At 39.7% G+C, this 66,400-nt stretch overlaps 8 protein-coding genes across 10 annotated transcripts in view; 6 read left to right on the top strand and 2 right to left on the bottom strand.

The window, feature by feature from the left end:
* Positions 1-2,693: 2,693 nt before the first annotated feature.
* Positions 2,694-14,957, top strand: LOC115826898 (heparan sulfate glucosamine 3-O-sulfotransferase 3B1-like). The gene is made up of 2 exons (XM_030790846.1): positions 2,694-3,181; positions 14,339-14,957. The coding sequence occupies exons 1-2, from the start codon at positions 2,694-2,696 to the stop codon at positions 14,955-14,957; spliced, it is 1,107 nt and encodes a 368-aa protein (XP_030646706.1).
* Positions 14,958-20,398: 5,441 nt separating this feature from the next.
* Positions 20,399-21,801, bottom strand: fahd1 (fumarylacetoacetate hydrolase domain containing 1). Its single transcript, XM_030790855.1, has one exon. It carries the CDS (start codon positions 21,568-21,570, stop codon positions 20,914-20,916), a length of 657 nt encoding a protein of 218 aa, XP_030646715.1. The 5' UTR covers positions 21,571-21,801; the 3' UTR covers positions 20,399-20,913.
* Positions 21,802-21,948: 147 nt separating this feature from the next.
* Positions 21,949-26,542, top strand: LOC115826901 (hydroxyacylglutathione hydrolase, mitochondrial). Of its 2 annotated transcripts, XM_030790848.1 has the most exons (9): positions 21,949-22,044; positions 22,754-22,926; positions 23,016-23,080; positions 23,778-23,895; positions 24,083-24,191; positions 24,759-24,862; positions 25,104-25,205; positions 25,286-25,365; positions 25,579-26,542. In XM_030790848.1, exons 1-9 carry the CDS (start codon positions 21,975-21,977, stop codon positions 25,676-25,678), a joined length of 921 nt encoding a protein of 306 aa, XP_030646708.1. In that variant the 5' UTR covers positions 21,949-21,974; the 3' UTR covers positions 25,679-26,542. The 2 variants fall into 2 exon arrangements, with proteins under 2 accessions (XP_030646708.1, XP_030646709.1); XM_030790849.1 differs by lacking the exon at positions 21,949-22,044 and having other exon boundaries at positions 22,739-22,926.
* Positions 26,543-26,788: 246 nt separating this feature from the next.
* LOC115826903 (hydroxyacylglutathione hydrolase-like protein) lies at positions 26,789-29,727 on the top strand. The gene is made up of 9 exons (XM_030790852.1): positions 26,789-26,843; positions 27,184-27,315; positions 27,428-27,492; positions 27,589-27,706; positions 27,875-27,983; positions 28,082-28,185; positions 28,431-28,532; positions 28,641-28,720; positions 29,514-29,727. The coding sequence occupies exons 2-9, from the start codon at positions 27,211-27,213 to the stop codon at positions 29,662-29,664; spliced, it is 834 nt and encodes a 277-aa protein (XP_030646712.1). The 5' UTR covers positions 26,789-26,843; positions 27,184-27,210; the 3' UTR covers positions 29,665-29,727.
* Positions 29,728-30,727: 1,000 nt separating this feature from the next.
* narfl (nuclear prelamin A recognition factor-like) lies at positions 30,728-35,467 on the bottom strand. 2 transcript variants are annotated; one of them, XM_030790841.1, is made up of 11 exons: positions 35,401-35,467; positions 34,967-35,062; positions 34,314-34,457; positions 33,797-33,926; positions 33,411-33,545; positions 32,996-33,114; positions 32,737-32,866; positions 32,551-32,623; positions 32,292-32,429; positions 31,983-32,140; positions 30,728-31,731 (listed from the first exon to the last, which is right to left on the bottom strand). In XM_030790841.1, the coding sequence occupies exons 1-11, from the start codon at positions 35,464-35,466 to the stop codon at positions 31,490-31,492; spliced, it is 1,431 nt and encodes a 476-aa protein (XP_030646701.1). In that variant the 5' UTR covers position 35,467; the 3' UTR covers positions 30,728-31,489. The 2 variants fall into 2 exon arrangements, with proteins under 2 accessions (XP_030646701.1, XP_030646699.1); XM_030790839.1 differs by having other exon boundaries at positions 33,797-33,929.
* Positions 35,468-36,147: 680 nt separating this feature from the next.
* On the top strand, positions 36,148-42,403 carry LOC115826887 (hexosaminidase D). The gene is made up of 14 exons (XM_030790829.1): positions 36,148-36,228; positions 37,198-37,287; positions 37,538-37,820; positions 38,014-38,123; positions 38,247-38,334; positions 39,054-39,218; positions 39,439-39,622; positions 39,867-39,938; positions 40,118-40,322; positions 40,517-40,599; positions 40,771-40,846; positions 40,956-41,054; positions 41,249-41,338; positions 41,918-42,403. The coding sequence occupies exons 2-14, from the start codon at positions 37,208-37,210 to the stop codon at positions 42,108-42,110; spliced, it is 1,728 nt and encodes a 575-aa protein (XP_030646689.1). The 5' UTR covers positions 36,148-36,228; positions 37,198-37,207; the 3' UTR covers positions 42,111-42,403.
* A 414-nt stretch (positions 42,404-42,817) lies between these two features.
* Positions 42,818-48,940, top strand: e4f1 (E4F transcription factor 1). The gene is made up of 14 exons (XM_030790826.1): positions 42,818-42,911; positions 43,469-43,578; positions 43,866-43,956; positions 44,078-44,253; positions 44,438-44,558; positions 44,669-44,821; positions 45,137-45,261; positions 45,620-45,844; positions 46,112-46,226; positions 46,551-46,768; positions 47,028-47,226; positions 47,510-47,673; positions 47,844-47,906; positions 48,385-48,940. The coding sequence occupies exons 1-14, from the start codon at positions 42,818-42,820 to the stop codon at positions 48,727-48,729; spliced, it is 2,199 nt and encodes a 732-aa protein (XP_030646686.1). The 3' UTR covers positions 48,730-48,940.
* A 12,795-nt stretch (positions 48,941-61,735) lies between these two features.
* grid2ipa (glutamate receptor, ionotropic, delta 2 (Grid2) interacting protein, a) overlaps positions 61,736-66,400 on the top strand; it is an 18,199-nt gene continuing 13,534 nt past the window's right edge. The window contains exons 1-2 of the mRNA XM_030790823.1: positions 61,736-61,770; positions 66,160-66,400. The exon at positions 66,160-66,400 is cut by the window's right edge and continues 32 nt beyond it. Coding sequence (XP_030646683.1) covers positions 61,736-61,770; positions 66,160-66,400 — 276 coding nt within the window. The remainder of the gene's footprint in view (positions 61,771-66,159) is intronic.

Here is a 66,400-nt window from a genome sequence, read left to right on the forward strand (position 1 = left end):
CATGGAGCCTTTGACTCGTTTTGAAAGCTCTTGCCATTGTACATTGTTACGTGAAGTAGCGTTTGATCGCATTTTGAGAACATTTGTAGTCTCAGCATAGGTGCTGATAAGATCATTTCAGTAAAACATCTCTGATTCATTCGAATTCAGTTCAGTCCTTGATGATTCAGATTGTTTGCAGAAACATCTTTAAATGCTTACATTAAAGATCTCAAGTGTGCACATGTTATATAGTTTCAATGTGGAGCCATCCTTGTTGGCAAGGTCTTGGGAATTCAGTCACAGTAAACACTTGGGGCTACCAGGATTTCAGAGTGACTTGAGGAGGCATAGAGGGTTCTTTGTGGTCTCTCATGGGTGGTGGTTTCATAAATCCTCTGTGATAGATTTAGCTGTCGGGTATCTTGTGGCTATAGCAAATCACCAAGAGCTTCGTTTTAGGCCTGGAAATGGCGAAATGAGAGCGGAACATTCTCTTTTGGTGGGGAAGACTTGTAATTTGCCGTAATGGCTGACACATGGACATGCCATCTGTGGGCCTCAAAAAGAGGAAATCAGTCGGAGGGATTTTCAAAGGGGGGGGGGGGGGGACATATTCACCATGCATGTGTTTTAGGCATCATCCAATGACTGTTTGTTTCTGCAGATTTTATGGTTTATTTTTCTGAGTCCAAATCTGTCAGGATTGGCCCAAAATGCTCAAATTAGGAGAAAACAAAAGCAAATACAATGCTTGATGAAAGGCAGCCTTTAGCGTAACCTCATCCCCATTTGTCACATTCAGACAAAGATACTTGTACAAGGCTTTGAGTACCCATGTGTCCCTCAGGGTTTATTCAGCTTTAAAACTGCTTGGTGTACCCAAACACCTTTGAAAACCGTGTAAACATATTGATTACAAAATTAGATTACACTAGGAATGAGTCTGTGAAATAAATATCCTGTAAAAAAAAATACACTTAAAACTAAGCATTTAGATTCTTTAATTATTTTTGGAAGTGTCAGGGATAAAAAAACCCCAAACAAACAAAAACTTATTGTTGATGTTCTGTAAACAAAATGAACACATTTACACTTTGCAGAACAATTAAACACACTGCCGGGTTTATTTAGAATAAGGTGTTACGGTTTTACACTCTTCCATAAATCTATCAATCATAATAACTGCTTCACATCATTAGACACATTTGACATGAATGAAAAAACAGCAGTTACTGTCAAGGGGAGGACTCAGAATTGACCTTATAGAATATCGTCATGCTTTTAAAGCACAGTGTGGGTCAAACTCGTCTTCAAAGCTTCCCCTCTTCATTCTCTTGGCAGTGGATCACTTTTGCCACCTGGAAATATTTACTGATGTGCACATGTTTTCGGCTCTCATAGACTACCTTTCACGAGGAAAGTTTCCAGAAGAGCATATGGAACATCAGTCCTACTGTTAATAAGAGAACTGTGCAAAAACAATATTTTTTTTGACAGATATGCAACATGTCAAAGTTGCCCAGGACTGCTATTTCTCTCTGTGCAGTGTCAGAGCCCTTAGCCTGAGGGGTAACTGTGTGCCTGAGTTCCCAGACTGATGATTGTATCTATTACTTCCAATACTCATGCCGAAGACTTTAGTATGAGTCAAGTTCAAAGGATCCCATAGCCCTGACAGCAGTAATGTGATACAACACCATGTGAAGATCTCTCTCTCTCTTTCTGTCTCTAAACTATGCACACCTACTTAGCTAAGCTGACACTACCCTGGTTTTTATCTTCTCAAGGGCACGAACATTTACAGCTGAGAGTCAGTGTCTAGACTGTGTGAAATCATGGTGCAGTCTCAAAAGTAAAGATGAAGAGCTACATAGTAATGACTTGGTTAGACTGGTGACTACAAAGGCCAATTCACAGACGTTGAAAATATCTCACAAAACACTGACATTTATTTCTGTTGGAGTCTTCATCAGTTACTGTTTTCAGTTTCTCAGTCATCTCCATATACATTCCCTTCATGGCGAATTAATTAAGACTTAATTATTAAGAATATGACATGATGACGTAGGCGACTGTAGCAATTAAGGATGAGAGCGTCCGAAACTTTTGGACAGAAACGCTGCCCCCTATACAATCAAGAATTACTGAGTGATTTTCTAGACATAAGCACTCGTGATGGGTGATTCTTCCTTGATGTTTCGCAGTCACAGACGACTGACAATAGTTTCACATCACGCACATGTCGCTCGTTCTTTGAAATCATACCTCAACACAGCCTGCAGTCTGTGGCGAAGTTAGTGGCGCTTTGATCTTGTCCTATGCAAGACGCATAGGGTGGGGACTTTTGGAGAGGGCGTGGAGAGGCTTGTCTTGAATGAAAAGAGAGGGACGGAGAAAGTCAATGTTAAGAGCAAGGTTGAGGAGATCATAACATTTGACATGGGAATAAATCGAATAGCCTATCTTATAAGTACATTAACATAATTAGATGGGATCATAATTGGATGGGATCAAACATGGACCCCGAAGTTGTATTCTCTCAAAGGAAAGAGGAGGTGTGACATTCGTTAAAGATCTGACTACGCACCATTTAAATTCCACAATCGAAAAAAGTCTTGGTCTTTGACGTACAATTTGCGGCAAATACAGTTATATCTTAAGGGATCAAGCATTATGTGTTACCTCTTGAACACTTTTCAGGACCGCGACTCATGGGATGCAGTATATGCAGAACTAGGTTGAACTTCGGGAGAGCGCTGTCCAAAGTGTCTCTGTTCTTTACCATGCTCCTAATCTTTATGTATTTCTTCTACTGCTTTTCCGGACTCTGCAATTCTATACCACGCACACAATTTAATCTACAAACTTTAACTCCCGAGTATGCTTCTCAAAACGAGCTTAAGGAGAGAGATGGATCAGCGGTACGAAGTGTTTCATACGATGAAGTCCTTCTGGCATCTTCGAGTATACAGCCGCAGATACCGGACAGTATAGAGCGTGAATCTCTTCCTAGTAACGGTATATCTGTTTCCAATACCTTTGGAAGTAAGAAATTTCCCCAAGCTATCATAATAGGTGTCAAGAAAGGCGGAACAAGGGCTCTATTGGAGTTTCTGCGGATTCATCCCGATGTGCGTGCAGTTGGTGCGGAGCCTCATTTCTTCGACCGGTTCTATGACAAGGGACTTGAATGGTACAGGTAAGATAAAACTGACGTGCATGAAACAATTACTGAAATGATTATCTTTTAAGTGGTAGTCCTTAAAAAAAATCGGAATTTCTCCTTGATGATCACTTCTCAGATGAGTTGCCATTTCAAGATGCCTGTCCCATGATGTAGTTCTTCAAAATGTTCGTGACACCTGACAGTCAGAAACTGTACACTACGATGAGTCTCAGTTTCATGAATTCAGTCATTCAGACCAATACCTGTGCTTCTTGTCTCACATGAATAATTCTCATCATAATCATTATCATCGTACTGTAGGCTAGATATGTAATTACCAGCCCATTATGCATCTCCGTGGAATATGCAGAATTCAGTCTTGTTGTGTCACCAGGAGAAGACACTTGGTGTGCACCCATACTGAATATGTGTTCACAAACATGTGCTTTGGATTCGGAGGGAATTCAGATCTAGCTTCCTTCTCACTGGCACAGAGACATCTTGAACTAAAGCATATACACATATTTTTCATGGACTGTGTGTGCATATTTATTTGTGGGTTGTTCTGTAAGTTGACAAGCCAGTTTGACAGCGGGAGGTTGGCTGAAACACAGAAGAATAAAATTTTGACAGTAAATGTTTAACTACTGTGCAAGTGATAATTCCTAATGGAAAAGATGACCCTGCTGACCAAAAGCTGTAATTTTGATGTAGTTCTGCTTCACTGCTAAGTGCACTGAGTGGAACCGTTCCTGATGATCTCCAGATGTCTTGAGGATCTTTGAGAATTCTTCAGCCAGAAAGTACTGTTTAGTTCCCCAAAAAACACCCGTATCCATGTCTTAATGGAGAAGATGCAGAGAGAAATGTCAAGAGCAAGAGTGGGAGAGACACACACACAGAGGGAAAAGAGAGAGAGAGAGAGAGAGAGAGAGAGAGAGAGCACATAATACATAACAATAATGGATTCTTTTTTTTTTTTTTTTTTTTGCTTTACATTCCCCTCACATTTTTAGCAGTTTTAATGTAAAACATGAGAACACATGGTAACACTTTACCACCGATAATTTTAGAGTAGTCTGGTCTGGTCACCCACCTCTCCACCTTCCTCCCTGGCATGGTCTCAGGGACTGCTCAGAATGAAGAGATGAAGTGTTTGTCTGGAAATGCCTGTGGCAGACCCTGCTTCCAGCAGCCAGAGCTGGGCACTATGTGTGTTTTAATTGCTCTGGGTTAGCAGAGCTAAAGCAGGCAGAAATACTGTGAGAGAGCTCTGTAGTCCCAGACTCCCTGTTCGCATGGCTCACTTATTACATACAGATGTGGCCAAGGCAACCATATAAACTCTGTTTGTCATATCAGTGATTTCCGAGGGAACATGTTACTCAACCTGACAATTACCCTCCTTTCATTTGACCATCAAAGAGTATCAGCATATTAACATCCCACTGGAGTGTGCATGCCACTGCGTGATGTAGCAGGTCAGCTGGACAGAAGTTTAGGAACAATGAGCTGATTGATTGCTTAGTTCAACTTAAACAAACTTACTTCAAGGCTTTGATGGAAATGCCATTGTAAATTAGACATAATATAACGTGACACTGTGGAAAGGGAAAACTGAAATATGGTAGTGTTCTTTTTTTCAGTGTGTGGGTTGTTACAGAAATGCATTTTCAGGGAAACTGCTGGCTTAAGAAAATAGGTGTTGGCTTTTATTTACAATATGGCAGGTTCAAAAGGTCATTCCACCTGCTCCTCAAAGTCAAAAAAAGCAACATTTGTGTGTATCTTTTTTTTTTTTCTTAATCTCATGTCAAAATATCTGACAGTTCCCTGACAGTCACCCACCCGAGGATCTCTGCTGTGCCCCCCTGCAAACCAAGGTCACGCTTTGCAAGTCATTTTGACTTACCAAGCTCACTGTTCCCAGCTTACCCAACCAGGAGAGTGACTTGACTTCTAGTCGCACTTGAGTAAACACATACAGCACTGCTCATATTCTCGTTTAAATTCGACCTTTGACTATAATGTCAGACTTCTGGGTGACTTTTCTGTGTGGGAGAGTCTTTTCAAAGAATTCACTTTACAGTATTTTGAGATTTCATGACTTTACTGCCAAGGCAACTGTCTGAGGTCCTCGTCCATTTGAGTTCTCAAAAAGTTTAGACAGATTCTTTGAATAAAACAATCAAAGGAGAAGTCTCCCTTTTTGATATCTGGGCCCATCATAACCCTTAGCTTAATGCTGGTTGAAGTTTCGATGAAATATTGGATTTTTATTTTTTATTTTCGCCGAAACATTTTTAATGTGCAAAAAGCATACAAATAATAAAAGGATCCGTTGTACGCTTAACGACGTAATTGTTTGATGTTTAATTTGATGTGTAACGTGAGATGCAGTTTTCACTCTGACAGGAAGTAAAGCTATTTTCTCCCAGTTGAGTTGTGAAAGACGTCCTGCGTTATATTTAAAGGATTTCAAAATGTAAACAACAAAATCACTGGTAAATGTTGGTCTGCTGAAATATTGCATCAGATGACTCACATTGACAATTTAATTACAAGGGTGCGACTATCAAAGTGGGCCCACAGGTCACCAAGAGCAAATGTTCATTTAGAGCATCACAGTGTTGCTATTCCATGGAATAGTATATTTTTAAGTTGTGACATGAAAAGATCAATAAGGAGCCTGCTCATTTATGCCTTGTGATTTTATGATTATGGTTTTATGGCTTGGTGAGGTTTTCATAACCATTGATCAAATACACATGTAGGACAGTTAATACTCTTGGGTATAACTGCTAGTGCCAAAGTGCTATGGTGATCTATGGCGGGGGAGATTTCTTTAAAGCTGAAATATGACAACAGCATGTAGATTAAGACTAGATATCTGGAGAGTTCTATGCCTGTTTCAAATGAGAATTAGGGGTCTCTATATCAACAGGAGCAAGTGGTCTTGACACTCAGTTTATGTGAGGGGTTTCATAAATGGACTCTTGACCTACATTTTCAGCTTTATTGGAATAGGAATTAATTCAACAGAGACTGTTTGGGTCAAAACAATGATAAACCATAAAATGTGGCGAGTCAAGATTTAAAATAAACACATACAGTAGAAAAGCTTTCAGCCCATTATGTTCTGTTTATGTTTCAACAAAAACTAAAAAACAGTTACCGAAGTAACTGGAATTGTTATCCAGAACAAGACCATCAAAGGGAAAAAAATACTAAATTCTGCCTCTTCACGCCTCTCCTCACAGAACTAATTTTCCATTGTTACCAAGGCTTGTATTGGAAATCTGGGCAGCTTACTTGCAATGCATACAGCTGAGACCATTAAACAGAGGCCACAAAACAGTCCCATCAAAATCCAAAAAAGACTTTAATGATTTCTCTGTGTTGGTTTTAAATTACTTAGGGGACAATGCTTTTCATATGGCATGAAGGACCATTGAAATGTTCAAGCAGGAAAACCTCAGCTTTTCATGGTTCAGTCATGTGGCTTATTTGCTTGTGTCACTCAGTTTCTGGTGGAGCAAACCTCTCGTCTGCTTTCATGCTCGCAACACCGGTTGTTGATGAGTTTATAATTGACTCGTTTGTTTTTCTGTTTTCCGTTGGGAGGGATTTTGCCGGCTGCATGGAGATGACATCACAAAACGCAGTAATATTTTTTTTGCTGTTGATCATTAATTTACAAAACTCTAATAACACGTCAGAAGAGAAAAACACAAAGAATAAACACTTACCGACTGTGCACTTAAAAACAAATTAGGCCTTGGAGACTGTGGTGCTCTGTACACCTTTGTATAACCGCTTATTAACCCTTACTCATAACAAATTCATCAAAACATCGACAAAACATCCGAATTTGAGTGATGGAAAGTCTGTACATTAAAGGATCACACCGCCTTCTATAAAAACAAGCTTTTTTACTGTACTGTTACTGAGAGCCATCTCCATGTCACCTCATGCTGTCTCTCTTCACGTCACGTAGATCTTTTGCTCACTCTACACACCCATAAAGCCCGTAAAGGAAATTTCAGCAGTGATTATGATTACTGAATATGAATTTTAAACAGCACAGGTTTGGACAGAAATCTGGGCTCAATTTGTATGACAAAATCTCATTTGTCAAAACAAGAACAAACAAAGAGACATAATTGCACAATGGCATGTTCCACAAGGGTTTGTCATTTTCAACATGTCTAGATAGACTCTGAATTATTTCAGTACAGCTCATGATAAATGAGTGGAAAAAAAGTAAACTTTATTTAACTTGGGATGAAACCTTGGTTGAGATCACAACAGCCGCCTTACAGACTTCAAAACAGCCAAAAGATAACTGGCATGTTTATCTGAGTGTCTCTATGTATGTTTTTTTTTCCCTCTAGGTTGCAGGTTACTAGTCACTTATGTTGTGGTAGTTGTTACTATGTACAGTAAAAATGGTATGAAATATATTTAGTGGGGAGTTAAATATGTGTGACAAACAGTTAGAGTGATTTATGAAACAGCCATAAGATCATTATGGCATTTCAATCTAAAGAAAAACTCAAAGCCACAAGTGTTGTCATCAATATGTTGACAGCTTGTCAATTGGTTGACCTTTAACCTTTGACACTGCCAGGCCTCCTCCAATTGGATTGCACGTGAAATATGGAATGAATATTTTATGGAGCAACATAGATCTTTCTGTATGAAAATAAATGTATGCATGGAGTACGACCAGTGTGTCAGTCCAAATTAATTTTTGATATCTTAGGCCTTTTTACTTAAGGTTGAATTACTCATTTTATATTCGACTGGCCATTGAATATGAAACCTTGCAGTTTAGAGATTCTGTAGTTGATATCCTTTTTGTTCTGCTCACAGATCAGTTTGGTTTTATTGTGTTCAATGCTCAAGGTTGTGGGGGTGGGCTTTCCCATGAAAGGGAAACCCCATAAAACCCCCCTTAAACCCTCATAAAAGTATGATTCTTTTCCATAAAAATAGTGGGCATTTTGTGGATTAAAGCCGTCTACAATGTAATTGTTAAATAGGTAAGACGCAATACAAAAATGTGAAGGAAAAAAAAAACCCTATCATCTCTATTCACTGAATCTCCTCAGGGGTCATATTCAATGATAAAAAAAAAAGTATTTGAAACACATTGATCATGTATGACAGACTATTGATTAAAAAACATTAATTCTTCTTCTCAGCATGAACCAGAGACTCACTGATGATTACTTACATTTTTGGAATTAAAAACGATCTGTCCCGCCCTTGCATCTGGTATGAGCGCATATTTTTAAACTGATGAAATATTAATCATAGTTATCATAGTACCCAAGTAGTCATTGTAGCATTTCATTTCAGAAACTTAAAAAGAGCTTAGTGAACTGAGCTTGTGCATCTGAAGTATTGTTCGTAGGTAGGATTTGGGTACTTGGAGGATGTGGAAGAATTAGTGTGGGGTTACAAAACAGCAGTGGGGTCCAGATAAAGTATCAGAGTTCAGAATGTGGGATATGAATTACACGACGTACTTTTGAACACAGTTCTCCAAACACTTATAATTGCATCCCGTATAATATTTCTAAGCTATTGGATGTTAGCGGAAAAAAAGGATTGAGTCGTCTAACAGAGCGGGCCATGGTTTTCAGGGGGGTCTGGGTGCACATCATTTTAAAAGTGTTTTTTTGGTTTGCTATTGGGTTGCTCTTGGGGTGGAATGTTCTAGATCATTTGATGAAAATGAAAGTGATTTAAGAGATAATAATTTGCATCGTGGATCATTTAAAAAAACATCAAGGGATTTTAGACATTAGATGTCACTCTGTACGATGACAAAAGTCTCTCAGGAAAAGTTAGCTCATAGCATGAAATAAGTGACACAGGGAGAGTGGCCAATGTAAAATATTTTGGATTCTTGGTTGTCATGCATGGCCGCTCTGCCACCCCACAAAGAATAATGTTAGGTTGGAAAATGTTCTGAAAAAATTGTGGCACCAGAGGCCAATTGCTTTGTCACATAAAAGCAAATATTTCATCTTCAATTGTCCATATCATAAGTACCAGGCAGTGTATAATATAACAGTTTTCTTTCTCTCTGCAAAATTATAAATGTCAAACACATTTTTACATTTCAAATACCTCTATTTTTTTTTAATGCAAATAGTTTTCAATGATAGTCTGGTTTTACCTGGTCTATTTATGTCATTGTTTCATCAGACAAAAGCGAGTATTGCATAGTTATTTTTCTGCAAGTCAGCTTGGCACGATGTAGCAGTTGAAACACTTATCTATTAATCGATTGCACCGAAATCATCAGCTACCTCTGTTCGGGCATTTCCGGTGATGTCTGCATGATGAATGATGAAGCTTAGTGCTTTAGAGCACTGGCTCACCCTGAACATTTTGTGTGTGCTTAGCACGAACACATCTGATACCGCTAATCGTCAATCCCCTGATTAGTTCAATCAGATATGATAATGAAGGGCTGCAGCAAAGATATGCAGGACACGAGGGTCCCGTGTAAAAGACTGGGAACCAGTGCTTTAGAGACCCCACAAATTCTGCTTACATTGTTATAAGGAGAATGAGAGTATGGGATTTTTGGCTCCCTCACGACAGAGGGAACTCTCTCAGGCTCCATAGGTTATGGGGTCATTTTCGCACTGGAAGTGGAATGTTGTTTTCTGTTCAATCAATGCTCAAACCAGTCATAGTCATCCATCCTTAAGGCCATGTTCTAGCCCATACTGTATGCGTCTGTCTGTCCATGGACCAGTGGCGCCATGTCTGCGCTGGCTGTCCAACTCATCAACTGTCCCCTGAAGACAGAGCCTGAGAGACATGTTGCCAACATGTTGAGCCACAAAACAGAACTGAACAAAGAACTGTTCAGTTCTGTTGCTTCGTAGCATTTTTCCATCAAACCATTTGGGTCTGGAATATTCTCGCTCTTCTTGGTACTCTTTCCAGGTGAAACCCCATTGAGAAAGTGAATGAAGAGAAATGAACGTATTGACGGACTGAAAATGATAACTTGAACCTTGGGGCAGGTCGAAACATGTCAAAAAGAGTTATTTCATTATGCCTCTGAGATATAACCTTCTAGAACCTGGGAGCTCAGAGAAGTGTTCTGGTAATTTTTTATGACCAGGGAGTCGTGTAAAATATCTTTTATTTGTGCTTGTGTTTTCAGCTCTAGACTTTTTTTGGTTTGTGAATGAAGATTTTTCCTATTCAGGCAAGGCCTGTGTGGTCATAAACACTAACAGGTAATTGATTATCGATCTGAGAAACTTTAGTCTTATTCTGTCGGTCTCATTGTTCTGAGTCAATTCACAAGCAATTAAGTTTGTTTAAGCAGGTGTCCTTCAGAAAAATTTAATGTTATTGATGCAAGACAGAAGCTTTCTTAATGTATCGGTCAAATATTTTCTGGATTTTTTTTTTTAAGTAAGGGCTCTTCCATTTCTTCCCTATTCTCTGTAGTTGAGCACTTAGGGCCACAGATGAGCAATGATGTCTTTGGAGAGAGCTTTATAGACTATAATGATAGATACAGTTACTTTGTCTGTGCCCCGAAAGTTGACTTTCATTGACTCAGTGGTATTCTTGGTAACATTAAAAACTATCTCAAGAGCTCTCGAGAGCTCTTTTTGCTAATTACAGGAGGGTTGCTGGTCTCTTGCAAGTATAGTATTTTATGTGTCATCACTTCTGCTCAAAAGTTTAAGAGCTCATTTGGGTGGTGCATGCATGCAAAGTACTTGATGATAGGTCTATTTTCTGAAACTTTTAGTGGGCCTCTTCAGTTGAAAAAACATCAGCACATTGACAGAAAAAAAGAAAGAAAGAAAGAAAGAAAGAAAGAAAGAAAGAAAGAAAGACAATGAATTGTCCTTGTTCAGCCAACAAGGTGTTTTTAATAAAGGAAACACAAAATAGTTCACAAATAGGTCCTATCTGCCAGTGTGTTTTGTGAAAGAGAACAGACCAAATTTAAATATATGTCGTAAGTTGTTCAGTGGTTGTGGCTTTGGTTCCCACAGTAAGATAGGTCTGCCTTTCTCCTTTGGGCTCTGATTAACACTCTCTGTGCTGGTAATAGTTGTTTTCTTCACACTGTTTTTTCCCCTTCTTCTGCTTACGTTTTACAAGCTTATTTTCAGTTGCCCTTTTATTGGATCCCACAAATGTTTTTTGGAAACTCTCTTGTTTCTCTTGTAGGACCTTCTAGTTGCCCATTTGGCTTGTTAGATTTCTGATGAAAGTTGGGTGGAGATTTTTAGATGGGAGTGATTTAGCCGCTCCATGTGACAAAATGTTAAGAGTGAGGGAAAATGACTGGTATGAAAGCTTTGTTGCTCATGTATGTAATCAGAAGCAAATAGCTCTGAACTACAGGGGTGGAGACACACATTCTCTAACAGCAGGAAACTGTCTGGCTGTATGCTAACAGTTACCAAATTTCCAGTCATGTCTCAAATGAGAAGTAAGAATCCAGTTGTCCAGGTTCCATGTCTTCCCTATTATACTTCACACCTCTGCTGAAATTGAAATTCCTTAACGTTTCCAAGATTGTGGTCATAAAGAAACTTAAATAAATAAATAAATAAATGGATGAATCACACACAGGGCCAAAACAGGAGACGGTTGTAACTATCATTTCAGTCTGACTGATTGTCTGAGTTGTCTTGACTGAACAGGCAATAAGCCTGTCCTACAACCCCACGGTTCAGGACTAACGGCACGATATCTGCAAATTCAAACCCTTGCTTCGTTCTTCATTGGACATGGTGGATTAAATAATTTCAAATATACTCATTCATCTACAGCCCAGTTCTTCTGTTTCTTGTCTAAACCCTTAAATATGAACACTTAGATACATCTCAGTGTGAAAAAGACCTTGGATTACTCTGAAGTCCGATATTCCTTTTTCTGATGTATTCTCAGTGTAAACAGAAGATGGTCATGCTGATTACAGACAGGGACTCCAGAGGGTGTTGATGGCAATATCACAATATCACATTAACTATTCATGGATTGAACAGCGCAGCTTAAGGCTGTTTAGAGAGGTGACAGACAATACTTATCTTAGATATTCTCAGAGCCACAGAGGAGGAAAGTGCAGAGACAGGACTCATAACCCTCCCTCCTGTCCTAACAGCATCATAACTGAAGGAGAAGAGATTCCAGCAGGCTCAAGGAAGTAACCATTGCACTGTAAGCCAAAGATTGTATTGATTTCATTGAATCTGAACAATCTAATGGGTTCTTAGGTAAACTTCCATCGGTCTCTCTGGTACCTCACTGTCCTTACCTTTACTTCATTCTCCAAGCTCCTCTGTCGACAGTCCCAATCCCAGCATGGCTGAGACAGACACATTGATCTGGAGTAATTAGGCTCCTGGAGAAGAGTAACAGTGCCATATGATACCATGTGGAAACCATACAGTGAAACCGCATCAATCCAAAAACATCAGAACTGATTTAATTCTTTAATTGTCATTATTTTCAGTATAAACATGTGGGTTTTTTTTCTCAGTGAGTTGTAGGTTGTATCTTGGTTTAAAATATTTGCATATAAATGGAAAATTTGTGTGGAATTCAGATGCCACTGCAAGCAAGCTTAGTGCTTCATGGAGGCAGATGATAAAACCATTTAAGTTGGGGTTTTTTTCCCATGTTTTAAATTAAATTAGCTCTTTTAAATACACCAAAAGGTTTACTTTTAATTTTAAGCTGGTTTAGGTCAATATTGGTTTAAGATTAGTTATATATCAGAGGCCATGCACAGACTAATGAAGAGTTGAGTTAGCATATATTTATTGACCAACTTTTCCAAAACACAGTTAAAGAATGTCAAAGTCCACGTGATTTTTTATGTATGATGGAAAAACAAGGAACGTCTTTGTGTGGTCTGGTCTAAAGTCAACATTTATTTAAGCTAAGCGTGTGCATATCTTTATGCATGGCTCTGATGTGATACGCATGCAAAAGTAACCTCTGTCCACGGTAACCACTGATGGCTCAGAGATGGGATTCTTATGCTATGCTGTCATCTAGCTCATTCTTAAAGACATGTCAAAACAGAGTATAAAGCTAAGAATTATCACATGAGGATGGGGTTTCCAGCTGGGTAATCAGATCATGAGTCAGTTTCAATGTTACGTGCATTTTGTTTGTTTTAGTTTTTTTCTTTTTTTCTACAGAAAAAACTATATCCATGTTAAAATAATGCTTTCCCACTTCATTCATAAGTAAATTTGATATAGTTTATGTAGTGCACATGTTCATGACATTTAATGAACGGAAAAATGAACCACAATGTTTTGTTCACTAGGGTCCTGCAGAGCAACCAAAATGCAAGGACTGTAATACAACAAACCAGGACTGAGAATATAAATTTACTTTACATTTAGTCGCTTTCTCCTTGAGGAGTTGCTTTTATCTCCTGTAATAAATTGCAATGGTAACAGATAGCAGTTTCTTTTTCACTAGTATGGCATTACCCCTCAAAATGAACTTTAATTGTGCAATCTTTGATCCAGTGTTATGACAAGCATCTCAGAAGATTGTATTGTCACTAAGATCTGTTTCCTCTGGTTTGATCTATGGGGACCTGGTGGAGGCAGCACATCCTCCTGACATGCAGGAAGGGGTTTTTTAGAAAGATGGGGTGGGAATGAGGGAGTCTTAAGGAAATTACTGTTAAGTGGTTCCTGTGGCTTTGTGGCTTGTGCTGATCAGATCCGTATTGAATGGCATCCTGTTTCAGATGACTTTCAGACAGACTCTTTAATCCCACCTCTTTAGAGTGGAAGCTGGTTTTGCATGCACCAGCTAGCAATGACGGTTTCCACCATTTGATTTACATCACATGTCAGCATACAAAAGCTTTAGTGGTTTGGCATTGGAATGATTATCATGAATATATTCTTTTATTGTAATCATTTGGCAAGAATATTTGTTATTATTAGTCTACAGTCTATTTACATAAATGAGAAGGTATTTATGTGCATACAGAAGCCATGCTACATCTTTCTGTTATATACGTGTGACAAGCCTCCGGTTCAATCAGTTCAGGAAAGGGACTAAAATTTGTTAATTATATATATCAGTCTTTTTTCAAACTCAAGCACAGTGGATAAATTTCAACTCCAAATTGTTCTAATTCTGTCTGTTTTCCAGACACTTGATGCCTCGGACAATTGATGGGCAGATCACAATGGAAAAGACGCCTAGTTACTTTGTGACCAAGGAAGCCCCTTCTCGCCTCTGTGCCCTGAACTGCCAGACCAAGCTCATTGTGGTTGTGCGGGACCCAGTGACCAGGGCTGTGTCTGACTACACCCAGACTCTGTCAAAGAGCCCCGGTCTACCTTCCTTTGAGACCTTGGTCTACAAGAATGCCACTTCGAGAACCATTGACGTGTCCTGGAGCGCCGTGCGCATTGGAATGTATGCTAAGCACCTGGAAAACTGGCTCCAGCATTTCCCGCTGTCCAGCTTCCTGTTTGTGAGTGGAGAGAGGCTGGTCAGTGACCCGGCGGGAGAGATGGGCCGAGTACAGGACTTTCTTGGTCTGAAGCGCATCGTTAGCGACAAGCATTTTTACTTCAATCAGACCAAAGGCTTTCCCTGCCTGAAAAAGCCAGAGGGCAGCAGCCGGCCTCGTTGCCTGGGCAAATCTAAAGGCAGGACTCATCCTCATATCCCTGCAGAGGTGCTACAGAATCTCAGGGAATTCTATAGACCATTCAACCTCAGGTTCTACCACATGAGTGGGCAGGACTTTGGCTGGGACTGAAACCTCAGACCTGAATCAATGTGATGTAAAAGAAGCTACAGGATCAGGTTTAGGAGATAGCACGTTGATCCTCATTAACGTGGAATGTTTGACCAAATGGATAAATCTGCCTGACTATGCATTTTTAGAAGCAGCAATGGTCAACTGATTAGCCTAAGTGCTAACTCAGAACTATGCCTGAGATTAATGGCCGACGGTAGGAATCTTCAGTGTAATGTAAATCTCAGCAAAAACACTCACTTGTAGGTACTTGTATCAGTAAGTACAGACATTAAACAGTTGTGACTTTCTGCTATTCATTTTGATTTCGGGGAAGGATTAAATGCCATTGGATATGTATAGTACATTAAAGATGTGTGTTTTGTAGTCACGATAAGCTAGCATTGCATGACTTTGTGTTGAACCAGTTGCTTTTGAGCTGCTGCTTTGGTGTTCAAAAAATCTGTACTGACTTTTACTGAATAAATGCTTACTTCTCTCTGTACATGGACTTTTTATGCAAGTAAACTGTACAGGATTTTGCAATCTATTAGCTGTATAATTTCCCTTTAATATATTACACTGACACTTGTAACAATACTGTATGGTGAAACCATAATCCCATTCCCCCTTGAATGAACCACTATGATAAATAAATGCAAAGTGGGATTCTGTGTTCAGAGCTAAAAAATGGTGCACTATATGCAAATCTTTTATTATGTTCATATGATTTTGCCTAAGAAAAACTTACGAGAGGCTTATGATCACTTTCAATCTTGAAATAGTCTTTTATTTCAGATGTAAAATTGTTTTTATGTTTTTTTTTTTCACAAAGTGAAACATATTGCTCTGTTTTTTTATTATGAAAGAAAGATGCATACAGTGCATATCGAAATTATATGTGGATCACGGGGCATTTACAATTGTGTGTGAGTCAAATGAGTTTAAATCTTCATTAAAGTTGATCTGTCTCATATGTGTGGATTGTTTTTTTCTTCTTCTTCATTGCATTGTTCTGCATTGTGTTTATGAAACTGCACCAGTTTAATTACTTGGAAAACATGAAAAAAAAAAAAAGAAAAGAAAGAAAGAAAACTTCCACCAGCATTATCTACCTTCCCAGATTAACATGCTGTTAATCAGTTGTAACAATCTTTAAGAATTGAGAATGCATATAAGTTCTGAGCAGACATCATACAGAGGGACAAAGGAGGCCATTTCCAAGCACAGAGGCAGCGAACCTCCAGTAGTCCTGAATGAGGACAGCATATTTCTTCTCTCTCTCTCCCTCCCTCTCTCTCCCTCTCTCTTTCTCTCTCTCTCTCTCTCTCTCTCTCTCTCTCTCTCTCTCTCTCTCTGGACTTCCTGAACCCATATGTGTAGTCTGAGGTTGATGTGCTGAAGCCTTTAATTATGAAACATGTCAGCTAGCTTAAAACATGCCACTTCTTTCACTACAGAGTAGGCACCACATTCTTTCTTTTACTGCTGTCTATATTGGGATGAAACACTGCTGACATTTATGTGGAATCTGTAAAAGCAACTCTGTTGTTTTCAAACAAATATGTTTGGAGATGCTGCACAATAAAATTGACAGATCCAAAAGTCTTCTGAGACAAAGCTCATAAGTTGACTGATATGCTTCCTATTTTCAATGGGATTTTTATAGGATGTGGGCTCTTTGTTGAAAAGCTTTTGGGACTGTATGTGATGTGACGTCAAGTTTTGATTGCTTTGTGTTTTTGATATGTCTCTGATGAATTTAGCAGTGAAGTATTTATCACCTTGCCTGACCTAACATCATATGGAAGACATGACAAGGGTGCTGTAATCCATATATTAGCAAGAGAAGGATGAACCAATCAATACTACAGCACTAAAACGTGAATATTGATAGCCTTGATATGAAATGGGAAAGGTGGGTGGGCCCTAAACCTCAAACCTCCCATACATGTGATATTGACCACAAAAAACATTAATTATTCAAAACACATCCAGCAATTCACCACATTATCTTGCTGTCTCTGTGACTCTGCTCACCCTCTAAGTAGAAGTAATGCTTTGGGGTGGTCAGACTGTGAGAACTGCTGGTGGTTTGCATTTACATACATCTACAATGAATGTGCTTTTGATGTTGTTACCCCTTTGGCTAATGACACACAAATTAGAGTGGGCACCAAGTCCTTTAATCCACATACCACCCAGAGAAAGATGAATAGGTCCATGTTAGGGAAATGGGCTGTGATCATGGATAGATTTGGAATGCGATGGTTGAAGTGAGGGCCTTTTACTAAACTTAAAATTTTCCATGTCTGTGAGGAGCACGCGGATTAAATCACTCTTCTTACTGTCTTAAGAAAGACCACATTGCAAGGGATTTTATTCCTCCACTGGCAAAACCTTCTGAACAAGCCTGAAAGTTACTCACCATAAGTGAAAAAGCGAAAGTTTGAGTTACAACTGATGGTAAATGTGGTATGCATTTGCATGCAAAGACATTTGTGCGCCTATATCAATGAACAGACTAAAGCTCAGTTAACATTCTGAATAGGACTTGTGTATGATAAAATGTTTAATACTTCACATTCTTAGCTCTTCAATGGATGAGCTCTTGGGATCTATCTGTTTACAAGGATTTTTGTTGCATGCCATCAGTTTCTTTTACCACTGTGGGAATGCACTCTTTCGAAAAGTTCCAAAGATGTGCTCAATTACAGTTCGGAGATCACCATTGATGAGGGACAGATACATCTTAATTGGTATCAGAAATGCTTTTAGCTGGGCATGTGGCTGATTAATCAGAAACATGCAGCTGATTCAGAGGAATGACCAAGTCTGAGAGACGTGTTGAAAGAAAGGGGCTTATTTGTACCCACCAGACAAAGGCAGGATTTAGGCTCTACAGTGGTTTTCATTTGAAAGGCTGTAAATGGAAGTCTGTAAGAAAGGACTCCATAGTTTCCACATCAAGCACAGTTTTCCAGCTCAGGAAAGAACTGGATATACCGACTGCGAAAAACATGTCCAAACAACAGTTGCTCCACATCAGGTAATTGAAGCAATTTGCCCAAAACTACCAACAAACAGAAATTAACACAGACCATAACAAAGTAAAATAGACCACATTTGGATTCAAGAATGAAAGCACTTATAAACTGATTTTTTTGATATATATATGAAGTGAATCTTTTGGGGGAGATTTGCAATTTGGCATGGTACTGTCTGCTTGGCTACATCTTTATAGCCAGGAACTCTGTTACATTCCATAGATTCATCTTTTCAGTCCATATAACATCTCTGCCATTTCCATATAAAAGTGCTAATTGGTTCTCGATATATTCCATGATTTTATTAAACCCTAGCCACTATGTTATTAATGCTTTGTGAAGGATTTACTTCGGCACAATGTGATTGCATCCATATGTGATGGAACACCCATTGAAGTCTGAGTTCAATTAGAGGATCCAATAAGAAGACAACATAAAGTTTACAGAGAAGAACTTTTTGAAGAGGTTGATAGGGATTATGTTTGTCGAAACCAAAACACAGAGATAAACAGCATCTGGCTGTTAAAAGCTGAATACATCTGCATTTTAAGATGGCATTACTGGATTGTTAAAAAAATATATATTTTACTGTATGTCACTGTCTTGTGCAAATGATTTTATCCACAGATTTGGCATTTGAGTTTGATTTTTCGCATATTCATGTTTGGAACTGTTGCAGGCATTACATATGTTATGTCTTTCTTTCTTCATGGATTGTATAAGAGAAGAATTTGAGAATTGTGATGAGCCAGATCCAGCATTGGCTGACATGCTGCTGAAATCTTTCCCAATAGTCTTAATACTGAAACTTGACAGCTTTCTACAGGGAGCCAAAATTTTTTGATCAACAACGGCACTCTGACAAAATGTAATATTTTTGAAAGCATTGGATAAATTAGCACCAATGGATTTATGTCATTTGGAAGGTGTATAGCTGAACCAATCCTAATATATTTGACATAAAAATCCCACAATAGTTTCTGATTCTTGCACTTCATCAAAAAGAGAAACCATTAGATTTCACCTTTCAGTGAGGACAGTGTTCTCAACATCCAACTCTTCAACTGCTACAGGGTAGGCAGACAGTACAGAATGACATAAGTGTCAGTATCATTGTGACTGCAGAGTTGATTCTTCAGGTAACCCAGATCCTGAGAAAGTTAGAGCCTTATGACACTCATGTGGTCGTGACAGCATTGCCCTCTCAAGCACTGAACTCTAAATGGACCCTAAAGTTTGCTTTGAACTGAGTGTCTCCCTCTGACAGTGGGTAATATCACCTGTCAGAATTGAACAATGGTATGAAACAGTAGCTTAAGTATAAAATGGCAATACCATCAAGATGTTCACAAGGTATTGAATGACTAGATCACCACTATTTATCTAAGAAAAGTATGAATAAAATGTATCTGTGTGGAGTGGACACTGATATGAATGATTGTAATGGGGAATGTTCTAAGTCTGTTTTGCAGTCCCTGAAGGACCAGACCTAAAGAGCCATGAGGGCGGCATGCCTGGGAGGTGTGGGAAGATGAACACATTGAATCAGGTTACATGGGGCAGCCCAGGGACAGCCAAAGACAGGGATGACTGATCTCGAAAACAGAGAGGCCAAAATGAGATGTGTAATCGAACCTGGAACAGATGTTAGACACCCCTGAAAAAAAAAAGTGCACAGGAGAGGGTGAGACCAATACAGCCAAGATTTACAGCATGAAGGCACCATGCTAGGTAAGACCAGTCTACACAAAAGAGAGATGGGTTTAATTTTTTATAACGTAGTCGACTGGTAGAATCCATCACAAAGATAAACTATTTTTAAGAAGCTGTATTCAAGGTGAACAGCTTAATCTTATACTAACTTCAGTGAAGAGTTAAAAAAAAAAAAAAATATATATATATATATATATATATTAAGTAAAGTATTAAGTAATATATATATTATATATTAAGTAAAATGAGGGAAATTTTCTTGGAAATGTCCTGTGTCTCATTTCCAGACCAGCGTATTTGTTTCCTAATTACTTGTCACCAAGCCTACCGCTGTTGTTGAATTTAACAAAAAGGTCAACATGGAAAATTATTTACTTGGTTTTGGTCACATTTTTGGGTGAAGAATGTTTGTTTAGCAATGACAGGGCCAACAAGGGTAGCCTCAGAATTGGATTTTAACACGTTTACTCATCATTAGCCAACAGGCTGAGCCGACGATGAAATCCATATGTCACTGTAAATACAAGATGACAATGTGTGCCCATGTGATAAATCTCTAAAGATCCCTAGAGTAAAATTGCGGCATCACACGTGGAGTAGAATTGTGACGGTCAATAAAGAAAATCTGAGGATTTCAGAGTAAATGCTGCACTGCCCTCATGTGGGAAAAATTATATAACCACCAATAATTTCATTTATTGTTTGCTCTACCACATGAATATGTCGCATACAAACACATGAAGTACAAATACACCAAACATATCGGCAGCAAGTGAGCAAACTGAATCAGAATTGACCCAGTGAGCACCATGTTTCTGAGACAGGATATACAGTATGCTGCATAATATAACGATGCTTAGATCCCCCAAACAACATCTGTTATTTCTCTGTGTAGTAATGCTTTGTGTTGTCATATTTGGTAATTGATGTGACAATTCAGGAGCATTTAGGCACATAATGACTTCACATGTAATAAACTTGTGAGGACCATACACAAAATGATTAAAGATATATGAAATATTTATTTTAACAAAAATTAAAAATCCATTCAGTTATGAAAGACATAAGAATAGCCTTGCAGAGACCCTCTGGGCCTTTTTTGGTCTTTGCACACGACAGCTGGATTTCACCAGTTACTAACAGCGGCAATATATATTTGTGATGTGCATACAGGTCAGTCAAACTATATGACATTTTTATGTAAATGCAAGAATAGGTCACAATCTGTCAACTTTAAATGTCATTGTGAGAATGTCCTCGATGCCAGCTTGCAACTCATCAAACTCCTGGACGCTGGACACCCCTTTAGGAGTGCCGGTGAGGATGAGGTCCCCTTCCTCCAGAGAGATAATCTCACTGATGTAGCTGATTAGGTATGGAATGGAGAAAATCATTTGAGACGTGTGGCCATTCTGGCGCATCTTGTCGTTTACCTTCAGCCACAAGTTTACGTTCCCGGGATCTGGGATTTTCTCTTTAGAAATGAAATCACTGACGGGGCAAGAGGTGTTGAATGCTTTGGCCAAAGTCCATGGTAGACCTTTGGATTTACAATCGTCTTGTACGTCCCGAGCAGTCATGTCTAAGCACAAAGCGTAGCCGGCCACATGCTCCATGGCAGAAGTTTGGGGGATTGCTGTACCCCCTTTTCCAATGACAATTCCAAGCTCAACTTCATGGTGAAGATTACTAGAGTAATGTGGCACAAGTATTGGAGAGCCTTCTTTCACATAGGCGGACGGGGGCTTCAGGAAAAGCACCGGTTCGGTTGGCACAGCGTTTTTCAGCTCTTTAGCATGGTCGGCGTAATTTCTTCCGACACAGATGATCTTCCTTCCCCATTCCCAAAACCGTGTTATATTTCTGGTGGTCATTCTGATACGCTTCGTTACAAGAACTGAGTTAACACCAGATAAATGACCTTTGAACGGTGCTAATCCCAGTCTGAACCTGTCACAAACTACGGATCACGACAAGTAACAAAATTAGTACATGCTACCCTCATTTTTACAGCTAATATTATCCTCTAAGAACGTAGGTCCCCATTAGTCGAATCTAAAATAAATTATCTCGATTATTTAATCCATATTTTTTACAATCGCTGACTAATAATCGTCAACTGAACACTGAAAGTTGGCAGTTTTGTTTGACTGCCACTCCCCCATAATTGATTGGTTCAGCTGGGGTCAAAGTTAAAAGTGGGTTGTGCTGCTCTTTAAACCAAACTTTCCACTTCCTTCATAAGCTGTCGTTACATTTGGACCCCGTCAGTGTTGTTATGTTTTTCAGATCGTTGGTGGCGAGTGCATGCACACTTGGTGTTCTTGGAGCTGCTTCATATAAATTTGGTATGTCTTTTAACTGACTAAAACATTATTGTTAGTGAAACTGTAGCGTCAAATTCTCAGGAATTCTTCAGTCTTGGACAAGGGCTGCCCTGACACCGTTTGACATTAGCTTATTAAGTCTATGGTTTGCCTGGACACATGCAGATGCAGCTGTCCCAAACCAGAGTTAACTGGTTGCCTCCGTTGTATGACTCAAGGTTACATCATCCATGATAAGGTTTCCAGACTCTAATGCTAAGAATCGCAATACGTCTACACTTAGAAACAGTAGCTTTTTTATATATAAAAAAAAAAAAAATCATGAAACAGCTCGCAGTGACAAAGTGGTTTTACCGTGTAAAAAATCGTTACCATTACCATTCCAGTATGTCATTCACACCATAACAATGCATTTATTAAAGCTTAATTACAAATCTTTACAAATGCTTTCATTTCCTTCTTCACTTTAAGCAGTTGCATGAATGACAGACCTTGAGGCCGTATTGAGACATCGAAAAAATGAAATAACTTTGCCAAAAAACGTCTAGAACTGAAAACCAAATGTGCTTCAGGGCAAACCTCATAGATGACTAATGATAGAGTAATTGTGCAAATTCATCCTTACTTGGCCGATTTAAAAAACATACACTAGTCGGCACTGGTTTCCACTGCATTCTGTTACAACAACAGACACTGATCTGAACGCCTCTGATTTTTTTTGTACTCGAAGTCCCAACGCAAGTCAGAGCGTTACTGCACTCCAGTGTAAGAAAATCGTCTCTTGTGGAACAAACAGACATGAAGATAGAGTTACTACCGGCCCTGACAGATAACTATATGTACCTTCTCATTGATGAAGACACGAAGGAAGCTGCAATTGTGGATCCTGTCGAACCAGTGAAGGTAAACAATTTTTGAGTGGTCCTAAAAAGTTTCATAAGAGGACCAGCCATAGAGATAGTTTATTTATCAGGGGGTTTTATCTGTATAAGGTTGTAGAGGCTGTGAAAAAGCATGGAGTGAAACTCAAGACTGTACTGACTACTCATCATCACTGGTAAGTTGTGACCAACCAAACCTTGTGACTGAATTTAGTCAGCAGTTAGAGGTTAGTATCAGACAAGGACCAAGACTACTCTTCGACCTCAAAATACAGTGTTAGTCCTAGGGCTTTCATCACATAAACTGTGCAAAAAAGCAACACTAAATATTTGCGTAAATTATGAAATAACCGATGAATAAAAAGACAAGTATTTAGAGAAATGAGTCCCTGTAAGAATATTCAAGTGCCTCAGAAATATGTACATGCCACGTGGGATCTGTATTTTTCCTAGATATTTGCACATAATTCAAATAAACTCAAACTCTGTAAATGCTAAATACCAACTCCTGTGGAAAAAATGATATGTATGTATGCTGTAGCTCTATATTTGTATAAACACAGGGTTTACAAATAAGGTCTGTGGATCAGTCTTACTCCTTGTCTGAGCCATAAACCAGCCCATTCTAATGCAAAGTGCAAGGTGTTGATGGGCGTGTCAGTTTTCATTCTTGCGAGAATCAAAAGCACACAGTGTTGTATTAACACCGAGAGTATTTATATTGCTCAACACTGGTCCCAGATTGAGACAATAAAAAACCCTCGGAGTTAATCACACACAGGCAAATTTGGTATATGTTTGGGGCATGTGTCCGCATCACTGAGGGTAATGATTATGTGGAAGGAAAAAGGTCTGTTTGGATTTGGTTAACAGGGATCATGCTGGTGGCAATGAAAAGATGGTGAAGCTGGTGCCAGGGCTAACAGTGTATGGAGGAGATGACAGAGTGGGAGCCCTCACTAAGAAAGTAACACACCACAACACTTTCAAAGTAAGTCTCACTCATAAACCTCTACTCAATCTGTTTGTACTCACAGTTTTAGTGAATTTGCAAGCAGATGGTAGGAAGATTTTTAGGGGATTATCAAATAAAATGAGGAGATTAACGATTTTGATTTTCTTTTTTTCTAAACTGCGATTGTATATTAAATGCCTCTTTGGACCTTATTCATTCTAAGGTGGGTTCACTGGATGTAAAATGCTTATTTACTCCTTGTCACACCACTGGACACATCTGTTACTATGTGACAAAAGAAAACAGCTCCGAACCCCCAGCTGTGTTCACGGGTAAGACTTAGATCTGATGATTGTTAATCTCTGTATTAACATAATTTTCTTTTTCTAAGCCTGCCACCACCCCCCCCCCCCCTCTTCAGAGGATAACTTTATTTTTATTTATTTGTTTTTTTCAATACCTTTAGTGAAGCTGCTCCGTACCCACCCACCCACCTAGCCTAACCCCATTTTATATTAACATCATTTTAAATGATTGGTTGTATAGTTTTATTAGATGTATATGTGTGAGTAACAAATGAACAGCACTCTCTCAGATATAACATTAGAATCAAGGCTCCCTCACTTGTCAGGTACTCTGCTAGAATATGTGTAGTTATGCCTTGCCGTGAAAGAACCTTCATTGAGCTCTCAGGAAGCATTACAAATAAAGTGCCCATTAAGCTGAGAGATTTAAAAGTCTTCTCAGATGCCTTGATTAGTGCAGTATTAAATCCTCCATAGTCTTGTAATTTAGTGTGTGTTTACAAAACATTATTTTTCATGTTAATAGCTATTTAAGAATGTGTAGTGACAAATTCAAAGAGCCATTAATTTGTTTTGCTTTAATTTTGTGTGTAGGGGACACGTTGTTCGTGGCTGGCTGTGGGAAGTTTTTTGAGGGTACCGCTGAAGAGATGTACAAAGCTTTAATTGACATTTTAGGACATCTGCCCCCTGAAACGGTAAAGACTAAACAGTTTATATAAACACAGACTGAATTCAGTCACTCTTTTTACAATAATTCTGTGGAACATTTATGCATGTTCAGTACTAAAGGTTTGTTCGCTGTGGTTTTGCAAGGTTTTCCTCTAGTTTCTTCAAATTATATAGAATTAGCGTTTCACAGTAAACAGAATCAATCTATGTATAGAGAGGAGTTTGACTTGTAGAGCAGATTTTCACAATGAACTGTTCATGTTTCAGCGTGTCTTCTGCGGCCATGAGTACACCATCAGTAATCTGAAATTTGCACGACATGTTGAACCAGGCAATGAAGTCATTCGTAAAAAGTTAGCCTGGGCTAAGGTATATTTCCTTTTGCATTGACTTTTCAAGAGTTACAGAGTTTTAAATGAGTTGAGTAACCAGCCAGTGTTGTCTATTAGGAGAAATATTCAAATGGGGAGCCCACGATTCCTTCGACTATTGCTGATGAGTTCACCTTTAATCCCTTCATGAGAGTGAGGTGAGGAGTATAACCGACCTTCACACACACAGATGTACTGCCAGCTGTCCTTTCACAGCATAAAAAGTGATGTGAAATTTCACTGATGATAAATGACATTGATTGTCTCAAATTTCAAAGTTTTTTGAGATCACACGTGTGTTTGCGAATCTTTGTTTGCCAGAAAGCTTAAGCAAATTTCTTGTTTGTCCTTGGCTTTTGCTTTTTCTACAGGGAGAAGTCTGTACAATCACATGCAGGTATGAGCGATCCCATCGATACAATGAGAAGCATCCGTAAAGAAAAAGACGGCTTTAGGGTCCCCAAGGACTAAAGAACCGAACCCGAAAGAACAAAAAAAAAAGGAATAAGTTCCACTCTACGATGCAGAGACGCTTACATCATGCTGTTACTAACAGTCGTAATGACCACTTCATACTAGACACTACTACATAAGCCTAATGTTATAACATATTTTAGTAAGTGGTACAAGCCAAATAAGAATGTGTAATAACGTTCCATCCAAATAAGGCTCTGTGGTGTTTTAGATGTATTTTCAGAATGTATAGGTAAAACTCTATAGAGCTTGTATATTATATTCATAGAGATATATTACAAATGTCACTGTCAAAGTCACAGGTTGTGCATGTGGCTGCAGATCTTGCATTTCTGTCAACTTTTTGGTCTATTTATGGTGTAAACTTTATTTGTCTGGATTTAAAGTAATGAATAGAAAACTGAATGAGTAGCACAAATCAGAAAGCTTGCCACACAGCATGGTAGACTGCAAATACTATGTCATAACTTAATATAAAGCAGGGAAATTCTTACTGAAGAGAATATATGTGTTTTACATAATGTGCAATGTCTTTGTAAATTTGAAAGTAATTATTTTTAATTCTTAAATGTAACAGTCTTTGTTACTATGTCGTGCCCTAAATAAGAATTACATATAATACATGTACAGTTGGTTTGTCATTGTGTTGTGTTGTTTTAATATGATTTCCCACAAAATCAATGATCTTTAACTATGGTTGGTAATGTTCTGTTAATTGATATTAAGTTTCATCGTTTTATCAGTTTATTTCAAGCACAAGAGAGAGAGAAGGTTTGCATAATTGTAAATGCATTGTTTTGAGTATTGTCAAGCCAATCTTGCACTTTCTATTATTAAAAGTCAACGACTGTCTTTTGCCCAGTTTTGATTTGTTTTTCATCTTTATATTCTTAATTTCCATGTATGCCTTAAAATGTACCTGAAATACCGTAAATAGGAAAAAAACATATGAAAAGAAAAGCAATTACCATATAACAGGATATCCCAGAGCAACATCTGTTTCTGGATTATAGATCTGCTAAGGCTGAGGAGTTGATTGTGCTGCAACGATTAACTAAGCCTTAGTCGCCTATCGCCTTTTCTGTGATAAACTTGTCGGACTGGAAGTGTACCAACAAAACTATTCCCCTCGGAACGAATTTATAGTTATCTTTTGTTAAAGGTAAATTATTAGGCTTTAGTACATATACATGCAAACAGTATTTACAATGCGTTGATTAGCTCTTATTTGGTCATTGATTTTCACGTCTTGAACGCATGTATTCATTTTGCTTGTTGGCATGTCTGTTGTGCACGACTGAGAGTGGAACTGGTGCTAAGTTAACTTCACTAAAGCTTAATGCAATGGGGAAATGTTGATGTTGTTATCTAACTATACTATTTCCTTGCGTGGTTTAACAGACGACAGGAATGATAGTTCATTGTTTTTATAGAGATGAACAACCTGATAGATAGAAAAGCTCGCGGACTAAATTTGATTTCAACTGCTTGTACGTTGCTAGTGCCTCTATGCCGTTTACTGGAGAACCATGAAAGTAAAGGTGATATCAGTCTTGGAGGATAACTACATGTATTTGGTGATTGAGGAACAAACTAAAGAAGCTATCGCCATTGACCCTGCAGTACCGCATCGGGTGAGATTAAATGATATCTGATTTTGATTTTGATTTTTTGTTTTTGGTAATAATCTCAGTGACTTCATGACTGTGTTAGAGCTTTTTAGCCAGTCATAAATATGTTTGACAGCTCCTGGAGATTCTTAAACGGGAGGGACTGAAACTCACAGCAATCCTTACTACTCATCATCACTGGTATTTATAATTTTCATTATCTCCTGACTGCTCGATTCTTAAAGATGTTAAACAGCTTTAAAACCAGAAACTCTACAGATGTGCTGTCTTCTGCAGGGATCATGCCCGAGGCAATGAGGCTTTGGTAAAAGAGATCCCTGAACTACGGGTGTATGGGGGAGATGACCGCATTGGTGGTCTCACCGACAAAGTCGTCGGCGACCAAGAACTCAAGGTAAGCGGTGTCCTTCGAGGACGTCAGCCTGTAGTCAGCAGTCTTGTTGATATTAGTGTGTATCTAGCAAGTTTATGTGCCTGCTTTAGTTCAGTGTGTTGAGCTGTGTGCTTTATCAGATTGAATGCACTTAGATGTAAACTACTGTGATCTCATTTTTTCCTCCAGTTTAACTCTATTAATGTGAGGTGCCTGTTCACTCCTTGCCATACCTCAGGACACATGTGCTATTTTGTATGGGAGGATGGCTGCACAGATCCCCCTGCCGTTTTTACAGGTGAGTTTGTCAAAGATGGTCTAGTGGTTCTATTAGTTTCAGTGAAGAACTAATGCCGTATACCTGACTTAAACACCATGGTCTGCACTGGTTGTCAGGGGATACACTGTTCATTGGTGGCTGTGGCAGATTCTTTGAGGGGACTGCTGAACAGATGTACCATAATCTGACCAAAGTGCTGGGCACCCTACCTCAGGACACGGTCAGTCATGGTTGCCAAATGTAAGAGAGGATAAGAGGCTGAGAGAGATCATATTACACAAGTGCGTCACTCTGACCAACACCTGCCACTAATACAGTAGCGCTCTTAATGGAGACTGGTATCAGGTCTTGTGCTGATATTGTGTTTTTCTTCACAAATCTAAAGGACTTCCAGTTGATGGCTTTTGAACTGCTTAAACTGATAATATACTATAATATATCTAAAGCTTGGTTTGGTTCCCACAGAAGATCTTCTGTGGGCATGAATACACAGTCAAAAACCTCAAGTTTGCTTTGCTGGTGGAACCAGAGAACGAGAAGGTGAAAGAGATGCTGACCTGGGCGAAGGTACTGTATTCCATTTAAGTCAATAAGCTATATAGAAAAAACACATATTATTGGGCCTGCCTTTCCATAATCTTCTTTCTTTCTTTCTTTCTCTCTTTCTTACCTAAGGCAAGAGATGATGATGATAAGCCAACAGTACCATCAACGTTGCATGAGGAATTTGAATATAATCCATTCCTCCGTCTCTCGTAAGTATCACACACGACAGCATGGAGAAGTTAGGGACGGGAATGGGGAAGTACACAACAGGGTGACATTTTGACATCTTGGTTACATTTTGGGTTGTGGAGTTATTTGCTGAAGAAAGAAAATGAGATAAGGATCAAGACAAGCCATGCAATAGTGAAAACAGCAGTTGGAAAATCATTGAGAAAAGAGGAAGTGTAGGCTTCCACCATGAAGGGCAGAAGTAACAGAAAACTGATGAAAATGAAGTTGGTGAAAGTAAACTTGAATTAAAAAATAGAGTTGATTAAGATCCCTGTGAATTGAATATTTGAGTGAGAATTTAAGTGATAATTTATCACTGATACATCGTCATTTGATTTGATAAATACAAAGATCAGTTGTTTAAAAAAGTGTTGATTTGATAAAGAGCCTTGTTTCATAACTCATCACCATTTTCCATTATTCATCCTGTGTCATTCATACCACAAAGCTACCATTGTTGCTCATGGTTGTCTCATTTTGTATGTTCTGTGGTAAGTAATGTTGTGTACTTGACTTTGTGCCTTGTACATAAACTGCGAGCACTGTGTGCAGTGTGTTTTGTCCCACGGCACTGGTGACAACAAAGAAAATTCCGGTACATGCCTCTGCAATTTGCAATCACACAGTGTGCTGGCAAATAAAGTGCCTTCTGATATATGATTTACTATAGTGTTTTAGGGACTTTCAGGGTCAGCATTTCAGTATAGAAAGGTTAATGAAGAAAGGGTGGACAGAATAACCAAGCGGTTTTCTCATTTATCTCTTCCATAGCGAGGAGAGTGTGCAGAAGTTCACCGGGAAAACCGATCCCATTGAGGTGCTGAGGGTTCTGCGTAAAGAGAAGGACAATTTCAAGAAACCCAAAGAGAGAGTTCTTCCTCATGCCATGTTAGCTCTAGAGTGGGGTCTTCTCAGACCATGATGTCTCTTTACCACTGAAGCTCTAAACGTCATATGCAAACACCAGTTTACGGTGTTCAAACGCAGGGAGAAAAACTGGGGCTTTTCATTGTGATGACCAGCAAGACAGTAAAACAGTAAAAATGAGCTGCTTGACCTACAACCTGTTTTTTTTTTTTTAAGTGAATAGGGAAATGATCTAAATGCTTGAGGTTCTGACTAAAACTGCGTAAGGTAGAATGAGTATGGCAGCAGCATTCTAGCTTACAGGAAAAGACCCAACTACTACACTTATTTTAGTGATTAAAGTCAGTATTGACTGCCTACGTTGCACATAAACTAGAGTAAATACTGTGCACATTTGAGATTTTTTTTCTTTAACCTTTTTTTGCACAATGTATATACTTAGAATAATTAATTTTACAAGATTATGTACACATATTAAGTTAATCAAGCTTTTAAAAATGAATCACTTCATTGGTGTAAGACCTGGCACACATCTGCACAGATTCACTGATCCTCAGTTTATTTTTTCAGAAAAGAAAGGTAGCACTTAATATTACAAGAATGTGAACAAGGAGAACACTACATCATATACATTATTTACAAATGTACTGAAGGTAACGTGAGAAAGAAAATACTGATTACGTTCATAAAACCTGTTATGGAACTGAATAATATCTTCGTTTTAAATGCTCTTCTTTTCTGTATCCTCTATGCATGCTGTGAATGGTTATGATTCTATAGAGAACTACACTGATTGCTAATACGTTTGCTTGAAAGCGACTGCACCAGTCTGGGCTGCACATTTGATGTATGTCAGCACAGACAAATAAATAAGAAGAGTGTTTATTATGAACCATAGTTACTGGAGAAATTAACGTCTTGTCATTTTTCCCTTTAAAACACCATCTCAATAATAAAGCATCTATCAGAAAACGTAGCCACTGTTTTGACCACTGTTTTCCATTTTCAATGTTTATGAGTCACCCTTCATTGATCAGTGAAAGAAAAACTTAACATCAAGTCATTAGGTAAAATATTTTTATTTATTTCCTTTACAATTTTCTCAATAAATATGATAGGAATGATTACATACACATTTGTATACATAAATGTATTTACTTGTATGTGTTATCACAAGGTGAATATGTGGTACAGAATACAGAATTCACTTTTTCTCCAGGTATATACCACAGAGTAACACACAACTGGTTCCACTAAATAAATACAGGGTGCTGAAAATTAACAATCTATTTGCACGAAATTATTATGTAATACACATATTCTTAGCTTCACCTAATAAATTATGCCTGTGATTCTTAATCGAAGAAGTTTAAACCTGCATTAATCATGGCTCTGGAGATATGGATCATCTCTGTCAAAAAAAAAAGAATCAGTGGTTCTGCAAATAACTCCTTTATTTGCAGAATATGTTTCTTATTCTTATTTTTCTTCTTCGCGAGTTTCTTTATGGTAACAGGAATAAAAATGCATGTTAAATCCAAATCCCAAACAGGGATATCTTCAAATAAAAGTAATTATAGGTTGTAAATGAGAACCCTAAACCCAAAATAGATTGCATAAGGCCATTGACATAAGGAAGTTCTCTGTGGTACTTGGCACTATATCTTATTGAAGCAGCACAGCTCCAGTGCTAAGTTGAGTATGACGTGCAGTATGTCAGGTGTCATATACATGTTGTGCGCTTATAATAATTCAAGTACAGAAGCCTGGATATGAAACTGTGGATGCCCCAACACTTCTCTCTCTCTCACATGATACACATTCAAGTCTGACTGCTAGTGCATTTGATAAGGACAGGAGCCTGCCCGGCTACTCTCTCTTCACCACTTAATGGTGAGTCCGTTGGTCATCTTCTCCACGGCGTGGTATTGCGTGTGCAGGAGCTCTCGAGCACGCTCCTCTCCCACACTCTCTAACCAGGTGTGGTACAGCTCAGCCACCCGTGTGTCGTCCTCAGGTACCGACAAACGCTCCTCCCTGTAAAGCTCCTCCACCTGCTGCAGTAATTCTTTATTGGACTGATCAGGCAATGGCTTCAGCTGCCCTCCACCATTAAGACATCCTGTGAAGGAAAAAAAAACAATGTAAGGATGTGCTGCTCTACCTCGCAGGATGAAAACCCCTCAGGAAAATTCTGCTCTAATCCTAATCTAATCCAGCAAACTACTGGTTATATTTTTATTTGGGGCTATTCATTAGAAGCATGACCTATACCTGTTCTTCACAACAAACCTCGACCTCTGTTGACAGATAACAAGGTTGCAACCTAACAGGCTGGAATGAAATGAAAATTTTTAAATCATGCTTGTTTACCTGATGGGCATGCCATCACTTCAACAAAGTGGTAGGGAGATTTGCCCCTCTTCAGCTTCTGCACCAGGTTCTGGATGTTACGGAAGCCATACGTGGCAGCAAAACGGAGCAGAACAGTACCGTCCTTCTCTAAGGTAACCTCCTGGAAGTCCTTATTCCTGGTGAGAAATATTTCAGTCAGATTCAAGATTTACACAACATGATTCACCATAATACTTGAGAATGCTTTGACAGAAAATTCTTTAAACTGTAACTGACTGTAATTTAATCGACTTCATTGAATCAGTCATTTTATCCAACCAGACATACTTGAGTGTTTTGTAGGTGATTTCCTCCACCTCAACTCCAAAGAGCTGTTTGGCTGCGTGTTTGTAGACATGGTGCAGATAGCCTCCAGAGCCACTTCCTGCATGACCTAGCAATTCATCTCCACACACACTGCTGAACCTGGTGTGTCAAACACACACAAACAAAATCACCTTATATCATACTAAATCTCATTTCGACAGAACAGGATCCACCACAAAACATTCCATCAATCAAAAAGTTCTGGATGTTGCAAACTCACATTTTGTCTAAAGGTGCTGGATCTACGTCCCTCAGAGACACACCTTCCTCCTCCAACATCTTAAGAACTTCTCCTGTGAATAAGATATACATGATATTGAAAATCTATACACGTTATAAAATACACTCTGTCCAACAGCATTGATATGTTATGGCTGTCATCAGCAGATTGTCTGGTCTTCTTTACCTGAGGTGATAACACAATCAACCTCCCTAGTTTCAGCCTCCGTGAGATAAAAATCCGACCTTGAAGCCTCTAGCTTCTTATCATAGCATGGCATCACAGTCACGTGATAGATCCTCTGAGGCGGCAGACCCTGCACACATCAACCAATGATTAGCTCAACTGTCAGTTACTGCTTGTCCAACACATGGGTACAGTTTGACCAGTTACTGGGGATTTGTAAACTTCCAGATGTACTATATTGAGCTGAACCTCGAGTTACCTCCTGACTGGCAAAGTAGCCCTTCACTAAGGAGCCCATCATCTGCTGTGGTGAGCGGGTGGTACTAATGTAGGGAAGGATGAAGTCACCGTGTGTCTTTTCAGCATAGCAGATCCAACCTGTTCTCACGACACAAAAATGACATTTCAGTCAGGGCTGCGTATGTGATGTCGGACGTTATTTCTGAGACTGTGGGCTGACACGAAAGCACATAACAATACAAAAGGATACTTGTATTTGTCTAGAACAGCTTTTTATAATCTTGGTCATAGGATGAATTAGTCTAAGAATTCTATATGCATCTATATGTTTAAGCTGATAAAAGACTGATCAGACATTGAAGAAACACAGATTCAGAATACGAAACTGGCTCAGTGAGATGGTTTGGGAAACCAGCGATTAAGGAGGAAATTACCTGGGCAGGCAGATGCCAGCATTGGCAAAGCCTTTTTGTCTTCTTCTTTCCGACTGAATCGTTCTATAAATTCCCTCTGGCTTTCCAGCAGGCTGAAGGTTCGACTGAAGCTGGTGTCAAACACATGATGAACACCTGAGACCAAGAAACCGAGTTCAGTCCAAAAGGTCACACGGGAATGGAAGCATCTCATCATTACCATCAAAAGTCCAGGTTAAAACAAATTTATAGTATAGTGCTATAATGTATTTTTTAAAATCTTCACTGCTGAAGTAAACCAATACATTTTGTTAATTTACAATAAACACGACAATTAAAATATTTTTCAACATCATTTTTTCCCACTGTTTTTGGAAATTCCATTCCTTCCCCACAAAAGCAGTTACCAAGGTTTTTGAAGAAGGATGTGAGTCTCCTGCCAGTCTCACTAGAACTCAGACCAAAGCGTGCAGCCAGAGAGGCTCTGGACTGTGGGGACACAGACACCACTACCACCTTCTGCTCAGCGCTGCTGCTCTGCTGTACAACGCACACACAAAACAGTGGGATCAAACAGCCAGCTGGGATGATCAGTCGGCACTCAAGACTAAAACAGCTAATGTCCAAGCAAATCACCATCACCAAGAACAACAGCAACAATCAGACTGGTTAACTGCTTCATTATGTTTCCTCTAAAGGGTTATTAGTTATTTAATACAAGTAGAGTAATATTTAAGCGTACTGACAGAATTTGCCCCAATACGTTCATGTTTCTTATACACAGATATATAAGCAGATGTATATGTAAAATCCATTTAGGAAGGGTTTCACTAAGTCCTTAAACCCCAGAATTAAAACAGCCTGAAGAGTGCTGATACTCCTGATACCCATTACCAATATAGGTGCACATTTCAGTGAAAGCACCTTGTTGTGATGAAGCACTCTGTAGAGCTCCTCATGGCTTTGCTGTGTGATAAGGACGCTTTCAGCAGAGGTGATGCAGCCACTGCAGGCCAGGCAGTCATTCAGAGTTATCTTTGCCTTCTCCAGCTTCTGCATGCGTCCATCCTGCAAAAGAAGATGTTTCCTTCTTTAAACATCAAATGTAAAACCATCTCTTTGAATCTTTGAGCAGAGATAGTAAAAAAAAGTGCAAACACTGAATGACAGAGAAAACTGAATGACTTGAATAATCAATATCACGTGGACAATGAATCGTTTGAGTGATAAATATCATGTGTCAGGAAGACAATTCAGAAGTCTCCCAACATTTGCAGCTTAGCAGGGAACACACTGCTGTTTAATGATATTTGCACAGTCAACACACTCTTTAGACTTACATGTTATTCAGGTTATGCAACAACAAAATTCAGCGTTGGCTTTGTGTTTTCCTGTAATGGATGAACATAGGGTATCCCAAACTACAGTGAGGGTCAGGGCTGTTTTACAACCTCTGAAATTTTGCTCACTGGAGAACTGCACCAAGCTTGAAAGCTATATAACGTTTTAAAAGCAGTTACTAAGATAAGGAGCGGCCTAATTAGCTGTACAGAAAAAAGTACCAAATCTTCACCCACCTGATTAACCTGAAAGTAACTTCCGTCATCTTCTATTTGTATTTTGGCCACGGACCTCCCCTGTTTCTTCTCCACTTTCACTGGTTTCACACATTCCTTAAAAGACGGACCACAACTGTTACACTGACTATTAATTAATTAATAGTCACTATAATACATTAAGTCCTTCATACACAATCCGATTCACAAGTATTTTAAGAGCATTTCAAAGACAAACGGGCTCAAGCTCTCTTACTCTGTGTCCGTCCTAACAATTTCAGCAACACTGCGTATTGAGTATGTTTGCTAACTACCCAAGTTGGCTCGCAGGCTTATATGTTAGTTGTAAACTTAGTCCGACAGTCAACATTGTATTTCGCAAACAGCGTGAGCTAAATCTTTATATATATTTCATTCCTTCAGCTTCTTTCTTCAATTGTGTCATCTCTTTTTACCTGAGACGGAGTTATAAAATCATCCAGGTCAGTCAACTGCAACACCCCGCTGAAATGCGAAGCCATGTTTTTGACAGTAATGCCGTAAAGTGTAAAAAAATGTCCGACCGCTGTCGTAAAGCAGTAGTTGTTACTTCAGCGCTTAGATCTCAACACATCACGAACTACACCCTCTCCTGTTTCTTGACAAAACACATTATTGTGAAGACGTTATCCATAACCAAAATTTTCTTCCTCATTTTATCTCTCTTGGTTTTTCTATTTTGTGCCGGTTCGCCACATAAGCATGCTGTCCAGAAAATACCACATAAAAAGGCAAGTGTACATTCGGACTTTTACGCGAAATACGAGGAAATTATTGTTATTCTGATGTATTTTAAACAATACAAATGTATTTAGCAGAGCATTTGAAATAGGCGGGATTCAAATCGCAGCTTTTGTAGATGCACTCACTCTATTCCCGTACTTGTAGTCTTATACATGCGCATCCTCTACAGACAGGTACATTAACAATAGTACGAACATGACGACAGTCATACCTATACCTATACACTGAATTAAGAACCTGTTTAGTGACAAACACTGGAACTTGCTTCCTGTTTAATTCTTCTTATAGAATATACAACCAGCCTCATGCATGACAGGCTTCTTCGGGTTTTCTGTGTACCAATTCCGGAGTTGACATGTCAGATACTTCAACGGGGTGAAAGGGGAGTTACTGGATAGTCTCCTGTATCTGATATACGGAAGCAATTTGCCTCCTCCGCATAATTTAATGATCTCACATTTGAGGAGCTACGCATAAGAGATCAAACACCAACCATTTCTGTAAGTACCTGCAGCTTCTTGCACATTTATGTTTCAGCCGTTCTGTCCTGCGTGGTTCTTTGCAGTGAGCGAACGGACTCTGAGCAACCTATAGAAACATCTTTTTAGATATAAATATAGATTATAAACAACATTTTGCACAGAGTACTTAGGCTGCACATTGTTCTGACAAAGTGAGAGTATTAAAATTTGTTCACAGATATGAGCAAGCTTGCTACATTAGGTCTATTTTAATAGCATACGAAGTAAAAGTCTTGGTACTTCTCACGCTTTCGGTTACACACTTTGCTAGTAAAGTCCTTTAAAAGAGTAATCTGCGATCCGTTTGTGAAGATAGCAGGTGCAAGGACCTAGAGAATAAGCTCAGTAATTCGTTGTACCACTCCATTCTGCCAGGGAAATTTCTATGTGTTTTGTTAAACAGCTGATTGAGCTGTTTTATACAAGGAATATTAGGGCCACATGGGGGGGGGGGGGGGGGGGGGGGGGTGGCGGGGATTCTGAGATTTCGAGAATAAAGGCGTTATTTAACGAGAATAAAGCCTTAATTTTACGGGCGAAAACCCCCCACAATTTTTAGGAAAATATATTACCAGCAACGAACAAAACGGGCGAGAGGACGGTCAATGACAGCCTGAGCCTGCCTCTGAAAACTGCTGTTTGTTGCAGGCGTCGTTCCGTGCCACACACATCATTATCACACACACACAGGGTGCTGATGTGCAAAAAGATTAAGTATTTCATTACTGTGAAACCTGTACGAAAGTATAATTTAACAAGATGCCTTAATTTCCTCTTTTTAACGCAGGCGGCAGGCTGATATTTCCCCATTTTAATCTCATCAAATAACGACTTTATTGTCGTTAAATAGCGACTCTATTCTCGAAATCTCATTATTTTCCCCCCTTAGTGTGGCCGTAATACTCCGTCGTAGTTTCTCTTGTCATAGTACTCTATTTTTTTTTCTAGTGCACTAATTATGGCCAGTGCAAGGGCTTTGAGATTGATAGTTTTCGGCTTGGTGGTTGTGGCTACAGTGAAACTGCTCTACTCCCCCAGGTGAGATCATTGCCTTTATGCTAAGTAAATATGAGTAAGTTAAAAGCATATATAGATAGATAGATAGATAGATAGATAGATTTATGGACAGATAGATATCAGGTGTCTGATGTGTAGTAAACTTGATCTTTTGAGAAGAAGTGCCTCAAAGAAACATTTAACCTCTTATTACAAATGAAAAGGACTAGTGACACTCTTGATATCCTTGTTTGCCATGCCAGTTTTTCTGATCTTTGGCTTACTTTTCAAGGAGAGAATCCGGACAAAGAAGACATTCAGCTGACATGGAGATGAGGGACTTCTGGGCTAAGAGTGATGGTCATTATAAGCTTGTTGACAAAGACAAAGTTGTGCCATCTCCAGGTGTAAAAAACTCTCATCCTCAAGAATCTCTTCCTTTAGAACCTCTTCATGAAATAGTAAAAGAAAACAAGCAGGTCATACAAGTATCAGTAGATACAAGCCAAACCCCACTCTATATTGTACACTTGGATCTGAAAGGCGCGGCACCCAAAGTCAAATATCTGAAACAGGTATGACAGCTCTTCAGTGCTCCAATGAAACAATGGTTTCGAAGTTAAGCCAATCACCTTTTTAAAAAGAAAAATGTTTATTGAGTTTTTACATGGTATTACAATTAAAACAGAAATCTTCAAATACAAAGTGAATTTTGTACCAATCACATTTTGAATGTAATTGGTAATTGCTGTGAATGGTCTCTTGCAGATTTTCCCTTTACTATCATCTCTTGGAGCAAAAGGAATTTTACTGGAGTATGAGGATATGTTTCCTTATGAAGGGGAGTTAGAGATTCTCAGATCACCTTATGCATACAGGTGTGTGTACAAAGCTCTAACAGTGCAAATACATTCTCACACTGCCCATGTTGTACTCTCAAACCATATACAACACAATAGATTTTAACTTAGAAATTATTCATCCTTCTTTTTTTGCAACAGTGTGGAAGACATCGAGGAAATTAAGTCCCAGGCAAAACTCAACAACCTTGAGTTGATTCCATTAATACAGGTGTTTGGACACTTGGAGGTAATAATAGAGCATAATATTTGAAAGAGCACTTGAAGGAAATTACAAACTAATACTAAGGGGACAGACCATGCTTTTATAAAAATTCAATCGCTGAAAAGCACAACGGACATGTATTTCTTTGTCAAATATATATTGACTGTACTGACAACACCAGACTCTCAGTCAGAGAATTGCCTGAGAGGTTGCTCTTGTTGTGGGTTGTGCAAGATAAAGGTTGGACTGAGAAAACTGAAAATATTTTGACCATACCTGAAATGATTTCTTTTTGCTTTGTGTTGTATTTTGTTGTTGCATTATCAATTTTGGAAAAAAAAAAAAAATATTTGAAGCTATGGCATTTTTCTTAGCGTTTTGCACACCCTGCAGAAGAATGCTTGTCAAATTACTTTCCAAATAATACCTTTAGATATCCCACAAAAAATCCGGAGCGGGCTGGCCTCCGTATCCAGAGCCTGCGTGGTTTTCATAGGCAGAGACCCATAATATATTCCCTTTACTTCTTTGCATTCTTGAGCACAGGGACCGAGTAGAATAGGCAACGCTAATACCTTACAGATCACAAAATGCTTCGGTTGACTTTTCACTTTCCACGCACCCAGGTTTGGTTATTCCCTGAAATGGATCATTTTGGGAGTATTTAGATGGAACTAGTCTCTCATACACTTACCAAACATTCTATTTTCTTAACAAACATTCTATTTTCTCTTCCTATGTAGTTTGTCCTGAAGCATGAGAAGTTCTTCCACATAAGAGAGGTGGCAAGCTTTCCCAACAGTCTAAATCCTCTGGTGCCTGGCAGCATGGAGCTAGTGAGAAACATGTTAAGGCAGGTCCTGAAGAGACACCCAGAGGCCCGGTGGTTCCACATCGGAGCTGATGAGGTAGTCGAATGAGATCATGGAGTTCTTGTTGTAGTTTGACCTCCCAAATTTAAATCACGAGAATGGAGAGCAGAAGTCTTTTATATTATTTGGAATGAGCATGATTCATTGAATGCTTTACACGCTCTGATAAATTTGATCATTTCTCTGGTAGTTGAAAGATTTTATCAATGTAAGGATGAAATCTGTAAAACAAACTTGTCCTCTTTTACTTAATCAGGTCCATGGCCTTGGGGAAAGCCAAGATTCTAAAAACTGGTTGCATAGTAATAAGGGAGATATTGCAAAGCTGTTCTTCAGTCATGTCACCTCAGTGGCACGCTTCATGGCTGAAACAAGACCTGGAATAAAAATTCTACTCTGGGAGGACATGCTCAGGAAAATGAGCCCTGACGCTATCAGAGGTATATCCAGGGGGTTTAGTACAGCTGCATCTGACAGAGTTTAAAATTCTCTCCTACACTGGCTGCATTTGGCTGGGTTTTCAGCTAATATGTCATAGCTGGTTATAATGACAGGCCTTCGATGTCATACTGCAGTACAGTAGTGTTACAGCACTGTCTTCGTTTTGCTCCTTGTTGCTGTACAGTTTTTGGACTGGTCATGTTGTATAACAGATTATTTTTTTTACCACTGCTCTTTTTACAGAGTCACAATTGCCAAATTACGCATTTCCCATGATATGGAACCATTTGCCAAATATGAACATAGACTTTATTGGTAAGGCTGTGTTTTGCTGCCATGAGATTTCTAGCTTTAAGGTGAAACAAAAATTGTATTCATACTTTTGAAGTATAATTGTAGATTATTATATAATATCCAGTAGTCTAATACATCTCCACATACCTGACTTCCATTTCACTTAAATGCCATCTGATGAAAGACTTTCTTATCTTTAGGTCAGTTAATTTCTAAATATGAAAAAGCAGGCTTTAAGGGTGTTTGGTTTGCCAGTGCTTTTAAAGGAGCCTCAAAGATTGACCAAATATGGACACCATTGGACCATCACTTACAAAACCACTTATCATGGCTTAAAATCATGGCCCTGATGCCCAAATACCCCTCCATATCCTTTCAGGGCATTGCTCTGACTGGTTGGCAAAGGTAAATTGTCACAGTGCATATTTTCATACCTCGTGTGTCCTGTCCCATCTCCATATTCTCCTTTATCGGGTAGAGTAATGTGTCACGCACATTCTGTCATTTAATTGCTTTGGGACTGTGGTAAAACTATGATGTTAAATTTGCCTGTGCTCTGGTTACAAAGTTTTGTTCTAATTTAATCCTTTTTATTTTAGATATGAGCACCATACAGTGCTTTGTGAACTGTTTCCAGTTGCAATTCCCTCTCTTGCGATATGCCTGCAGACCCTGAAATATGGTGAGTTATGGAAAACATGCCTTACATTAAGAATCATATCAAGGCAGTGTGTGTGTGAGAGAGAGAGAAATCTGTCTTGTTTTGTCTGTAAAATGACATGGGTTTATTTACACATTATAGCTCGAACACAATGATTAGAACTAATATAATGTGTATGTATCTCTGGGGCAGGTTCATTTAACACTGAGGCACGGAACCAGGTCCACCAGATCTTGGGCTGCAACATTGTGATGGAGAAAAACATTTGGTATGTGGTATATCGTAGAATATAGATCCATCTCATGTACATGTCTAAATAAAAGAAAGATTATCTGGCTATGCTACTCTGTGATGTGTCCTGTCCATGTATTCTGCAGTGAGGGAAATGGGGCATTTGCTGGGTCGGAGCTTTATCACATGGTATACAAGATTTACAAAAACCTCCACGACTCCACTGCGAAAATGCTACAACACTAGTAAGTGTTTAGTGTTACTTGTAAAACCAAACATTTTATTAAGTATATTAAATATGATAATGCCCGTAATTGTAAAACACTTTGTTTTTTTTTATACTGTAGCCTAAGCAAGGTTAACAACCTTGAAATATATTTTTCTTTTTCTTTTATGGTAGTTGTATTGTTTTACTGTGTCTTGGGGTTTTGTCTTACAGTCACCTTAGAGGATCATTTAGTCGCTACCATAGAAAATACAACTTTGCCAATCCACGAAATATTGCATTTTTCATGGAGCCACTGAAGAAGTGAGTATATATATTAACAATCCAGCCGAATATGTCTTGCTCTCTTTAAAACATTGAAAGGTTAATAGTGTATCGTTATATTTTGAAACTGTATCGTTCTGAAGCTTGCTTTCAAAATGATGACTGTGATCACTCTTTGAGATGAAAACATTTCTGATTTATATGAATTAAATTTGGGGGGGGGGGGGCAGGATGGATGTTACATTTTCATTTGATAGTGTCTGACTGTTCCTTTCTCAAACCTGCCCTAACAAACCATCCTTGTCAACTAATAAAACTGCTGAAGCTGGATAAGAGGCTGCTGCACTCTTATTGAACTCATATTTGCTGTCACGTGTACAGGATTTCTTTCAGGTTTATGGCAGGGTATGATTCAGGAATCATGGGAGAAATGTAAATACTCAGGAGACAGAAGGACACTTTACCGTCAGGAATCTGGGCGCAGTTGTGAATCGAGCAATGCATACCGATCTTCTGTTTCTCTTATTTGAGCACCTCTCTCTTCCAGACCATAATTTTATTTCGTGTAATCTCACAAACCCAGGCAGCTCTGCATTACAATTTTCCCTCTCCTTTTAGGTTGCTGGATGAATGGGAGATCTTTGTACAATCTCTCCATAAAACAATGGAGGACATTTATTACCCAGATACTATTGAGGAGTGGATGGATGAGTTTGTAAACCAGGATTTAGCCTTGCTGCAGGAGCTGATGAAAGACGCACAACGCATCGTAAAACTCAATGGCCAGCCTAAGGTGTTGAAAATCTTATAGGACCACACCCTTCAGAGAGGACACAGAGGCTAATGCAAAATTTGCCCCTTTGCAAAAACAACCGAAGTGACTTTTAGGGCTGTTGGAAACACCGCTAAAAGAAGTGGTCTTACGTGAAGGAAGAAGAATGTCAAGCTTTGAGTGGCAGAGTGAAATGTTTTTTATGCAACTTGGGAAAATCACAAATCATACACAGTAGTTATCCAAATTGTTAGGTTTTGTATTAGGGTGAAATGTTAATTTAATGCAAACCATTGCCCTTCGGAGAGGAGGAAAAAAACATCAATTTCTGCTTATACACATCAGAAATTATCAGTCTGAATATCCTGGTGTAATGTAAGTTTGTTGACTTTTCTGATGTTAATGTAAATAAATAAAACTAACATGTTGTAATACTTCACTGAATGGAGTTTTCATTGATAGGATATAAGGAGGGTCTTGAATGAACATAAATGATTCTCAACCTGATATATTAGTTGCAATTGTCTAAATATGCATTGTGACAGTACAACAACTGCTCCTTATTGTTTTGATGGCTGTTTTGTGTTTTGACAGCGGCACTAAGCGAAAAGAGTTAGTGAACTACATGCACGCAACGCCCGCCTTAAACATTTCCCTAGCCCTTATGTTGTTATGACTACGACGTCGTAAATCCGCCATGTTTTCCCAGTTGCAGCGTTGCGACAGAGACGGAGAGCCCGAACGACATGAGTGAAGAAAATAATAATACGGCAGAAATAGTGACCGACAACACGGAGCACGGCAACATCATCACCATACAAACCACTCTCGGAGACGAAGGTAAATGCACTCCTGAGGGTGAAAACACCGTAGTTTGAATTTGTGTAGCTATAAGGCCTTATTCTGGTGTGTCAATAATGGTAACTCAATAGTCAGTAATGGAAGCAAGCGACGTTGTGTTCCACAACGTGCAGCTAGTGAGCAATACAGCTAGCAAGTTTACCAAAGCTAGCTGCCCTGTTTGGCGATGCTAATAGCAGATTAGCTGGCTAGCCATCGGTAGCATTTTGCGCCTTTAGTTTATAGCGTGTTGATTTGAATGCTCAGTTGTTGATTATACGTTAGAACCACAGTTATAAAATCTAGCCTACGTCTTTCATGGAACAACTAAGATAAGCCAGCGTTCATTTATTAAAAGCTTAGCTGTAGCATCAACCAGCTAACGGTAATGTTAGTTAGCTAGCTAGACGGGACCAGACTTATTTTCCTGTACTGGCTAAACATGAGTTTTTAGAATAGATATTGATCCAAACTGACATGTTTGTTTCAGTGCTCGCGAGGTTTAACGTACAGGTTAAGTCGAAGAAACAAGATTTTAAGTGATCTGTTTTCCGTAGATGAAGATGTTCACAAGTGCGGTAGATGCCAGACAGAGTTCTCTGTCCTGGACGCTTTCATACAGCACAAGCTCAAGCGGAACTGTAAACGCCCTCAGCAGGACTCCCAGGTATGGTAGCTAACCATACTACCCTCGCTTTTAGCTACACTGAACGGATGAGTATCACTTGGATGCAATCAGGCTAAAACACTAGTCAGAGTCATAATGACACGTTTGTTATTTCTCTCAACGGTAGAAACAATCCTCGACTATGAAAATTTGTTTTGCTGTACTCATTTGCTGTATATATTATGGTAACATGCTTGAGATATTATCCCAACTGAATGAGAACATCACAGTGACCTTCACTGAATGTAACCTTGGTATAGCTGTACTCTTGTTCGGTTTTATTTTAGTTGGATGTGGGGTCTGACACCACTGTGGCTCAGTCTAAAATGGACATGAATGGGTTGTCTTCAGATGATGCAGACAGATCCAATGCAGCTGGTATGTCACTATGTACAAATACATTTGTTTTTCCTCAGTGATTGAATTTCCATAAAACTTAGGGACAAGAGCTCTCTACAAGATCTGTTGACTAACAGGGTTTTTTTTTCTTATCCTCTAGATGAGGTAGACAAGCCTAATCTCTTGACCGGCAGAAGGAGAGGCAACTCAATAAAGAGTAATGTCCCTAAACGTGAAGCCCCCAGTTCTAACAGCCTTGACCCCTCAAAACTTGTAGTAAGGGTTAATGAAGAGGGACGCTACATTTGTCATATATGTGAGAAGACATTTAAAACGGTACGATCTTCAGTTTACTACTGACTGAAATTGGTCTTTATGTATTGAATTGATGTGTCATAAAGTTATTCAGAGGTTCTTTTTTTTTAAGGTATATATCATATGGTCTTGATGTAAGCTTTTTGTCAGTTCATTTTTATTGTTTTTCTTCAGTTTTATTTATTTATTTCTATGTCTTCTTCAGACAAACATCTTAAGAACGCACTTGTCCACTCACAGTGACAAAAAGGACTTTAAGTGTGAACTCTGTGGAAGCGCTTTCAGAACCAAAGGGTCTCTGATTCGCCACAATCGAAGACACACAGGTAAAACCTGATCAAGGCAGTCTAGCCGTAGACTGACATCTTTGACACACAGTTATGTCTGTATAAAATCTCCTCAACACCTCACGTAATGATGCTGTTCGGTTTCCCAGATGAGCGTCCGTACTGGTGCAGTCAGTGTGGTCTGTCCTTCAGAGAATCAGGTGCTCTGACACGACACTTGAAGTCTCTCACACCCTGTACAGAGAAGATTCGCTTCAGCCAGTGCAAAGAGATATTAGTCAGCAAGGATGGAGTTCAGAAAGGTACCTGAGAAATCCCAGAGTTATGCCTGAGCAGTCCGACATGTCTCTTGTTGCATGTCTCAATAGACAAATGTCCAACACAGATCATCAAACCTTTTATGATGAGGAGACCAACCAATATCTTGTCAGTCATTTGTTGGTAAAAACATGCCTGTGTATCAGCCAGCTGACAACTAATTGAGATGCTTTTTTTTGTTTATTTGGTTTTTTTTAATTAGTTTGTTATTGACTTCAGTTATTTCAGAAATATTTGACTTGTTATGAAGGGAGAAGGTTTGATGAGTTGGTAATGGATGTTGCTGGGTCTCGGTGCAGGAGTCCAGGCCTCAGCTGCGCTCCCTCAGAAAGAGGAGCAGCAGCTCCCTGTGGTCAGTGTGGTGGACAATACTCAGGAAGTCATCCATGAAGTCCATATACAGATGGTGGATGAATCAGGCCAGGTATGCTGCCAACTGTGGAATCACTATGCAGAATATTTAGTTCATAACTCTAGTCTCTCTGTCCCTGTTAGCTTCTTTTCTGGAAAGTTTTTGGGGATACTTTTTACCCTGTATATTTGCTGTGATTATGTGTCATATAATTGGTGTATTGCGCCCCCAAATTCTTATTACATTTTATGTTGTTTTGTATCACATACTATTTTGATCCTTTTCTATCTAAATATTACATTATTAAATTTGACTTGCAGTAAGGTCTTGCTAAGCCTTTAGAGAAAGCGCAGGCATGACTGCAGTGATTGCCTGGTGTGAAATAGGGTGGACTAAGTGTGAGACGTCTAAGATGCGTGCTGCTTGTTAGGTGGTGGACCAGCCTCAGGCTCAGCCAGTGGAGGAGGGAAACAATCTGATTTGCCAAGCCATCATCAACTCAGGCATCACCCTGGAGAGTGACAGCGCCGTGGCAACCGAGCAGGCCGAGGCCAGGTCACCCAGACAGGACCTAGAGGAACCTGAGGAAGAGAGCAGAATGACAGAGATCCACGTGTCAGAAGAGTGTATAGAGATGGAATCTGAGGAAACCGTGGTGAGTGAGACATAACAACCATTTTATACAGGCTTTTTTTTGTTTTTCAAATTGCTGGTTAAGGTTTACATAATTTTCTCACGTTAATATACAAGGCTAAACTTTGATTCCTAAAAGAGTATCAGACATTATTCAGAGTTTGAATAATAAGCTGAAGCACATTTGTAAGTTGTATCTTTACTCTCTATTGTATGAATGTAACGTACATTAAGACTGATGTATCACACAGATACATTAATGTCTGTGCATGTGTTTCTTTGGCTGAAGAACACCACAGAAAAGGAGGGGAATGCTGCTCCATCCAAAGTGCACAGATGTCCTCACTGCAACAGAGTGTTCAAGGCTTTGAGTTATCTGCGCTTCCACGTGAAAGGACATCTGGGTGAGTTTACCTCAGTATTAAACTCTGCTTCAAAACAAAATCATTTCCTCAAAGTGATTCCAACATGTTCAACCGATGCTACTTTCTGTAGTCCCTTTTTCATATTTTGCTTTCGTTAGCTGCTTGTAAACTGGAAATCTAAAGATAATTTGCCATGTGTCTTTGAACCTCAGTGATTGTCAGCAATGGAGTTCTGACTTTATAAAACATCATTCGTACTCGCACTGTGATTTCTGCTTTGTATGCATCATGCTGCTGGCTTGTTATTAAGAGGCATGACATAATGGTCTTGGTGATTTTTTTTTTTTCTTCCCTCTTGTGCAGGTTATAAGCCATTTAAATGTGTGGTGTGTCAGAAGGAGTTCCTCACAGGCTATCTGCTGAAAAAACACATGGAGATGCACCTGAGTGAACGGCGATATAAGTGTGGAGAATGTGGTAAGCTCTACAAGACCATCGGCCACGTGCGTGAACACATGAGGGCCCACTCAGATGAACGGCCACACCAATGCAACCACTGTGACAAGAGCTACAAGACCAAGGTCAGCCATGCCTCTCTGTCTGAGACAGATACCTCTACAATACACAAAGATTTTGACAATGATTTTAACCACAGCATTGTTGATTTGGAATGTAATTTAACGTTAAACAAAAAGTTCCAAGCATAGGCATGGAAGTTAGATGTTAGTTTCTAAAGGTGTAGCGTGATGTAACTTGTTTCTACGCAACCTCAGTCGTGTGAGTTAAAGTGAAGTAGTTACTGAAGCAGTGCATTGACTTCTTTGTTGTGCTCTGTCTCAGAATGCCTTGCAGGTGCATCAGCGCACCCACGGCCAGGACAAACCGTACGTGTGCCCTCACTGCTCCCGTGCTTTCAGAGAAAAAGGCTCTTTGGTGCGTCACATCCGTCATCACACAGGAGAGAAGCCCTTCAAGTGCTCCAAATGTGGCCGGGGCTTTGCCGAGCACGGAACTCTTAATCGACATTTACGTGCCAAAGGTCGGTGTTTACCCAACTCGTTGGCACAGATGAGGGAATAATCACACACAGACTACAGCTGAAGTTTCAGTCAGCGTAACACCATAAACATGCAAGTAATAAAAATGCATTTCTGGAGTGAAGTTGCTGTCCCGTAAATCCTATCAGTTCCAGTTTGCTCTGCCCTTCAGATTCTGGTTTGTAGTGTCACGGTGTAGGTGATCGATAATTTGTTGAGTCCTAGCCCTGTGGTGTCTAGCACTTTTGTGCTAGGTGTTAAAGTGTGTGTGGTATGTGTTACCAGGGGGCTGTTATTCAGGCCAGAAGGAGCTAGAGCAGACTGACACTGCCCAGGAGCAGCAGGCGTCAGCAGACAGTGTGGCAGCCACCATCATCTCTGAGGACCCTCATGCTGTGCTAGTGGAGTTCTCCTCTGTGGTGGCCAACACTCAGGAGTACATCATCGGGGTGAGTTCACTGTACACTGCAGACACACTTCTCCTGTACGGCACGGAGAATCTTATACACACACACACACACACTCACATGCACACAGTCACACGCACACACGTGCACATTATCTCATAGAATGGTGTTATCAGACACCCTGTGGTTGATGTTATTCATATTGCTCACAGGCTCCATCTGAGGAAGCCACCCAAGGAGAGGAGGTGGCACTGATCCAAGACAATCAGAATCAGGTGAGTACTTTTTTCTCCATGTAATTTGGATAGAATTGTTGGAATCATTCATCGGCCCCTGGAGCAAAAACGCTGAGAATTATAGTTTGATGTTCAAAATGCATTAAAATACATCCAGCTTATCAACCCATTGGTATCAGTATTTGATTATTGAGTTTCTGCTGTTTGACACAGATCTGTTACTTCATTGTATCTCTATTTAATGTATTGGATTCGAGACATTTCTAACAGTTCTGCTTACTACAGCCAGCTTATTTCTATGCGATAGAATCAGGCTGTATTTAGTCTAGGTTTGCATGATGTATCATTCATCATCATTCAGCCTTAGTTGTAGTTACCTGTGTTTCACTATCAGTGTGCTCCAAGACACATCTGAGAATGCCTTTATATTGTGGTAAACATGGTAGTGTTGAGATCTGAGGATAGTGTTTATCATCACTATAACTGTGGAAACACACACACTCTTGTCTGTGTGCAGATGGATAATCACATCATGAAGGTAGTGCAGCAGATTGTTAGCCAGTCCCACGGAGGCTCGCGTCAGATCATCGTGCGGAACGTGGCCGTGGACGAGAGCGCCAGCATATCCGACTGCGGGGACACCATCACCATCGCCACGCCCGAGAGTCTGACGGAGCAGGTTGCCATGACGCTGGCCTCTGCCATCAGCGACGGCACCATCCTTACCACAGAGGGTCCTCTGGAGACGGCCCACGGCACTGTGACCATGGTAGCAGCCCAGGACTTGGAGGTGATGGAGCAGGAAGAGCAGTATGTCATCACCTCACCTGATGAGATGGAGATCCAGACTCTGGTGGTGTGAGAGTAGAGGTTGCATCTTAATGGGCTGCTGGTCCACTCTCAGTATTTTGAAGCTTGAAGATGAACTGCTTCCAATGACCTGTCAGGAACGCTGCGCTGTTTTTTTTTAACATAAGCTTTGATGGCACATTCTGCATTTCGCAGGAGGGCGATGCCTCCCAACTGTTTTGCAGATAAAATGAGAAATAGTCAAATTGTGCTTTTAATGTCTTTTTCTCAGCACTCTTTTGGCTGATGTGGATCTCTAGGCCAGATGGTGTTTGTTTACTTGAATTGACTATATATGTTTCGCTCCACTTTGTTTGTTGTTCACCCTTTACCAAAAAAATCAAACAAACAAAACTGTGATCCAATCAGAAAGTCTGGATTTTTTTTTAATGTTGACATGTGTTCTTTAAATAAGACAATCAATCAGTAGCCTCAGTCACAGTATCCTGTCTCTGCTCTCATAGTAACAGCATATACAAATACAAACCTGGGCAAAGTATTTGTTTTGTTTTGTTTGTTGTTGTTGTTGTTTTTGTAGTCACTACCTGACTGGACATACTAAAGGTTGGAAAAAGAAGGTAGCATGGTTGCATCAAGAAATCTGTTACATTTAAACCCAACAGTGTCTCTGAACTATTAGTGTGGCCTCTTGCATACAATATCAATTTATTTATTGGAGTGTTGGTTAGAAGTTCCCATGTGCTACCTAAACATGTCTGTACTCAAATAAATATTTTTTTTTGCAGTGTAAATGTTATGTGTATACTCACAGTGACGTTATTGCCCAAGGGTTTTTGTTTTGTTTTGTTTTGTTTTTTTGCAGTGTTCCAGTGTGTGATCTTTTACTATGCAGCACCACAATGGCATCACCCCACCCAGATATCAGTGGGTATGACTTAGAATAGACAAGTTGCTGTGAGCACACAAGAAGTAGGCCAACTGGCCGCTCCAGAGATACCTCTGACAGTTACTATTCAAACTGATATGAGTCTGTCAACCCATTCTTCCGCAAGTTTTTCCAGATTCCTCATGAAGTGTCAGCTGACACAGTAACATCATGGAAACCAAATGCGTGCGTGCGTGCGCGCGTGTGTGTGTGTGTGTGTGGGTGTTTGTGTGTGTTTGTGAGTGTTTAAGGAGGGTTGATGGACGTTTTTAAGTGTTCACTGGCAGCTGTCTTCCCAGCGGGACATATTGAGTGCATGGATTCACTCATTTTGTAAATCTAGGCCAAAGCTGTTCCACTCACCTTGCCATCAGTGGCTTTTTTCCCCTCCCCTCCCTCCCTCCTGCCAGAGCTGTGTATGCTGCCAAATCCTGTACAGTTTCTCAAAGCTTGCATAAATCCTTATTCTTTTTCTCAAATGTGTTTTACGGGGGGGGGGGGGGGGGGGGGGGGGGGTGTTGGAGGCTCGGTCAGAGAAAATAATCAGACTAAACTACTAGTGTGAAAGCCTATTTGTAAACTTAGAAATTTTCTAATGTACTTTTATATTGAATTAAACCACATATTTTAATATACTTTGATAAAAAACAAAAAAAAATAAGGCTGTCAGTGTCCATGCATCTGCCAAAAATACAAAAATGACACTAAAAATACAGTAAGGTTACTAAGCTGTTTTAAGGGAGCTGACAGGTAGTTTTGGCACATCTCTTACGCAATGATACATATTACAATTGTCCCTGATCACACACTTGAGTTCATATCTTAGAGGTCCTGCAATTGATTGGCAGGCACTCTAGAGTGATGTGTTGTGAAAACCCTTGGGTTGCTACGCAATATTTCAACTATACAGAAGATGGACGTTTCCATGAATATAGTCTTTTCAAATTATTCCTCTCAAGAGTCATGTGCATTGAGTCTGCTGTTCCCTTCTTTATAGCTGAGGGTTATTGCTGTCTGGATTTAATAAAACTGGTATCTGAACATCTCACTGGAGGCTCCGCTCACTGTCAGATTTGATCCTTCAGCTTATATGTGTGTATGGTACCAGTGTAGCTGTCATTTTTTACTTTTATGAGAAGTTTTGATACATAGAAAAAGTAAAACTGCACAGTAAGTTTTTCCATTCCTGGTGTCTTAATGATCTGATGTCCAAAAGCCACCGGACCCTTAGGGGTAAACAAGTTTCGTATTGCCGATATCTCCCTGCTTATATAGCCCTGAGGGAAGATAAACTCTCTCTTCTCTCTACTGTTCTGTTGAGTCACCTTTCACAGTGTACTGTCAGCAGAATATTTGATTGAAAAACGGTGTTCGTCTCACTCTGCAGTGACCTGACCTGACATCTGAATTCATTAAGTAAATGCCGACATCTGAACTTCAAAGGAGTAATAGATTTTCTTCAAAAAATGATTCTGTAAGCAAGACTTCAGAGTGTATTTGCAGGTCATGTTTTTGATAGATTGTATTCAGGTAACAACATTCTGTCCAAAGTTTTGCTGCTTAAGTTCAGGACTGCAATTGGTGGCTGCATATCTTTTATTTATATTAATGTAGGCTCTTTTAATGAACTTTTATATTTACCTACATTTATTGTTTTTCCATACATAAAAATAATATACCTAAGCCGTATTTTTATAGGTTTACCTTTCTTAAACATCCCAAGGTCATTTGGGAGTATATTATAAATCTAATCCTGAAATGTTTATTTTGTGCTTTCATACTTATTCTAAGTTCACTTTAAGATATTTATATTTGAAAAAAGACATTTTGACACTAAGGCATCTGTACAGAGGCTACATGCGAGTCTGGAGTAACCCAAGCATTAAGCGACATGCTCAAAACCACACTGGCAGAAAGCCCTCATACTCAGGGATCCAACCCCTTCCCACTGTTAGTATATCATTAGTAAATCGAAGAAGACTGTCCCGTTTTTTTATGGGGGGAAGGGGGGAGGGGTAAAACTCTGTCATGGGTAAATTCAGTACATTTCTTTTTTTTTATGGGTTGTGTGAGTCAGGGCATTGTGGTTTATTTGTGTAGATGTTGTGTGTTACTGTGTCTGGAAAACTGAATAGTCTCTGTGGGCTGAGTTGACCTTGGCCTGGGGAGAGCCTCCTTGCCCAGCACTGTTCCACAACGACTCCCAGGTGCTTTAATCAGTGAGCGCTGTCCTTCTACAGTTTGCCAGGCTGTTTCTGGGTCAGTGCTCGGCCCTCTGAGAGGGCTCGATCCAGAAGAACGAGGGAGAGAGCAAGAGAATGACAGAGAAGGAGAGAGAGGGAAAGAGAGAGAGAGAGAGAGAGAGAGAGAGAGAAGCTCGAGTGAGCGAGAGGGGTGGTATTTATAGAAAAATGGGGCTCCACAGTACCTTTTTCTTGCTAAAGAATCATTAAAGGACTCAGCTAGTGTGTCCCAGTTTTCTGATCAGTGCTCTGCAAGAGGGCCAGGGCTGGACAAACTTAGCAGATATGCAGAGCTGGAGTTACAGAGCATTTGCCTCATTTCTTAAGCACAATCCTCATTTACTCATGCCTCATCTCGGACTGGAGGTTTTTTGTCTGATGACTGTTCTGATGTGGTTCTGAGAGGCTTTGCTCCTTCAGTTGGAGAGGTCTTTTTTTTTGTTCTTTTTTTTTTTTTTTGGACGTGGTGACCCAGCTGAGGAAGGCAGAGAGCTGTTGATCGCCTTGCCGTTCTTTCGGGCCTTGGTCTCTACACACACCTGACGCATCTTGAGCCAAGATGAGGAGATTTCTAAAGAGCCAGAAGGGACGCTTTTCGCTACGCCAGAGCCGATCTGGCTCTCGAAGTGCTTCAAAAGACTTTTGTAAGTACTTTTGGTTTTTTTCCATCATGTTCCATCTGTGTGATAGCCTTGGAGAGCCAGTGGATGACAAAGGAGCTTAAGTAATCTAACTGGGCTGGTGGTGGCAGTAGGATAGTTCAGTTCAGAACTCTATTCTATTACTACATGAGGTGGACAGTGTCAGAGCTTGTTCAATGGTCTGGAACTTTGGTATCAGTAGCTTTGCTGTGTAAGCATGGTGTGTGGCCTTGTGGAGGTCGTAAGGTTAAGCTGTATTTTTTACATCACATTAACAATACATAATCTGTATTGTTTTATGTCTATATCTATTTTAGCACCTCTTCATTCTTCACATGTAGTTCTTTTAAGAGTAGGCAATTACTTTGTGCCTCAAAAAGAGAAAAAAAAACAAACCTAAGAAATCCTTAAATATTTGATTGTTATAAATTTTTACCAAACAATGGTCCAACTACTGTTTGTGGATGGCTCACAGAATCCTTTTACATTCATACTAAATGTTTACAGTTAAATTACACAGACGTACTATCACAGTTGGAGATAATTTATTGATGCATAAATTTGTATTCATGTTTAATATAAAGCAGAGAGCAGTTTCTCACACAGTTTAGTCCGTCAAAATGTTGCTGTTGTTTTTTTTGATAACCCAGTTTAGTTGTGCAGCTCAATAAGTTTCTCATTTCAGAGGGAATCCAATTAGACTGTTTTATCTCCTGAAATGTCTAGATAAAATAGCGAGGATTATCAGCCGCTGAGTGTGTTGAATGCATGTAGAAAGGTTGAAACTGTGACGGAATGAGGAGGGAGACAACCGCAGTGTCTGAATGAGGCCAACCGCTCTGTAGAATCTCAGGAGTTCAGTTCAGGAAAATCAGTACTATATATGACTTCTGAAATCCTAAAATAAGAAGTAAAGAAGTCTACTCACCCTTTCATATTAGATTATCAATTTGTGTCCATTGTTGGGAATGTTGTAACTTCTTTCTGTCCCTGAATTCTGCAACAGTTATCGCACTGACCTATTTCAGTCGAGAGACAAAAAAAAAAAAAAAAAAAAAGATTGCCATCTCCATGAACTGCAGCGTGTCGAAATAGATAATTCTGGTGTTTCTTTAAGAGATACTCTTAGAGTGTATCAATAACATGTTTGTTTTCACTCTAGATCCAAACCCCCAAGTGCTGCGAGACTTTCCTCTTAACATTGGTAAATAACTCAGAGAGCTCTCGGAATCATCCATTTAGGGCATTCATCATAGGCGAAACTCATATGTAACTATGTCCCATGCCAGTGTCTCCATTTTAGTTGAAAGACAGTAAATTGCTTTTGCTCACAATTTATGGTATATACAACACAAACTGACTTTCACTGTCCTATTTAACCTTACACTTAATTTTTTTTTTCCAGAGCTTAACCTGCCATTGTCTAACCAGGGCTGGCCAGAGGAATTTGGTTTTAAACTGGGCGGTGATGGGCCAAGCTACATCCTATCAGTGGTGGAAGGGAGCAGTGCCTACATGGCAGGCCTTCAGCCTGGGGACCAGGTGCTGGAAATTGATGGTCAAGACGTGTCCTCCCTCAGCACCAAAGCCCTCATCGCGCTTGCTCAGACTCTCAAAACTGTACCCCCCAGCATTGGAGTGGTGTCCCGTATTGAGCAGGTCATAATCTCATTTCATGTTCTTTTCACACAGCAATACTGCACAACATACAGGGCATGCCAAAATTCCAGAATGGGTTTAAAAGCAGATTTAGGGAAATTATGCAGTCTCGAAAATTCAAATATACATATACATCTATATCTATATCTATCTATCTATCTATCTATCTATCTATATATATATATATATAGGGAGAGAGAGAGAGAGAGAGAGAGAGAGATGTCTTTGAAACAGACTGGTTGGGGAGTGAATAAAAATGACTTTCAACAAAATCTCATAGTCTCCTTTCTTATTTGGCCTTCAGATGGACATCTCACCTGGTCCAGATGGACGTTTTGGCTTCACCATTGTGGGGGATAGCCCCTTGCTGGTGGAGGACTGCCTGCCCAACTCCCCAGCAGAACGCAGTGGACTCAGGGCGGGAGATTACGTCATGGAGGTCAATGGAATCCCTGTCAAGCAGCACGAGACGGCTGCAGCTATGATAAAGGCGTCTCAGGGTCGAACGCTGCGTTTGGGCGTACTGAGGATGGCCCGCTGGCAGAAACGCATGAGTAACAGTATGAAAGAGACGTACCAGAGTGGGGACAGCGTCCGACAGGACCGCAAACACAAAGCTCTAGAGTTCAACAAGAAGGTCAGCAACACGTGGGCTTTAAGTAATGCACGTACATCATGGCATCTCATAGAACAAGAGTATGCTATGACCTCATATGTAATATGAGGACAATGATCTCACATATGTCATATAGAATACAACTTATAGTATGATTTTTTTTTTGTCTGTGGGGTGGGTGCCTGATAAATAAAATAATGATTCAAGTGCTAGAATTAAAGTCCGCCCTTCCTGTGCATCTGAATTTCTATTTGCAGTAAAAACAACGTGTTTAAAGAATATATTTTTAATTTGCTTAGCCATATTATTATCACACAATATATCTCTTTCCACATGTACGGAGGTTGAATCCAGAAACGGGTCACAAAGAGAAAAGAGAGTGAAAATGTAAAGCCATAGCATCCAACCGTAGAATATCGCACATTTGTTCAAAACGTTGAGCAGGCAGTGTAGCTTTTTCTTAGTGGGTTTTTTTTTGGGGGGAGGGTTCCCTGCCTCCTGAAACATGGTGGGGACTGTTAGCTATACTCTATCAAGCAATGGGACAAATGAAAAAAGAAAAAAACATTTTCATTATTTTCACTAATATTATTTGTGGCTAAGATCACTTTTAGCTGGGTTCATAACATTAAGTAATCTAATTTGATAGAAAATTCACATAAGGCTATGTACTAGCAAGTTCTACAAAGTTTCATTTATTTGCCTGTTCACTGTAGTTGCTTGCGTTCTAACTAACGTTTTATTATTAATATAAGGCATTTCAGCTAGCTACATAAAATGTGGTGACATTCAGAATCGAGTCTTAAAGACTGCTACCACCTGCTGGTTAAAATATTTTCCTTGCCATTTGAGACCATTAATATATGACGGGTGAAAGCAACAGATATGTGCACATGATAATAGTGTCAAATAAACTGCAGCCGAATTAAATAAGCAGTTTCTTAAAGGAAAAAAACTGCTTTAAATTTTGTTTGATTATTTAAAAATTATTTGGGGTGCACTAGAAAACACTAGCCCATAGCATAGCCCATGGAGGGCGTCCATACAAACACAATACGCTGGATGGTCGGGCCATTAGACCAGCGGTGGGCAGATCTGGGAGCATATTGTGAACCTCCGCATGTACAATTACTTCGAGAAGCTCGTTGAGGTCTGGTGAAAAGAAGTGTCTGACTCCGCGTGTACTGGAGTAGACATGTTGAAATCTGCAGCCTCCCCGGCGGGTGTGGGAGTTTCGCAACGATGGGAACAAGCAAGACACGGAGATTGGACACGATTTAATTGGGAAGAAAAGGGGATAAAAGTGCAAAATAAGTTCTGCATCAGTTGACTGAAATGTTTTTATATTACAAAAAAGATGTATTAAAAACGAACAAATAAAAACACAGTTGCTCATCTTTGAGTGCAGTTAATATTTGTTTGAGGTAAAAGCTAAAGGTGTCCAGCCAGCCTGTGTACTGGTCCAACACAATCAGCTCAACACATCATATGCTGCAAACCATGCCTGTGATGGAAAAAGAGCCCTTCATTTCCATTAAAAACAAAGAAGTGTTTATCCATTTCCACTCTATTGTTACTACAGAGCTGATGTATGATCTATACAATCTTTTAATTGATCTGACTCATTCTAGAGTGGATGTTATTGTGGATGATGCCGTTGCTTTGTGTGTTGTTGCAGGTTGAGGAGGTGCTTGGAGAGGAACCTGAGGTGAAGGAAAGGTTGTTTGACCTACTGAAGCAGTACGCCACGGAGAGGGATGTTGATGGTCTTGCTGCCACCCTCCCCGAAATACTGATCAATGAAGAGCATCAGCAGCTGATTGACAGCATTAGGTATCAACAAACATGACTGACTTTGACTCATGTTCATAACTTTTGTTTCCTGATGCCATACACCTGAAATTCTCTGTAAGACACCCCATATTTTGACTAGCAGAGATGAATGACACCTTTACTTCATTAATAAGAAATTACTCAGTGGCTCTGTATGACGCTCTGGATCAGTAATTATCTCCTGCAATTTCCTGTAAGGTATTATTTTCAATGCAATTTTTGAGCCATAACCTCAAGCTAGACGTCCTGGGTGCTTTCAGGACAGTGAGTGTGTCGGCATTCAAGAGAAATTCATGTTTCCTGTCTTATTTGTTTTGTGGGCAGTGTTAGGGTTCGTCTGACAGCCATGCCAACTTAAGCATTCTGTCTGAGAATCATTCCTCATCTCACCTCACCATGTTACTGAGGCTAGAAGAGAAAATGACAGTGGCAGCGTGCATATTAATGTGTCATATTCCGACTTGAAAAGCAATATTCATGTCCACGGCCTGTAGTCTTCTAGATAGATAAAAAGGCATAAAAGAGTGAGAAATGTGCCCGGAACTTCTTATTTTCTTTCTTTTCCTTTTTTTTTTAAAATAAAATGAGTATAGCAATTGTCTGGTGACAGCCGCTGTCAACAGTCCTGTCATAATGAGGATGGCTTATGAATATTTTACAGTGTTAGCAAGTTTTCTGTTTGACCAAGCTGAGGGAGGTGCAGGAATTTGATGAGACGAGGGCTTTGATACCTTGGCAAAGACATAACTGTCATTTAACTAGTAGAACTTCTAACACATTCTCACCACTAAAACTCAGGAGTCTGTGGTTTTGTTGTCTTTACTGTTACTGATGAAGGAGAAATATTTGAATTTTTCTGTTGGCTTTAACTGACTGCTGTGTTGTCTATAATGTTGGAAGAACCATACTGGGAGATGAGCTTTGTTCTACTACTGAATTACTGCGCTGCAGCTTAAATATAAGATTATAGTCATGATTTTTTGTTGGTCGTTTTCTTATGATAAATAATGGTTTCAACAAAAATAGCAAAAGCTCTTATGATGAAACCCTTTACTGCCTTTATGTAAACTGGGTGAAATATGTAATATTTGAACTACAATTTTAGGACAAGTTTTGAATATTTTACTTTTCGACATCTACACAATCAGGAGAACTGACTCACTCCCCGTGAGAATTTGAGAATCAGCATATTTCTACGGATACTTTCAGAGTGACTCTTGTGGCTAATTAACTGACTAGTTAGTGGTACCGGTGGTCTATTTAAGATGTCATGTTAAATTAATTACCTCTGGACACAGTTTTTCGGTGTTGGCTCAGCAGTAGATATTTATGGACAGTGGGAGCAGCCAGCTTCCTACTTGGGAGAAAATCAATCAGTTGAAAAAAAAAGCTTTTTCTCTGCATTTTTCATTGTGTTAGTGAAGTACTAGCCTCCTTCAAGGGAAAAAAACTCGATATTTCTGAGTTGAGGACTTAATACGCAAGTTGAGTACCTGGTCTGACGCTAAAGAGCTGATATCATGAGAGAGGGGAGCAGGCCTGTTTGAAGTTCCCTGTCCTTGCATATCAGGTTCACACATTACATTTATTTCAAGGTACAATGGAACACTGTCAAAACCCTGGAGGATATCATATTTCTTTATTCTCAGCATTGATTCTGAAGTTCAAAAACAAACACTTTTGCATACTCATCCCCACCTCTCTCTCTCTCTCTCTCTCTCTCTCCTTCCCCCCCCCCTCTCTCTCTCTCTCCCTCCCTCTCTCTCTCTCCCTCCCTCTCTCTCTCTCTCCCTCACTCTCTCTCTCTCTTATACAATTGTATATCACATTGTGTAATCACAAACTCCCCTCCCCACTCTTTTTGCAGCTCTGAGCTCTTGCTGGCAGTTTAGCTGCTGATATCATTTGGGTACACAATCTTTCACCAGTGTTTTTTTTTCTGGAGTGTTACTACTCTGATGAACACATACACTCCCACACTCACACCAACACTGTGGTTTCCACCCTCTGTTTTGGATTATGATAGATGCTCAAGAGCGATGAATTGTCTTAGGTAAGTTACACAGTTGTTATAAACTCCTTTGATGTTTTTGGATATTTTTGCGTTTGACAGAAGCATGTGTCATCTGTTGTGTGAAGATGTCTGACAGTTAACTGATATGGATATGGTCATTTCATGTCTATCTAAATGTTTTGGAAGAATGCGCATTTTCTGTTGGTCTAGAATGTGTGCCGTCTGTTGTATTCATCAGTTACTCTTTTCATTTTAACAGTGTAGTCATTGGACTATGATACTACCAGTTTTACATTTGTGTGTGTGTGTTTGTGTGTGTGTGTGTGTGTGTGTGTGTATATATTTGTGTATGTAGAGAGTAGGTACATTGCCAGATTGATGAATGCAGGAAGGAAGGGAGATGAATCAGCTCAGGGAAACATGTGTGTGTGTGTGTGTGTGTGTGTGTGTGTGTGTGTGTGTGTGTATGTGTGTGTATTGGGGCAGGGGATGTACTTTGTTTAGGTTCTTCTCTTGTGCCACTGTGTGGACCAAATGCCCCCAGCAGGATATAGATATCCATTAAACAGAGACCACTATCCTTTGTAACAATATTGCTGTTAATGCGAAAAAGAAAAACTGCTAAACTTGTTTGCTGGTTATAGATATGGTTAGTATTCACTTAGCAACCCTCAGCTGCAGTAAAATTGAAGAATTGCAAGTTTCCACTATAGTAGAGACAAAAGTGTGTGTGTGTGTGTGTGTGTGTGTGTGTTTGTGTGTGTGTTTGTGTGTGTGTGAATGAGACAAAATAAGAGAGTGAGAGGATGAAAATGAGAGGGCGCTATTATAGCAAGCTCTTGCATGTTCTCTTTAAGCCCCTTTTGTCATTATCAGAGGTCATTTCTCTCCCCCTTGTTCTTTTACTGTGCCTCCAGAGTCAGGGTGAAATGGACATCACTGAGCTCTGCCCTGAGGTGTGCGTGGTGCAAACACAGCTCTCATTGCTAGTGACCACTCTCTCTACCTGCTGACTGGACACTGATAGCCCTCCAGGCACAGCACAGAAGGACGAGTTTGGGTGATGATTAAAATTCCATTTGTGAAAGGTCACAAGTTTAAAAATCATTATCCAGTCCAAAACCTGGATGTGGAAATGTTAGGTCTGATCTGGAGACTGTGATGTTTTTTTTTTTCATTTGTTTGAGGTTGTTGTTTTGCAAATTTACTTCAAGTGTAAATATTTTTCCTTCGTAATTTGGTGGTAATCTGAGAATCCTAATTGCTATCAAACACCCAGGGGAGTCATGGGCATAGAATCTGTTCCATAATGCAATCTTGCCATTATCTTCATCCTTAGATAAATGAGTTCAGCCATTTTCTGAGGACCTGGCATTTTATGGACATATTTACTCTGGCAATAGATGCCTCAGACCCCTGGGAATATTAACAACAATATTCATTTGCTATCTGTCTTTGGATTTTAATAGTTTCTGATTAAATTCATTAAGAAGGGAACTGGTATCTTAAATGGACAAGCCCTTGCAGAACTGTGCTAATGGAGTGCTTTTAATGGTAACCCCTAGCGACAAGAAGAAACTCTCTCATATAAAAAGCTCGTGGTATGTTTTAAACTGTTCATATCTGTGGATATGTGCCTTCTGAGGAAGGCAATAAAAGTGGCATGACATAGTATTATGAAGATAAATGTTGCTACGAAACTTAAAGAAGTAGATCACCTGAGGAATCTCTCACAGTTCCTGTCTTACCTCTTGTTGAAAGTAAACTGAAAAGTAGAACAGCCTGCTCTAAATACCTAGATTCACTCTCTTCACCCCCCCCCCCCCCCCCCCCCCCCCCACGTTTAACCTCTCCGCTGTCAGAATGTACTTCTTCCTTTCATAGCTAAAATGAACGTTCTATAATAAATATTTGTGTCTGTTCGTCAGTACTGTTACTGCAGCATTGTTGCCTTTCATGTCGCTCTGTTTATTTGGGTAGTTCTATCTAAAGCTGTTCTCTGGAGAGTTGTCTTTAATCAGATGCAAGGAAAACCTCTCGATAGACTGTTTTTTTGAATGAGAACAGTGTTTATGTATTATTCTCAAAACAGATGGTTTTGATGGCCTTATTGCATGTCTAAGCGGTCTGGGTTTATGTGACACCATTAGTGCATGCTGAGTGCCCTCTAGTGCACTTGAAGCTTGTGTGTGCTCTGTCCCCAGCAATGTGCACAGTTTTCCCTACGGATATGTACCCTATTTTAAAACAGCCTACTTCTTTTAATAAATTCTCTCTCAGGTTTATGACGCACTAGAACTTTTTGCAAAATCCTCATAACAAATTAAAAGCACATGGAGTTTCGGAGAGGAATGTGAGTGGAATGCAGATAACAAGACTAGGATTTCCGAGATAAAACCGAGGAACTCCGTTAGGTTATGGATGAGTTTGTTTGTAGTTTAGAGTTTAGAGATTTCAATCAGTCAAACTCAGTTGCTCTAGCACCAGTGCTCTCAAAGAGCAGCTTTCAATGCTACTCTGGTGGATGAACATACGTCACTTGTTTCTGGACAAGGCCTGGAATTTTTCTCTGACAGCTGTCCGTTAAGCTCTCTCTCTCTCTCTTGGCCATTCATTTCTCGACGGATCTCCCACGTGCTGACCTGCTTGCGAAATTCCGAAGGGACTTCCGTTCTCCTCTCTCCCTCCATCCGAATTCTTCCTCTTCTTTCTCTCTAGCTCTGTGGGAAGCAACACCTCATGCTAATCCATTCTGGGTGACAGTCTACACTGACTTACAACAATGTGGACACAACTCTTTACACCTGGATGTTGGCTCCTTCAAACAAGATGATGCGGAGAAAGGGAACAAGCCAGGTCAAAGTTAATTCCACCCGACAGTACCTTTGAAGTAAAGTTGTGAGATGCACTACAGGAACTTTGAGAACTTTCTCTTTCCTGTCCTTTAGATTGGTGCTAGCTACGCAGCCTGCAGCTAGCCAATGCAACTGGATATAGATCTCGCACAAATTTTCCTCTCTTGGCTTTTTACTGAATAAATAATTGTTAAAGCTACATGGGGACCTACGCGTGTATGCAAAGCACCACTATTCATCTTACTTTCTGCTGAATGTCATCCTGAACAAGCATGGGGAGGGACCGGAGCCTTTCTAGGCATTTTCGGTAAGGTGAACCTGCAAGCTTCTTGTCTATAGTTCTGGCACTGGGCTGTAGAGAGTTTACAGTTGTTTCATGCTGTCTGTTATGCTGTCTACTTCTACTTCTATTAGCAGCTTTAGGCATCAAGATGCTTTAAGTTTCATACACTTTCTTTTTTCTAGCAACGCTACTGCTATGAAATTCTGTTTACTATGATCTTGAAAAAGCACCCAGTGTTTAATAATAGTGTATTTTATAGAATGGTCACTCATCTTTCTTACTTTGTATAATGCATTAATTCAAGCTGACCGAGAGTCTCTCCACAAAAACCGGGATCCCATGTTGATTTTAGAATAATTCTGAGTATGTATCTCTTTGAATAGCTGTTACCATAGTTTTACTTTAGTTTTCCTTTAATGTTTATGTAAGTCTGCACTCTTTTCTCTTTAGTTTTTCTAGGGCTGTAATTATACTCAAAGCAATTGCTATGCTGTCTTCAACAGCTTTTGAAATTAGAAAGGAATGACAAGCAGAGGAAATGCATTTGCTAGGGTATTTTTAATTTTGCATAATCTCAGGTTTTTCCTGGCTATAATTAGGTCTCACAGATAATTGAGATTCCTGATTAATAAGACACTTATCTTCATCGTCATCCTTTCCTTCTTGTAAAGTGTCCTTGATCTAAAACCCTCCTTCTCCTGGATAATTTTAGACTTCCTTTGACCTCCTTCTAATTGAGGGCATCTCAGTCCATATGAAAGTTAAATATCAGGATAATCTGAGTTTGCGTTCCCTTAAAAGAAAGTTTGGAACATGCTGTGGTCAGGGGGTGCTTTCCACATGTTGCAAATGGCAAATTTAGAGTAATAACAGAAAATTGGGCCATAAAAACCTCTTTTCGGATGTTATTTGGAGCATACAAAACCAATCGATTTTCACTTTTTTTTTTAACCTGCGCTTTGACTCTTCTAGCTTTATTCCTTTATTTCTTTTTTAGAACTGGAATATTCCGTGTGGACATTTTGGATACACAGGTGGATGCTCCTGGCCTAAAGCGCTGTCTGATGAAACTTAGCATGATTTGGAGTGTGTCAGTCTGATGTGCTGTGTGTATAAGTATGGCCAGAACACTGAACTGACAGGGCCAGATGTTAGATGAGTGCAGTTTATGGGGTCCGAGATTGTTACACTCCAGTTTGGCTGATGAAAATCTGGTTCTTTGGGAAAACATATAACCTTGATTTACTGTCTTGTACACAACCTTGATATGCTGTCTTGTAGACAACCTAGACAATGTTGTAAACATCCCTTTACTCATCAAAATTGAACCCATCCAATATGTATTTTTCCTGTGTGTGAGAGGGGTGGCAACCAGTGGGTGGCAGTAGAGAGTAATCTGATGACATGCCCTTGTAATCTGAAGACACACAATGTTGCTCTGTGTTATGTAAATATAGACATATAAAACTGCGAGAATTTAAACATGAGCCGGGTCTCCCACTGTCTGACTTCATGATTTAGTTTCCATGGAGACTACTGTTAAAGGGACTTATTTTTAGATGATAAGTTATTTTTGATTTAGCGTGGACCAGGACTGTGAATGAGTTATTTTTGAATTGCTTGATTTCCTCCAGTAGTCAAAAAGCTTGTTGACATGTCAGTGAATGGAATCATTGTTCTTTGCTGTTGGGCGTGGGTATTTCAGAATGACATTTGAATATACAGATCAAAGTATAGTAGAATTGCTTTAACAGGCTGGGGGTTGTTGTCTTTTTTTTTTTTTCCAGAATCTGTTGTGATACATCCCATCTGTTTCACACTACCAGCCAGTCTGTGTTCACAAATAGCACAGTGTCACATCATACCTGTTTGTTCAGATGTGTGATGTTCAGGAGACAGGATTTTTTCCACTCTACATTTGACAGAGCTTTACTCGTTCCTATATTAAAAAAACCATGCTTACTCACACTGTTATGAAACAGGTATATTTAAAGAAGCTTAAAAACCAGCTAAATGTACCTCAGGCTTTTGTCTGTAACCAAACTTGAGTCACCATTAGTAAGTCACAGATCACAGCTCTTCCTGAACTCCTATTTATTCTCCAAGCTTCTTACTATAGTACCGTACTGAGGTGTACTGTACTTACTATAGTCCCATATTGAGGTGTACTTACTTAGGGGGTAGACTGCACAGCAGTGTTCAGAGAGGAAGGGAACATTGTGTAAGCCTCCGATTTAAGAAGTTTGTGATTTTGTACGTTTTGATTTAATGAGAGCTGTAGCAGTTTGTGGCATCACACTGATTTAGCATGATCTCAGGCTGTGCATGTTAGCCCACTGTATTCTGGCTGTCAGACTGGTTTAGTGCCAGGTGCCAGGTATAGATGAATTTTTCCTTCAGCCAAAAGGCTGCTAGTTGACTGCTAACTGACAGCCTGGTTTCAGTTATAGGTTAGCATGGATTTTAAAGAGTTAACTGCCCTCACCCTCGCAATATGAATGTAATGTGTTTCAAACAGATATACCAAATGCTTTTAGTGCCGGTAATTCCCATACATAAGTCCTGCACCATGCATCTCTATGGTCACTACAACTGTTGATGATGGACAGTGCAGGCATTGTTAATTGGGGGCGTCGTAAAAGGGGGGAGACTTAGGGCGATTCCAAGGACCCAGCACTGACAGAGGGGTCCTCACAGAACACTGTTATTAGGTTTGTGGGGGCAATATTATATTCTTTCATAGGGCCCAAAATAGGGCACCCCTGTTGTGAATACAGGAGACTTAGGAATGAGAGATATCTGTAATTATCTATCTCACTGTTTGTTCTTTCTCCACAGGGAGTTTTTTTTTTTTCTCTCAAATAATGTTCTCATTTTGTATCTTATTTTACCTGTTAGCCCACTTTGAAAATATTATCTGTTGATGAGGCGGTCTCCCTCCTCTCTCTTTCTCTGTGTGAGTGTGTGTGTTTGTGTGTGTGATTTACTTGTGTACTGTTTGAAAAAGAATGTTAAGAATTTCATGCCTGTGGGTAAACTCGAACCAGGACCATGATGCATCACAGCAGCCCTTCTTATGGGAAAAAGGTGTCATGTGTCACACAAAGGGAAAAGCCAGTGGCTCTGTAACACAGATTCACAAGGATTCTCATAGCACAAGCACAAGTTAAATGCATTTCCAATAACTCATAACTTCATAATACCGTGGAACAGATTAAAAAAGTTATTGTCTGTTCAGTCCCTGTACCAATCTGTGCATCAGTCTGGGATTTCAGGACATATTCAAGATGACTGAGAGACAGTAGTTACAAGATAGAACAGAACAAAACAGAACAGGACAGGACAGAGGGTCACATGACATGACATGATGTGCAAGGTAGATTTTTAAGTTAGTGTGTTTGTGTGTGTGTGTGTGTGTGTGTGTGTGTGTATGTGTGTGCATGTGTGTATGTGTGTCGAGAGCCGAATAAAGCATTGACTTTAATGTGTTAACAAATATATCACGAGAAATGGTCCAGTGCTATCAAGGAAGACAATGAAAAATGAGCAGAGGGAACAACGGGCTGATTTCTTTAGAGGGTCAAGGAACACATCTTCTCTCTCTCTCTCTCTCTCTCTCTCTCGCTCTCTCGCTCTCTCTCTCTCTCTCGCTCTCTCGCTCTCTCTCTCTAGCTGTGTCTCTTCATCTCTCTCTCTCTAGCTGTGTCTCTTTATCTCTCTCTCTCCTTCTCTGTCTCTCTCTTTCTCTGTCTCTGTGTCTCATGAGAATGCAAGAATTGCAAGGGAAGCAGGTTTTTTTGAGTTATCCTTTATACAGACAGCATCTCCCTCTCTCTCTCTCTCTCTCTCTCTCTCTCTCTCTCTCTCTCTCTCTCTCTCTCTCTCTCTCTCTCTCTCTCTCTCCACTTCTTCTACCGTTCTCCCACAGGACTATTGCAGTATTCACTTGCAAACATTTAAATCCTGTTGACAGCTCACTTGTGTGTTGGATTTAAGAAAATATTTTTTCTACACTTTGCCATCTGTTCAATCCTGTTTGATTGCTTCTGTGGCCTTTTAACAGTTTTAAAGAAATTGAACATTTAAAAAAAAAAAAGAGAGAGAGAAAAAAGAAGGACATCTGTTGTAGCGGAGCGTTCTCAGAGCTCTCGGATAAAGACAAACTCCAGTTTGTCCTGTTTTATTTGAATGGACATTCTTCTTCTAACTGTACTTACAATTCTCCACTCCTTCCTCCTCCTCTCAAGCTGGGGTGTGTGAGTGAGCGCGGTCTCTCCCAACTGTGCGCTTACTCTCTCAGTTCGCGGCTCAAGTGAACCTGAGGACCCACAGATTCTTCTCTCTCTGTCTCTATCTTCCTCTCGATTTGAAATCCTGCTTTTCTTTTTTTTTTTCCTCTGTCATGTTTACCAGGATCTTCATCCCTAAGAAGCACAGACAGCGCTTTGACGAGATGGTCTCTCAGAGCCTCCTCAGTCGACTGAGGGGGAGAAGTTTTAGCGAGCACAGCCGTAACCGTCTGCGTCGCAGCCGTAGCGAGGACCACCCCGAGCGCCTGCTGGTGTCCACCCGCGCCAGTTCGGTTCCTCGCGCCGCAAACGAAGACGCCGCAGTGCCCCCGTCCCGTGGCCTCCGGAAGACAACGTCTCTCATC

The sequence above is a fragment of the Chanos chanos genome, chromosome 13, assembly GCF_902362185.1.
Source record: "Chanos chanos chromosome 13, fChaCha1.1, whole genome shotgun sequence".
In the NCBI taxonomy this organism is placed as follows: domain Eukaryota; kingdom Metazoa; phylum Chordata; class Actinopteri; order Gonorynchiformes; family Chanidae; genus Chanos; species Chanos chanos.

Excerpts from the sequence above, each read along its gene's own strand:
- LOC115826901 (XM_030790848.1), top strand. The coding sequence starts at position 21,975 with ATGTTTTTCAGATCGTTGGTGGCGAGTGCATGCACACTTGGTGTTCTT. Across the intron at positions 24,192-24,758 it reads ACCCCCAGCTGTGTTCACGG|GGGACACGTTGTTCGTGGCT; the intron begins GTAAGACTTAGA and ends TTTTGTGTGTAG. Across the intron at positions 25,206-25,285 it reads AAAAGTTAGCCTGGGCTAAG|GAGAAATATTCAAATGGGGA; the intron begins GTATATTTCCTT and ends GTTGTCTATTAG.
- narfl (XM_030790839.1), bottom strand. The coding sequence starts at position 35,466 with ATGGCTTCGCATTTCAGCGGGGTGTTGCAGTTGACTGACCTGGATGAT. Across the intron at positions 33,930-34,313 it reads GAGTGCTTCATCACAACAAG|CAGAGCAGCAGCGCTGAGCA; the intron begins GTGCTTTCACTG and ends TGCGTTGTACAG. Across the intron at positions 32,430-32,550 it reads CCAGCACCTTTAGACAAAAT|GTTCAGCAGTGTGTGTGGAG; the intron begins GTGAGTTTGCAA and ends TTGACACACCAG.
- LOC115826903 (XM_030790852.1), top strand. The coding sequence starts at position 27,211 with ATGAAAGTAAAGGTGATATCAGTCTTGGAGGATAACTACATGTATTTG. Across the intron at positions 27,984-28,081 it reads TCCCCCTGCCGTTTTTACAG|GGGATACACTGTTCATTGGT; the intron begins GTGAGTTTGTCA and ends ACTGGTTGTCAG. Across the intron at positions 28,186-28,430 it reads GCACCCTACCTCAGGACACG|AAGATCTTCTGTGGGCATGA; the intron begins GTCAGTCATGGT and ends TGGTTCCCACAG.
- e4f1 (XM_030790826.1), top strand. The coding sequence starts at position 42,818 with ATGAGTGAAGAAAATAATAATACGGCAGAAATAGTGACCGACAACACG. Across the intron at positions 44,822-45,136 it reads CAAGGATGGAGTTCAGAAAG|GAGTCCAGGCCTCAGCTGCG; the intron begins GTACCTGAGAAA and ends GTCTCGGTGCAG. Across the intron at positions 47,674-47,843 it reads CTCAGGAGTACATCATCGGG|GCTCCATCTGAGGAAGCCAC; the intron begins GTGAGTTCACTG and ends TATTGCTCACAG.
- fahd1 (XM_030790855.1), bottom strand. The coding sequence starts at position 21,570 with ATGACCACCAGAAATATAACACGGTTTTGGGAATGGGGAAGGAAGATC.
- LOC115826898 (XM_030790846.1), top strand. The coding sequence starts at position 2,694 with ATGGGATGCAGTATATGCAGAACTAGGTTGAACTTCGGGAGAGCGCTG. Across the intron at positions 3,182-14,338 it reads AAGGGACTTGAATGGTACAG|ACACTTGATGCCTCGGACAA; the intron begins GTAAGATAAAAC and ends TCTGTTTTCCAG.
- LOC115826887 (XM_030790829.1), top strand. The coding sequence starts at position 37,208 with ATGGCCAGTGCAAGGGCTTTGAGATTGATAGTTTTCGGCTTGGTGGTT. Across the intron at positions 38,124-38,246 it reads AGATCACCTTATGCATACAG|TGTGGAAGACATCGAGGAAA; the intron begins GTGTGTGTACAA and ends TTTTTGCAACAG. Across the intron at positions 39,623-39,866 it reads GAGCCCTGACGCTATCAGAG|AGTCACAATTGCCAAATTAC; the intron begins GTATATCCAGGG and ends CTCTTTTTACAG.